Raw genomic sequence first — 60387 nt, 5'->3', positions numbered from 1 at the left:
GCCTTCCAAAATGATCTCATCCGTTTGGAGTGTCTTGAATTGGACTTACGACGGAACAGTGTTTCTGCAGCCTCTGCATCTGAATGAGAATTAATGAAATTGTGCCATAAATTTGTTGCTACACTACTGACGGACTGGACTGGAATGGTTGTATCTATAACTGCCTGGTGTTGCTTTCCTACTGGCTGGCGTCTGGGTTCGCGGATTTTTGGCGAAGCACACTTTGAAGCTGACGAGGCTGTGTGCTCGCCCTGCCGTTTTTTTTCTGACATTTTTCACAAGCTGGTTTGTAAATGTTTGGAATGCCACACCCATAGCAAAAGATCTTGCGTTTGGATTCGCAATCCTGGTACCGATGTCCTTCCTTATGGCAGTTCCAACATACCAAGGCCAACGCTCCTATTTCGCCTTCGCCCTCCCCTTCGGAAAACTCCGTTGCGTCATCAGACATGTGCTCCTCCACCAACTCAGCCACTTGCCTACGGAAAGGGACACTCTTTTGATAACCATAATTCCGTCTCACGTCATCCAGGAAACTCTCGCTTCGTCTGCATATTTCCCTGAGCTCCCCAACCGAAGTTATGTTTATATTAAGCAACTCGTGCCTTACTTCGGGCCTCAAATTCCTTCGCAGTATGTCTACCACAGACTTTTCTGACAAGGGAGACTCTAAACTATCCATTAGCTGAACTATGGCGTCATAAAAAGCATCGAACCCTTCCTTTTCTTTTTGCTTCCGGTCCCTGATCGCTTCTCGAATGTCCACATCCGTGCGAGTGTCTCGGAACTGTTTCCTTAATGCCTGACAAAGCAAGTCCCATCGTACAACTACCACTGACTTATGAAACCTCCAAAAGAATTCACGAGCCTTTCCGTCAAAGAGGATGCTAGCGTTGCTACATAGCACCGCGAAGTTGCTTTCCAGCGTTGAATGGGTAAGAGCTTCTACTCTATAGATAAAATTATCAACGCTAATTCCTTCCGCATTCCCGCTAAATCGTAGCTTCCAACCATTCATAATGTGTACGACCTTGTCCGGCCTTTGGGACAGGTCGGAAGCTAAACTTCTAGGAGTGTCTCTGCCCTCTCTGTAAAATCCTGTCGATTCTCGGCCTCCGCCTGCTTCCTGACCCTGCGAACTATGGTCCTGAGCTAAGTTTCGAGTATGATGATCTCGGCCAGTCAGTTGAAGAGGAGCAGCGACATTGGTTTGTATTATTTGCGCCATCTGCTCCGACAACTGGGATAAAAGGTCGTTTTGCATGGCCCGCACTGCTTGGGTAATCATGATCCCTATATTCCCGCTATCCACTGGAGCCGACCCTGGGTTATTAACGGGTGCTCCCGCCGCTGGGGTGCCTGAAGCTTTTTCTTTGCCTCCTGCCTGCTGTTTGGCGGTTTGCATGCCCGAGCCCGATGCGCCGCCTTGCAAGTCAAAAGTGACTCTTCCACACCTAGGACATTTGGCATTTTCCCTCGAATATGGCACTATGCAAGCTTTATGAAATTCGTGGCCACACCTGGTCTTGTATAACTGCTGAGATCCAAACTCTTCTCTACACAGAATGCAGACTGACCAACGTATATGCTTCTCTTCTCAAGCTTACTACATAGTATCTAGTTTGCCAGAAAAATCGAAAGTGTTTTTGATGTGTGTTCCTGCGATATTGTTGACCACATCGAAATGCGGTTCTACCAATTATTTTGGGTCCCATTGTTGGGCGCCACTAACTTTATAATAATGAAATTAATAATTACTTATAACTGTAACGAACTTGGCAGATGTCGGGGAGTGAGAGAAGGGGGCACGCAGATATTCCCGGCTGGGAGGCTCGTCGGCTAGGTGGGGTGGTGATCTTGCCCTCCTCTCACTTAATGCCTATTCTCATTATTACAAGGTTATAATCTGTGCGTGCTACGACGAGAGTTAATTTTGACCTAAAATTCGACTGAACACATAATTGGCTCTTTCTTCTACCTGTTCCCGAACGCTTTTCCTCGCCTCCGATCTCGTTGAAGCGGATTGACCCTCCCTTCCTTGGCCATCCCTAGGTCGCAATTTTCACGGAATGACCCCTCTGCGTTCTCATGGGGCTCTCAGGGGCATCTGGAAAGCCGAAGGCAAACAAAAACTATATTCTAGAACATTATAAAATTTATTGAACCCTACATAAACAAATTTCTAAACTAAAACTAAACCTAACCCAAAAATAGGTACGCATAAAACAGATAAAATAGATGGAATTTCAAAATGACTTAATAATAGTGATAAACAAAATGAATAATTATTTCACATATAAAAAGATTAACAACGGCCAAACCGAAAGGGGGGAAGAAATAGAAACAGTAAGGGGGGAAGCATATAAAGTATTTGTCCCTCTCCTCTTTACTTTTTCAGTGGGACTCGAGTCAAATCGTTCGAGTTGAGCCTTTTACATTTCTCTTTCACACTCACCCGCAGATCCGCATGTCCACCGACGAAAGCGCTGTCCGGAGGAGAATCGGACCTGGAACGAGAACTCCGATAGGGAGTGGCATAAAGCACAACAAAAACTCACTCACAAATTCCCCACTTTCCTCTCTCCACACTTACTTTGAGCGACTCATTACACTAAAAAAAAACTTTCTCGCCCCTTTTCTTTTTCTCGTTCGCGCCGCCCCTTGCCGACTGCCGATGTCTTTCTCAAAAAAAAACTAACAAAAAAAAATTATTTAAATTAACATAAAACAATCGACAATACACATATTAATTCTTTTCAAATTTCTGCCTTCCCGATCTCTTCCCGACCTTCCGCAATCGGGCTGTTTTCGACGACCACTCGCGCCGCCCCTCGAAATCTCAGACTGTTCTTGATCGCGCTCAGTCTGCGCTATGTAGCCCTTCCTTGGCTCGCTCTCCAACCAGAAAATGGAGTTTTTTTTTCTTCCAAAAACCACTCAACTCCCGCTAGCGTCGTTGGTGCCCGGGTACTTGGGCCTGTAAATTTTCCACCGCAGCTTCGGCTGCTCCTCTGGACCTCTTTTGCGTCCCTCGGTCTCTCGATCTACTCGACGCCTCGGCGTCTTTGGATCCGTGAAGCTGAACCGGGTCGGTATTGTAATGAAAATGCGGCGACACGGCGTTCCTCTTCTGCCGTATAAACTGCGCCAATATCCGGTCCTATGTGGATGAAATCATCTAACTAGTTTGACCAATTACTTTCTCCCCTTCTCCATCTTACCTAGCTTGGAAAAACTAACGCCGGATTAACTCGAGACTTTCTCGTTTCTGAAGCACTTAGATAAAAAATATTTTTTTTTTTTCTGATAAAAGAAAACGAATGCTCGGGTCGAGCGCCAAAACGGGAAGAGACCGAAGCCAAGCCCCTCAACATGCTAGAACCTTCGGGCCCTCTCATAGAACAAGGGAAATGCCAGAGAAAGTTGACAATCTGGGCTGTTAAATCTATCACCCTTTCCTATGCCCCTTTTCGTGACCTCCCAAACCTAGCCCATAGAGGGTGTATGCTCTGCCACGGCCATTACGGTGCCGACCACTAGATGGCGCTGCGAACTAGCTCTCTCGGCTGATCCAAGCGTTACAAATACCCCCCGCCGAAGATCTGACTTAGTGGTATCACACAAGTCGGATCCCAAACTGCGCGGATCAGCTATTGTTTTAAGTCTTTCGCGTGGTATCGACCAATAGACCGTCCTTGCAGATCCTCTAATTCATAGTAAGCATTCCCTATTTTCTTGCGTATTCTGGCCTTCACATATGCTGGGCCCAGTTTGGCACTATAGCCAGCCTGGAAGTTACTCTGCTTGAAGTTCTTTCTGAACACCTCTTGGCCCACTTGATACGAAATCTCCCTTGATCTCAAATTGTAAATCCGTTCGTTTTTCGCCCTTTGCTTCTCCATTATCGTTAAAGCCTTGCTACGTACCAACTCTAACGAATCCTCCTTGGAAAACACTAGGGCTTTATCCTCCAACAATCGAAGAGCTCTCAGAATTTTGTATGTTTCCCCGGAGCTAACGAACTGTTGCCCAAATACCACATAATACGGCGAAGTTCCGAGGCTGGAATGGTCGCAATGCGCAACAGATACTGCTCAGCTCCTCGTCCCAATTTTTCTGATCTGCCCTCACGTATGAGCGAATGGCGGCAATTACCGACCGGTTTACTCGCTCTGACGCATTCGACTGCGGAGAGTATACTGCTGTGGCCGTATGTGATATCTTGTGCGCCTTGAGAAACTTCTGGAAAACTTCCGACTTAAATTGAGAGCCATTGTCCGATACAATGATCTCCGGAAAGCCAAAAGTATGAAACAGATCTTGCTGCAGATACTTGATCACAAGATCAGCCGTTAGTTTTTTAACAGATTTCAGAAAGACGAACTTTGAATAGTGATCTAACACTATAAATATACCAATGTTCCCGCTTTTTGAGCGTGGATACGGGCCTAGAAAGTCGACGTATAGCTTTTGGAAAAACCTCTGCGACTCAGGTGCCACTCCCATCGGGGGTCGATGGACAGAGTTCGGTGCTTTAGTAGATTTGCACGTGTCGCACGCGAGTACATATGCTTTTACATCTTTGACTAAACTTGGCCAATAGAGAAACTGTCGCACTCGCTCTAAAGTCTTATGAACTCCCCCATGCGATGCTAAGGGATGGTCGTGAGCATTGGCTAATACCTCTGGAATAAGACTCTGTGGGATCCATAACTTCCAGATAAAATTATCATGAAGAGTACTCCCTGTGGCGAAATCACACTTCCTGTACACAAGACCTTCGACCACCCTCAGATCCGGCAGGTTAACGTCATTGGCTTTTATTCTGCTTGCCAGTTCTACATACTCGGCGAACTTAAAAGCTGGGGACTCGAGATCAACTGCTTGACCATAACCAACATCCACGGCCGCCAAATCTTCTTCATTGACTCTGGACAAGGCATCGGGTACAACATTTAAACGACCACTCCGGTGTTCAATTTTGAAGTTAAAGCCCTGTAACTTTAATGCCCATCGGGCTAGCCGCGAATGTAGATCCGTCTGAGTCATGAGCCATTTCAGTGATGCATGATCGGTGATAACCGTAAAATCATGCCCTTCAATGTAGGCTCTGAAACGGTTGATGCAAACGATTGCCGCCAGACACTCTTGCTCGGTCACAGAATAATTTCTTTGCGCCTTATTAAGTTTTTTCGACACAAAAGCTATCGGAAATTCGTCTCCCTCTGGAGTCTTTTGAACCAAGACGCCCCCAACTCCTGATTTGCTGGCATCGCAATGCACAAAGAACGGCTGGTTGAAATCCGGACTGCGAAGAACTGGCGCAGAGCACAACCATTTTTTAAGTTCCTCGAACGCTGTACGTCCTTCTGGTGTCATGACAAATCTGCACTTAGGTTTCAGCAAGTCAGTGAGAGGGGAAGCTATCGACGCAAAATTTGCTATAAATTTACGATACCATCCAACCATTCCAAGGAATTTTCGTAAGGCTTTCAGAGAGTTCGGTACTGGAAAGTCCATCATGGCCGAAATTTTCCCGGGATCCGTTCGAATGACACCCTCCCCGACGATATGACCAAGATACTTCACCGAACGCATACAGAATTTGCTCTTTTCCACGTTAAGCGTTAATCCGGCCAATCGAACATGCTGCGCTACAACTCTCAATACCTTTAGATGCGACTCAAAGCTATCGGAAACGATTAACAAGTCATCCAAGTAGACGAAGACTTCATTGTGAAGTTCCGCCGGGATCACCTTGTCCATCAATCTGGTCATGGTTTGCGACGCGTTGGTGAGACCGAACGGCATGACCTTGAACTGATATAGAGGTTTACCCGGAATTGTGAAAGCAGTTTTGTCCCGAGACTCCGGATCCAAGGGTATCTGCCAATAAGCATCCTTGAGATCCAGACTTGAGATGAACATTGCTCTGGGGAGGCGACTTAGTATACCGTCTATTTGCGGCAACGGATAGGCATCCTTTCGTGTAACGGCATTGACCTTCCGGCTGTCTAGGCAAAGTCTAACCTTTCCCGGTTTCTGGACTAGCACAACTGGAGAGGACCAGGCGCTATCAGATTCCTCAATAACTCCTAATTTGAGCATCCTGTCCACTTCAGAATACAGCAATTTCTCCACTGCTGGTGACACGGGAAAATGCCGTTGTTTTACGGGCTTGGCATCTCCTGCATCGATCGAGTGCGACAAAACCGATGTTCTACCCAAACCAGAGACTGCAAAGGATGGAAATCCCGACACAACCTTCTGCAAATCCTCTTTCTGGCTTAGAGTTAGTTCATGCGATTCCTGACAAATTTCTGCTACCTGCATCTCCGGAGGTAATAAATTGAACGTGGACCAAAAATCGATTCCTAGATATAAGTCCTGGCTAAGCGACGGAATGATATGTAGTTCCAAGTCCTTCACAACCTTATCATAGGTGACTGGAGTTCTCAATCGCCCCAGAACCTCCTGCCGCTTGCCATCTGCAGTATGAGCAACTGAGATTCCCCGTTTAAATGGAATCCTACTGGTGATTATTTGTTTAGCCAAATTCCCACCAACTACACTCATCGCTGCCCCCGTATCTAACAACCCAAGCACTGGCCGCTCAAAAATGTTTACCTCTGCGTACGGACGTTTATCTAGCTCTTTGTACCTAATCGCATTTATTGATTTAGCTGCCTTCCAAAATGATCTCATCCGTTTGGAGTGTCTTGAATTGGATTTACGACGGAACAGTGTTTCTGCAGCCTCTGCATCTGAATGAGAATTAATGAAATTGTGCCATAAATTTGTTGCTACACTACTGACGGACTGGACTGGAATGGTTGTATCTATAACTGCCTGGTGTTGCTTTCCTACTGGCTGGCGTCTGGGTTCGCGGATTTTTGGCGAAGCACACTTTGAAGCTGACGAGGCTGTGTGCTCGCCCTGCCGTTTTTTTTCTGACATTTTTCACAAGCTGGTTTGTAAATGTTTGGAATGCCACACCCATAGCAAAAGATCTTGCGTTTGGATTCGCAATCCTGGTACCGATGTCCTTCCTTATGGCAGTTCCAACATACCAAGGCCAACGCTCCTATTTCGCCTTCGCCCTCCCCTTCGGAAAACTCCGTTGCGTCATCAGACATGTGCTCCTCCACCAACTCAGCCACTTGCCTACGGAAAGGGACACTCTTTTGATAACCATAATTCCGTCTCACGTCATCCAGGAAACTCTCTCTTCGTCTGCATATTTCCCTGAGCTCCCCAACCGAAGTTATGTTTATATTAAGCAACTCGTGCCTTACTTCGGGCCTCAAATTCCTTCGCAGTATGTCTACCACAGACTTTTCTGACAAGGGAGACTCTAAACTATCCATTAGCTGAACTATGGCGTCATAAAAAGCATCGAACCCTTCCTTTTCTTTTTGCTTCCGGTCCCTGATCGCTTCTCGAATGTCCACATCCGTGCGAGTGTCTCGGAACTGTTTCCTTAATGCCTGACAAAGCAAGTCCCATCGTACAACTACCACTGACTTATGAAACCTCCAAAAGAATTCACGAGCCTTTCCGTCAAAGAGGATGCTAGCGTTGCTACATAGCACCGCGAAGTTGCTTTCCAGCGTTGAATGGGTAAGAGCTTCTATTCTATAGATAAAATTATCAACGCTAATTCCTTCCGCATTCCCGCTAAATCGTAGCTTCCAACCATTCATAATGTGTACGACCTTGTCCGGCCTTTGGGACAGGTCGGAAGCTAAACTTCTAGGAGTGTCTCTGCCCTCTCTGTAAAATCCTGTCGATTCTCGGCCTCCGCCTGCTTCCTGACCCTGCGAACTATGGTCCTGAGCTAAGTTTCGAGTATGATGATCTCGGCCAGTCAGTTGAAGATGAGCAGCGACATTGGTTTGTATTATTTGCGCCATCTGCTCCGACAACTGGGATAAAAGGTCGTTTTGCATGGCCCGCACTGCTTGGGTAATCATGATCCCTATATTCCCGCTATCCACTGGAGCCGACCCTGGGTTATTAACGGGTGCTCCCGCCGCTGGGGTGCCTGAAGCTTTTTCTTTGCCTCCTGCCTGCTGTTTGGCGGTTTGCATGCCCGAGCCCGATGCGCCGCCTTGCAAGTCAAAAGTGACTCTTCCACACCTAGGACATTTGGCATTTTCCCTCGAATATGGCACTATGCAAGCTTTATGAAATTCGTGGCCACACCTGGTCTTGTATAACTGCTGAGATCCAAACTCTTCTCTACACAGAATGCAGACTGACCAACGTATATGCTTCTCTTCTCAAGCTTACTACATAGTATCTAGTTTGCCAGAAAAATCGAAAGTGTTTTTGATGTGTGTTCCTGCGATATTGTTGACCACATCGAGATGCGGTTCTACCAATTATTTTGGGTCCCATTGTTGGGCGCCACTAACTTTATAATAATGAAATTAATAATTACTTATAACTGTAACGAACTTGGCAGGTGTCGGGGAGTGAGAGAAGGGGGCACGCAGATATTCCCGGCTGGGAGGCTCGTCGGCTAGGTGGGGTGGTGATCTTGCCCTCCTCTCACTTAATGCCTATTCTCATTATTACAAGGTTATAATCTGTGCGTGCTACGACGAGAGTTAATTTGGACCTAAAATTCGACTGAACACATAATTGGCTCTTTCTTCTACCTGTTCCCGAACGCTTTTCCTCGCCTCCGATCTCGTTGAAGCGGATTGACCCTCCCTTCCTTGGCCATCCCTAGGTCGCAATTTTCACGGAATGACCCCTCTGCGTTCTCATGGGGCTCTCAGGGGCATCTGGCTAGCCGAAGGCAAACAAAAACTATATTCTAGAACATTATAAAATTTATTGAACCCTACATAAACAAATTTCTAAACTAAAACTAAACCTAACCCAAAAATAGGTACGCATAAAACAGATAAAATAGATGGAATTTCAAAATGACTTAATAATAGTGATAAACAAAATGAATAATTATTTCACATATAAAAAGATTAACAACGGCCAAACCGAAAGGGGGGAAGAAATAGAAACAGTAAGGGGGGAAGCATATAAAGTATTTGTCCCTCTCCTCTTTACTTTTTCAGTGGGACTCGAGTCAAATCGTTCGAGTTGAGCCTTTTACATTTCTCTTTCACACTCACCCGCAGATCCGCATGTCCACCGACGAAAGCGCTTTCCGGAGGAGAATCGGACCTGGAACGAGAACTCCGATAGGGAGTGGCATAAAGCACAACAAAAACTCACTCACAAATTCCCCACTTTCCTCTCTCCACACTTACTTTGAGCGACTCATTACACTAAAAAAAAACTTTCTCGCCCCTTTTCTTTTTCTCTTTCGCGCCGCCCCTTGCCGACTGCCGATGTCTTTCTCAAAAAAAAACTAACAAAAAAAAATTATTTAAATTAACATAAAACACTCGACAATACACATATTAATTCTTTTCAAATTTCTGCCTTCCCGATCTCTTCCCGACCTTCCGCAATCGGGCTGTTTTCGACGACCACTCGCGCCGCCCCTCGAAATCTCAGACTGTTCTTGATCGCGCTCAGTCTGCGCTATGTAGCCCTTCCTTGGCTCGCTCTCCAACCAGAAAATGGAGTTTTTTTTTCTTCCAAAAACCACTCAACTCCCGCTAGCGTCGTTGGTGCCCGGGTACTTGGGCCTGTAAATTTTCCACCGCAGCTTCGGCTGCTCCTCTGGACCTCTTTTGCGTCCCTCGGTCTCTCGATCTACTCGACGCCTCGGCGTCTTTGGATCCGTGAAGCTGAACCGGGTCGGTATTGTAATGAAAATGCGGCGACACGGCGTTCCTCTTCTGCCGTATAAACTGCGCCAATATCCGGTCCTATGTGGATGAAATCATCTAACTAGTTTGACCAATTACTTTCTCCCCTTCTCCATCTTACCTAGCTTGGAAAAACTAACGCCGGATTAACTCGAGACTTTCTCGTTTCTGAAGCACTTAGATAAAAAATATATTTTTTTTTTCTGATAAAAGAAAACGAATGCTCGGGTCGAGCGCCAAAATGGGAAGAGACCGAAGCCAAGCCCCTCAACATGCTAGAACCTTCGGGCCCTCTCATAGAACAAGGGAAATGCCAGAGAAAGTTGACAATCTGGGCTGTTAAATCTATCACCCTTTCCTATGCCCCTTTTCGTGACCTCCCAAACCTAGCCCATAGAGGGGGTATGCTCTGCCACGGCCATTACGGTGCCGACCACTAGATGGCGCTGCGAACTAGCTCTCTCGGCTGATCCAAGCGTTACACCCCACAGGTCGAATTGAAGTCCTTGCAGTATTCTTCTTTTAAATACAAGTTATTTGGATTTATAAAGAGGTAATCATACAATGTTCTTATGTATTTATACGAAGGAGACTGGTTGTTAGCAGCGCGACGTTTCACTGCTTCCGAAAACTCTTTTGTAATCCTGTTTTTAGACAAGCATAAGCTAACGGCATGGAAGGTATTTATCCAACTAAGATACGACGTGGTTACCCCAATGCTTGTCGAATCTGTATCAGATCTGTTCTTCATAAGAAGAACGAGGGGGAACGTTGTGAGTTGCTGCGGACACCGCAACTCTACGGTTATACCCGATACTAAGTCAGTATGGCTCCCCTCCGGCAGACGCCGCTAATATTAAACGACACGACAAAGAGTGCGTGCGAGAGAGACAGAAAATCAGTCTGAGCGTGACGTCGGGCGCTGCGTAGCCACTGCAAATTGATTTGTTCCTATTGGCTATAAAAATGATCTGATCTGATCCAGATTCAGCAATCTGATAGATATGGTCATTATCTATGATTCTGCGTTTTTAGTTTTTTCGAATGTGCAATATTGTGGATGCAACAGATTTTCGTACTTTGTGTGGGCGGAAGGGGGTGGGGCGAAATTTCGAGATACACGTTTTATAGTAAGATCTAACAGAAGTGCGGATACCAAATTTGGTTACTCTAGCCTTAATAGTCTCTGAGATTTTTGAATATCCCCAGATTTTCGTCCTTTGCGGGGGCGGAAGGGGGTGTGGCGAAATTTTGAAACAAATTCGTCTCGGTCCGATATATTAGGAGTGTGGATACCAAATTTGGTTGCTCTAGCTTTTGTAGTCTCTGAGATCTAGGCGCTAATGTTTTACTCTAAGCAAAGCCGCCTATGCTACGTGTGTGTTAGAGAGACACAGGGCGAGAAAAAATGAAATTGTTTTCTTGATGCTGGCTATAATAATAATAGGATCCAATTCAAATTCTGCAGTCTAAAAGATATGGTCATTCTCTACGATTCTGCGTTTTTGGTTTTCTCATATCTTTAAAATTGTGGATGCCACAGATTTTCGTCCTTTGTGGGGGCGGAAGTGGGCGGGGCAAAGGTTTGAAATATTCTTGTAGCAGTGACATATCACAGAAGTCTGGGTCCAAAACATCGTTGCTCTAGCTCTTATAGTCTTTGAGCACTAGGCGCTGAAGGGGACGGACAGACGGACGGACTGACAGACGGACAAACGGACAGACAGACATGGCTCAATCGACTCGGCTATTGATGCTGATCAAGAATATATATACTTTATGGGGTCGGAAACGATTCCTTCTGAACGTTACACACATCCACTTTTACCACAAATCTAATATACCCCAATACTCATTTTGAGTATCGGGTATAAAAATTGTAGTCATATTCCAAGCGGAAAGAAGGATCACACATATCCAAAAAAACCTGAAATTAAATGACAGTAATCGATTCGTTGTAGCCAAAAGATTGTTTAATTTATTAATATTATTGTAAAACTTTGTAAGTATATTTGTGAAATTAAAACATACCTTCTGTTGGAAAAGCTGTTTAGTAAAAATCCTATAGCAGCTTTGCAATATTTTCCTGCCATTTTTCCCATACGTTTTTACCGTTTGCTTAAATCAATATCAAAAGGCAATGAAATGATATAATTACCCCCTACATTCCGTGCTTAGTGCAATTAGTTCTTCTACATGTATTTTGCGTGGTTCCCGAGGACGCCCATACTTCTGTTAAACGTGGTGAATAATCATACGAACTTCAGGCAAGGGTATAAGGATGATGCAGAGATGCAACAATTACCAAAGAGAAGATGAGCTTGCCCAAGCGTGTATTTTCATGCTTCATAGCCCACACGCCGAGAAATAAGAGATTGCAAACAGCATCTGCAAACTCCTAAAACAAGATCACTTACACTTAATCAAATGTATGTGGAAAGGTCATTCATAAAATATCAACACTTACCTAGTCATAATTATTTAAACACATCTATCAGCTGCTGGTTAAACTTGATGTATCAAGTGCTTTAGAAATTTAATAATGAAGATGAATGGATAGATTGAAAATAATGATATTATACCTTTTCAGAGTGAATGATTACCAGGTTAACAATACTTTAGTCATCTGCATTAGCGTTGTTGCCTACATAGACACATCGATATATATTACAACAAGATAGAAAAATGGGAGTACTTCAGATACAGAGCTTACTTAAAAATAATTTTGGTTTATTGAAAAGTTTTCGTACTCTTCTTGGATAAATGTTTAATTATACCCGATACTCAAAATGAGTATTGGAGTATATTAGATTTGTGGTAAAAGTGGATGTGTGTAGCGTCCAAAAGGAATCGTTTCCGACCCCATAAAGTATATATATTCTTGATCAGCATCAATAGCCGAGTCGATTGAGCCATGTCTGTCTGTCCGTCTGTCCGTCCGTCCGTCTGTCCGTCCCCTTCAGCGCCTAGTGCTCAAAGACTATAAGAGCGAGAGCAACGATGTTTTGGATCCAGACTTCTGTGATATGTCACTGCTACAAGAATATTTCAAAACTTTGCCCCGCCCACTTCCGCCCCCACAAAGGGCGAAAATCTGTGGCATCCACAATTTCGACGATACGAGAAAACTAAAAACGCAGAATCGTAGAATATGACTATATCTTCTAGAGTGCAAAATCTGAACTAGATCGTATAATTATTAAAGCCAGAATCAAGAAAACAATTTCATTTTTTCTCGCCCTGTCTCTCTCTAACACACACGTAGCATAGCCGGCTTTGCTTAGAGTAAAACAGAGATCTCAGAGACTATAAAAGCTAGAGCAACCAAATTTGGTATCCACACTCCTAATATATCGGACCGAGACGAGTTTGTTTCAAAATTTCGCCACACCCCCTTCCGCCCCCGCTAAGGATGAAAATCTGGGGATATTCACAAATCTCAGAGACTATTAAGGCTAGAGTAACCAAATTTGGTATCCGCACTCCTGTTAGATCTCACTATAAAACGTATATCTCAAAGTTTCGCCCCGCCCCCTTCCGCCCCCACAAAGTACGAAAATCTGTTGCATCCACAATATTGAGGATACGAGAAAACTAAAAACGCAGAATCTTAGATAATGATCATATATATCAGATTGCTGAATCTGGATCAGATCAGATCATTTTTATAGCCAAAAGGAACAAATCAATTTGCACTGGCTACGCAGCACCCGACGTCACGCTCAGATTGATTTTCTGTCTCTCTCGCACGCACTCCTTGTCGTGTCGTTTAATATTAGCGGCGTCTGCCGCAGGAGAGCCATACTGACTTAGTATCGGGTATAACTGTAGAGTTGCGGTCTCCGCAGCAACTCACAACGTTCCCCCTCGTTTTCAAATCATACCTGTCTACTCGGTCCAATGTAGGTAGAAGATGCAGTTATATTAACTAGTACAAAAGTGATGCCTAATGTAATATAATCCAATTGAAGTAAAAATATCCGTACATGTTAGGTTCTTAGCATCTCTTACCTATTGTCATGTAAATGACAACAATATTAACTTTCACTTTCCCCAACATATTGGTCAATACCTTTTTGCTGCAGACTACAAAAGTCTACTTGCACTAACTAGTAAGCTCTGTATCTGAAGTACTCCCATTTTTCTATCTTGTTGTAATATATATCGATGTGTCTATGTAGGCAACAACGCTAATGCAGATGACTAAAGTATTGTTAACCTGGTAATCATTCACTCTGAAAAGGTATAATATCATTATTTTCAATCTATCCATTCATCTTCATTATTAAATTTCTAAAGCACTTGATACATCAAGTTTAACCAGCAGCTGATAGATGTGTTTAAATAATTATGACTAGGTAAGTGTTGATATTTTATGAATGACCTTTCCACATACATTTGATTAAGTGTAAGTGATCTTGTTTTAGGAGTTTGCAGATGCTGTTTGCAATCTCTTATTTCTCGGCGTGTGGGCTATGAAGCATGAAAATACACGCTTGGGCAAGCTCATCTTCTCTTTGGTAATTGTTGCATCTCTGCATCATCCTTATACCCTTGCCTGAAGTTCGTATGATTATTCACCACGTTTAACAGAAGTATGGGCGTCCTCGGGAACCACGCAAAATACATGTAGAAGAACTAATTGCAGTAAGCACGGAATGTAGGGGGTAATTATATCATTTCATTGTCTTTTGATATTGATTTAAGCAAACGGTAAAAACGTATGGGAAAAATGGCAGGAAAATATTGCAAAGCTGCTATAGGATTTTTACTAAACAGCTTTTCCAACAGAAGGTATGTTTTAATTTCACAAATATACTTACAAAGTTTTACAATAATAATAATAAATTAAACAATACAGATACTTCTTTTGGCTACAACGAATCGATTACTCTCATTTAATTTCAGGTTTTTTTGGATATGTGTGATCCTTCTTTCCGCTTGGAATATGACTACAATTTTTATACCCGATATTCGAAATGAGTATTGGGGTATATTAGATTTGTGGTAAAAGTGGATGTGTGTAACGTTCAGAAGAAATCGTTTCCGACCCCATAAAGTATATATATTCATGATCAGCATCAATAGGCGAGTCGATTGAGCCATGTCTGTCTGTCCGTTTGTCCGTCTGTCAGTCCGTCCGTCTGTCCGTCCCCTTCAGCGCCTAGTGCTCAAAGACTATAAGAGCTAGAGCAACGATGTTTTGGACCCAGACTTCTGTGATATGTCACTGCTACAAAAATATTTCAAAACTTCGCCCAGCCCACTTCCGCCCCCACAAAGGACGAAAATCTGTGGCATCCACAATTTTAAAGATATGAGAAAACCAAAAACGCAGAATCGTAGAGAATGACCATATCTTTTAGACTGCAGAATTTGAATTGGATCCTATTATTATTATAGCCAGCATCAAGAAAACAATTTCATTTTTTCTCGCCCTGTCTCTCTCTAACACACACGTAGCATAGGCGGCTTTGCTTAGAGTAAAACATTAGCGTCTAGATCTCAGAGACTACAAAAGCTAGAGCAACCAAATTTGGTATCCACACTCCTAATATATCGGACCGAGACGAATTTGTTTCAAAATTTCGCCACACCCCCTTCCGCCCCGCAAAGGACGAAAATCTGGGGATATTCAAAAATCTCAGAGACTATTAAGGCTAGAGTAACCAAATTTGGTATCCGCACTTCTGTTAGATCTTACTATAAAACGTGTATCTCGAAATTTCGCCCCACCCCCTTCCGCCCACACAAAGTACGAAAATCTGTTGCATCCACAATATTGCACATTCGAAAAAACTAAAAACGCAGAATCATAGATAATGACCATATCTATCAGATTGCTGAATCTGGATCAGATCAGATCATTTTTATAGCCAATAGGAACAAATCAATTTGCAGTGGCTACGCAGCGCCCGACGTCACGCTCAGACTGATTTTCTGTCTCTCTCGCACGCACTCTTTGTCGTGTCGTTTAATATTAGCGGCGTCTGCCGGAGGAGAGCCATACTGACTTAGTATCGGGTATAACCGTAGAGTTGCGGTGTCCGCAGCAACTCACAACGTTCCCCCTCGTTTTAGATGTGGCCTGTAGATCCTCCACATTACATGTTCTACAGACAACAACCAAATGCTTTGAGAAAATTCTATTGGTACAATGCCAGGACTCCAATTTTAGTTGGAAAAATGAGATTAAAAAACTTTATGCGTAATATCCACTTGCTACCCAGATATGTACATTCTCCTACACCATACCATGATATATATGGATCTTCCAAAAGGTATCTATTAAAATGTATAATAGCATTTTAATCATTGACGTCTATATGATTTTCCAGCAGCGTCTTCAGAAATGTTAACACTGTTCCAACTACGCCAACAACTACAACCCAGGACTACAGGCTGGGCCCCATCAACCCCTTTGTACCTCTGACAGCAGGAACGATTCCCAATTCTGAATTTTCAAAAGGCGTCGAGAATAAGAGGAATTACTCGAGCTTTTCAAATAATGGCTGGTCCTTATGCCAAGAAAGTATAACAAATACAAGAACATCAGATGACTGTTTCAAGAATACTTTAAATCGTTTTCCAAGAGAGGAATATGCTCGCAGCTTAAATAGCGTGGCCAGCGATTTAGCACTGACAACAACTAGCCTTCCATACTTAAATTATATTACTCACACCTACTTTACTCTTGATGATGTGATTCTACCTCGTTCAGGGAATAGGTTTGCAGACAATTCAGCAAAAGAAACCAATGATTATCGTCTGAAACCAATTATTATAACAACTGAAATGCCCCCTTCCATTACTACTGAGGTTCTTCAGACTACAACTAAAGCGATACCAACGAAAGAAGCGACGATCCCGATCCCGATACAGACAACAATGACCGTTTTTGATGTCGAGTACAGCAGCAGCGCGAATCCCGTTATCTCTACAGAAACAACTGAATTCCCACTTATATTAGAAAATTACAAAAATTGGACAACAGTGCAAACAATCAAAGAAAATCCATCTTACTTACCAATTGTAACAACAGAATCCTTTAAACCCATCCTAAAACCTGAAAAAGTTAGAAAAAATATGACATCAATAATGCGGAGAAAATTAAAATCACTAAAACTACATACATTTCAAAAATATTGTAACCACAAAAGAAACCCCGAAATACCGACAAAATAAGACCGAAATAGCTAGTAGTGACAATTATAATAAATTAAACGAAACGTCAACGTCCACGATTCCAGCGACGATGAGGACTAAGCTAAAGCGGACATTTAGAAAAGACCGCATTATAACATCAACAAAAAAAACTCCCGTTGAAATTACACGCAACATTACTGAAAGAAGTAATTTTAAACTGAAGCAAAAAAAAACAAGCAGTATCTTTCAGAGACGGAAACAATAAAATACTACAATTTTGACCGAACCGTTAAAGAATATTACAAGTGAAAATGACTTTAGCAGCAAATTTAAACGTCGTTCAACAGCTACAACTCGCAAGTCCAAGACAATTGAAGATACCGAACACGCACACGTACGCAACTCAACGAAATCTAGCAACAGTAATGGTCTTCGATCACGGGCAGACGGAATAATAGAAGACAAAGCAACGTTGGTCACAGAATCGGCCATTATGACTATATCTAGCGGCAACATTAAGCTGAAACAACCAATATTGAAACTAAAGTCACACCCGCACAGCGGAAAAAAGATAAATTACATAGAAAATGGTACCGTAATTCCGTCCCTTCCAATTGAAGTTTATTTTAAAAAAGTTAACCAACAATAAGAAAACAGTTACAATTATACATGTCAATATTTAAAATAACAGAGATATTATTTCGCACCTTTCAAACGTTAGTTTGTATTCATGTTGTTGCTGAATTAAATAATTTAGGAAACTATCGTCAATTCGAATTAGTTTAGTTTCATCGTTCCAAAAAATGATAATCTATCGGATGAGCACATTGAGAAAAATTCAGAGTGGCATTGGGCATTCCTGTTTTGTTGATTATCGACCGGAAACAAAACGTGAGTCTCATTCGATAGCAGGGTTCTTTCGTTTTACATCTTCGGTTGGAACAGTCGCTTGATTCACAAGTAGGTGTGCTATTTTTATAAATTTGCGGCTTAAAAATTTGCAAATTCATTCGGCATACTTGATAAAAGTTTTAACCCCCTCGTTGTGCGCTTGAAATGTTAAAATGCAGTCGGCAATAAAATTAACCTATGACTGCATTCATGTGCAATCTAGGTGGAAGAAAGTGTGTACACACAGACATACACACATATGTACATATCTTGAGTACACAAAATGATCAGGTCTTGGCATTGTCCTATGTCTCAACAATTTTAGCAAAATAAATAATGGAACATTGCAGTGTAACTTGCCAATTTTAAACTAAGTGTGTGGGTGTGTGTACATATGTATTTCGGAATATACATATGCAGACATGTATTTACATACATACATACATATGCCAATGAACTTGCAAATTTATGAATGGATATACATACATATGTAGCATGTGAATGTACTTCAGTGCTCTTGTGCGAGGCTGGTAACAAATAAATTAACTAATCAATACATTCTTGTGTCGTGGCAGATATGGCAGACCTAGACGATCATTTTGACACGGCCGATTCCGGAGCATCGACCACTTATCCGATGCAATGCTCGGCCCTACGCAAAAACGGATTTGTTATGTTGAAGTCGAGGCCATGCAAAATCGTCGAGATGTCTACGTCCAAGACCGGAAAGCATGGACATGCTAAAGTTCATATGGTTGGAATTGATATTTTTTCCAACAAGAAGTAAGTATGTTTTATGTGAACCAATGCTTTATTTAACGCGAAATCGACGTTTTCCTAACATTTGTATTCGGACGTTCGTACTTGTGTATGTATATGTAAGTTCTATATGGCGTGATAATCTTATCTCAAAATTATCACGAAGCGCCTTAAGAAAGAAACCAAATTAAAAGCGACGTACGAACCAGTTTCTGACCAATACATACAAATATGTCCAAAACATATTCCAATTATAATAAAAATTTTGATTGCAGGCAAAGCATCTTGACATTTCTTAACACACGTGTATTTTGTTGCTTTTTATTACAGATATGAGGATATTTGCCCATCTACTCATAACATGGATGTTCCCCATGTTAAACGTGAAGACTTCCAGTTGATTGCCGTCAGTGACGACAACTTACTCACCCTAATGTCGGACGGCGGAGACTTGCGTGAAGACTTGAAGGTACCAGATGGTGAGATTGGCGAATCATTACGTGCTGATTTTGATAATGGCAAGGAGTTACTGGTAAGATACTTTAAATATTTCACCTACTGGCATTTGTTCATATTTATTAATTTCTCCTTTTTGCAGTGCACTGTGCTTAAAGCATGTGGAGAGGAGTGCGTTATTGCAACTAAGAACAATACGGCTCTGGACAAATAAACAAAACGTGTTGCCGTTAATTTCTGTTGCATTTACATCTGAAGCAAATTTATTCAAAGATGCTGTTATAGTCTAGTTGGCTCTACATCTTAAATCTGGTTCTGAAGATCGTAATAAATAAAACAGAAACTCGAAGCATCCATGTTTGAATAACTAAGTAACAAAATAAACGTTTGCCAATAAAATTTTTTACCTAAACGTCAACATCAATTGCTACAGTTTTAATATTAATGAGGAGTGAACTGAACTTGCTTTGCCTCTTGAACTTTCCATACACTAGTGTTGGGTAAACATTGCTCATTTTGGTGAACATGTTCACTTGTTCTTTTTTAGTAAGTGAGTCAACTCACTCATATTGCTCACTTGCTCTCTTAGATTGCTCACTTGCTCACTCAGTTGTTCACTATTCATGCACAGATGGTTCCAAATTTCAATATAATTTCGAATTAGCGACATACTGAATTTTTGAAAGAGTAAACAGCTTTGCCGGTAATACAAAAAAGTGTGAAGTAAACGCAATATGCCCTTTGAGGAGCAAAATTGCGCAAAAAGTGAGTAGAGAACAAGTGAACAACAAAGAACAAGTGAGCAAAAAAGAACAAGTGAACAACAAAGAACAGCTTGGAAGGAACATGTTCAGTTGCTCACTTAAGTGAACAACTCTTTTTTGTTCACTCTCTCATGAGCAACACAACACTACCATACACATACATATAGACAAAACGATATTAAAGCCTTGCACCCGGCTGCCGGCCGGTAATACATACATATGTATGTATCTGATTTGCTCTTGAATTTCTTGGTGAAGGTAGGTCGTGACGGATACACGAACGGAAATCGTGGAGTAGTGGACGCTGAATATTTTGATCAATACAAATATTTCCGCCCAAACGTAGCTTGAGCCGAAATCAACGCTACGTATGTGCGTACATACATAGGCCAATCGAATGGTCAAATTACAGAAAAATAATATAAGCTAAAATAATCAAGTATATATACAAGTACATACATACTCTTACGTTATTCAATGGCTGAAAAATGGTTAAATTAGCAAATAAAACATGGTCGGTATGTATGTATGTAAACAATAAACAAAGAATAGAGTGACCATCACTGAGCAGCCACGCTAATTTTTTAAGTGACCTTACCATCGCATTCCAGTTCATTTCACAACAAAATATTCATATGGTTAAAATCATAGCTTATTATTACCCGAATAAATCTGATATTATATAAATAAATACCAAACTAAAATCATTGAGTAAAAACAACTATTATTGCGCTTATATTATTATTAATATTAGTTTCACTTCCACGTTCCATTCGATAGTAGTAATAACGATTTGTATTATTTTTATTTTCGATAAGTGTCGACGATAGGTGGTAATAGCACACACTAACCGGAAATCGATAAGCTTCTTCTTTCTTTTCTTCTGTGTGTCTTTTTGCGGTACAGTACAGAGCTAAATATGTCTATAAAGAAATCGGTTAATATTAATGTAATCTCAACATTACAGCAGCCTTTTGAGCCACGATACAACAATGCCTCCCAAATTTGATCCTACGGAAGTAAAATTGGGTACGTTTAAGTATTTCGTTGTACATATATTTACAAAATTACTCATCAATAAATGTGTAAATTTTTGCATGCCAATTCATTCTAAAAATGTCTATTAAAAATGCTGTGTTACTTTCAAATTTCAGTGTACATGCGATGTGTGGGTGGCGAAGTAGGAGCAACATCTTCCCTTGCCCCTAAAATCGGTCCACTTGGTCTGGTGAGTACATATGTATGTGATTTGTTTACCTGCCGGAACGGTCTCAACAAAATGACTTCAGTCCCCTAAAAAAGTAGGTGATGACATTGCCAAGGCTACTTCCGACTGGAAAGGTCTGAAAATCACCGTGTGTCTGACAATTCAAAACAGACAGGCAACCATCTCCGTGGTTCCATCGGCTGCGTCTCTGATCATCAAGGCCCTGAAGGAACCTCCACGTGATCGCAAGAAGCAAAAGAATAGTAAGTTTATAGCTCTGGGTATTTCTGGATATAAAATTCGTGTCTTATTCCAGTTAAGCACAGTGGCAACATCGCCTTTGAAGATATCTTGGCCATTGCACGTACAATGAGGCCCAGGTCGATGGCCCGTGAACTGAAAGGAACCTGCAAAGAAGTCCTGGGCACCGCCCAGAGCGTTGGATGCACTGTCGATGGCAAACATCCCCATGATGTTATTGACGAGCTCAATGACGGCTCGCTCGAGGTCCCCGCAGAATAAACGATTTCTTTTTGACAAAGGCTAAATAAATCGTTAGTGTTACACTGAATTACTCGGGAATGCATTTTACTTCGGCTATACATAGTGCAAAAAGTGAAAAAAAAATTTAAGGAATGAAATAATAGAAAAGCTATCATCGAGGCTCACTAAGGCAAGAGTCTTGTTAACATGAGGATTAGTTGCGGAATTAGTCTTTAGTAATATCAATTAGTGAATTCAGCCGAGACTATGGGAACTATGTTGGCCCAACTAATAGCAGGTGGTTAAAGTCGACTGGCAGGCGGATAACTACAGCAACGTCGACCCAACGAAACGTTCCAGTTGGTATTTATGTAGATAAATAGATTGATTTCAGACATGGTCAGATAGTGTCTTATTGAAGAAAGTTCGTTGACAATGTGCATTCTAATCAAAGTCAAGCGGTGCCCAATGCAAGAAAGTTTGAATGAGCCCGAGAGATCGATAGAGTGCGAAATGAAGAGACGAAAGAGGGCTGTTGCCGTGCGTAAGCATATATATGTAGATGAACAGTGGGCAGTGCAAATATCGAAGAGTATTATATATTTACTTTAAGCTGCACCATTGGCTATCATATATAGATTTCACTGCTATCGGGGTGGTTGACCAACACATACACTTGCTCGCATATCTCTGCGTACACTTAGAAAACGAACTACATTTTCATGTTTAGTTGCGGATAACTTCTAACATAAGGCACTTTGGGCAACGATTTTTTTTTATAATATTCTTTGCTTATTTCTAAACCTATCTACATTTGTTTTTTATTCAATAAAACAAACTTAATAGGAAAAAAAAATCATTAAAAAAAACAGACAAATTTGACACCTCAAAAGTCTGCGTACACTCTAACAATTCTGCGTACACGACTAAAATTCTAAGTTGTTAATATTTTGTGGGATATTAATATCGTTTTAAGACATCTGCCAGACGTCTAGGCATTGAGTCAACCAGATTCCTGGTGTCCTCGGCAGTTATTTTGCGCCATTCCTCCAGGATAACTTCCTTCAACATGTTTTTAGAGCTTATGGTGTGCTTACGAATCCTGCGATCGAGTAAATCCCATAGATGTTCTATGGGATTCAGGTCTGGGGACTAAGGAGGCGATCGAAGCTCATTTTGTACATTGTAAAGCAAACAGAGCTTAACATTGTGGGCAGTATGCGTCGGATCATTGTCCTGTTGGCAGCAAAAGTCGTCTTCAAGCTGTAATTTTTGGGCACTCTGCTGAAGGATTTATTTCAGTATTTGAATATATGGTTTGTGGTCCATTGTGGATTCTATAAAAACGAGATTTCCAACACCATTGGCCGCCATACAACCCCACACCATTACACCACCACTTCCATGTTTTACAGTCGGAAGTAAATGTTCTTTGTCCATGGCTGTTCCGCTTTTCCTCCAAAAAATTGTCTTGTCTTTTATGCCCTTGCTCTCATCTGACAAATGACCCTTTTCCAGAAGCTGGGAACCTTGGAAATGTGCTCATTGGCGAAATCCATACGCTTTTTCCTATTGACCCCAGATACATATGGCTTCCTGCGAGCATCTCGGCCATGATACCCCGCCTTTTTCCAAGTGTGTCGGACAGTTTCTTCAGATATAACTTTGGAGAAGCCTATATTCAAATTCTGAAATAAATCCTTCAGCAGAGTGCCCAAAAATTACAGCTTGAAGACGACTTTTGCTGCCAACAGGACAATGATCCGACGCATACTGCCCACAATGTTAAGCTCTGTTTGCTTTACAATGTACAAATTGAGCTTCGATCGCCTCCTTAGTCCCCAGACCTGAATCCCATAGAACATCTATGGGATTTACTCGATCGCAGGATTCGTAAGCACACCATAAGCTCTAAAAACATGTTGAAGGAAATTATCCTGGAGGAATGGGGCAAAATAACTGCCGAGGACACCAGGAATCTGGTTGACTCAATGCCTAGACGTCTGGCAGATGTTTTAAAACGATATTAAGATCCCACAAAGTATTAACAACTTCGAATTTTAGTCGTATACGCAGAATTGTTAGAGTGTACGCAGACTTTTGAGGTGTCAAATTTGTCTTATGTTTTTTTTAATGATTTTTTTTTCCTATTAAGTTTGTTTTATTGAATAAAAAACAAATGTAGATAGGTTTAGAAATAAGCAAAGAATATTATAAAAAAAAAATCTTTGCCCAAAGTGCCTTATATAAGAAGTTATCCGCAACTAAACATGAAAATGTAGTTCGTTTTCTAAGTGTACGCAGAGATATGCGAGCAAGTGTACGTTTGCGCCACCCTCCACTAGGACAAATAAGTTTTAGAATGCCTTAACTTTGGTCGAATTTTATAATTTAATGGGATATAGAGCAGTACTCGTAGCAAGGCAACTTCTGGCTAGCAAGAATGCCGTCTAATTTACTGTGGCCGGTAATCTTTTTTGTAATGCTTGATTTGCGCATATCCCAGATCCATGTGCATCATAAATTAAACCATTTATTTAATCCGAACTTCGGTAACGAATCTTTATTTTATATTCTTGAAAATATATTTAGCATTTCCACAGGATTAAATGTGTCTACATCAGCTGCTTACAGCTTCAACTTGGTGCGCCTCCAGTGACGACGCTTAGCGTTGTACCTAGAAATAAAAGTTAAACGAATATTAATAATCATGAAATTGTCTATTTGTGTCTTTGGTAAGAGTTACATAATATTCTGCGCCTACTATCAAATGTCTAAAAATTCAAGCTATTTATTACAACTAACCCCAAATAGACGTTTTGTTTTTGTTTTATCCGTGGCGGCAAACTTTGTTATCAGTATTGATTTACACAAAACCCACGTGACAGCGCGTTAAAATTTGTATTTTTTAGATCAATAAAAAAGATCAACATCAAAACATAAAAACATACTTTCCACACAAGAAACACATTACATGAATACAATCGATTTAGAATATATGTAATTACGTTACTGGTGCACAAATAATATAACTGGTAAAATTGAAGTGCTTTAATAACAAAGGGAAACCAAAGAAAATGAACAAGGCCCACAAAACATGATACCACAACTTCAGTACAAGATTTTCAGCTAATTGAGATATTAGCATTACTTACCGGATTGTGTTTCCAGTACGTAGGCGAACCCATTGCGGAACCGATCTGTTCTGCTTCAGCTTTTTAGCCAATTTCTGCTTTATTCTGAACGATTTATGTGCAGCCTACTGGAGAAAGACAGTATATTTGTTTTAGTAATTGAAATTTGACATACAGTATTATGATTTCAAAGAATTTCATCGATTACGCACCATTTTGTCTGACCGATTCAACGAGCCACACCGGAAAGAAGGAAAGGACAGTGATGCGCAACGATCGATATTTGCATGTATACATCGAAGAACACTATTAGGGTTTACCGATACTAACATTTCGGAACGGTGGTAGAAGAATATGTTCAATTAAACATGGAGACGGGTAGCAAACAGAAGACAATTTTTATCTTCCTATATAACATTTTATATGCGTAAAACTTTTTGAACAGCGCATAAAATAAATATTAGTTATCAATTTCTTCACAGTTCCCATAATATCTCCACAGATATAATTATCTCCACAATGCAATCAGTTGAATTGTGGTACTCTATTTGTTGCAAAACGACGTTTTGCAAAACACGCACAGCTAATTAAGTCCAGCCAAATTTTATTTCATAGTCTGAATTGAATCAATATATTGTATGCTCACTAAAATTCAAAACAAAAGCATTTACATCTCTCGCTACATCTAGTCTCATTGCGTTGCGTATATAGGGTAAAGCGAAAAGAAGAAGATAAAAAACAAAACATATATATGCACAACGTAAATATGACAGAAATATTCCTTTACTTCCATGCTCCTATGTTTTATGTAATGCTTCCTACCAACATATATCAAATACCATTTTTTCGCGCCTATCTGTATCGTAAAACGACACACGGATGATGTGTCGTTAACTCGAACGAAGTCTCACTTGGATATATCCAGGCAGTAAAAACCAAAAAAAAGAGAGAGAGAGAGAAGAGGAGCTGGTATGCTATATTTAAGAGAAAACGCAGAATTGGTAAACGAGAGATGAGCAAAAAAAACTGATCTGTGTTGTAATGACGACATTTTGAAACCTAGTTTTTGCAGAACGGCACCACTTGATGATTTATTTACTTTTATAATTTTATCCCTTTCTCTATAGATGTTCTTCTTTGTTTTGGTCACTTTTTTGTTTAGTTTCGCTGATAGGTAGATAGGGGCAAAAAAGCGCAAATATAATCGATTATACCGAATAAACGCACCAGCACTAGTTAAATAACGAAACTTTCTGCCACCACTTATTATGGCTATAATCACGAAATCTCGTGCCCTGGTACTCAGACTTGAGAAATAATATACCGACTATCATCAGAAAAACAGCAGATGGTAAAGTAAAGTTTAATCTAACTAAAGCAGTCGAATAAAGCCCGATTATATGGGCAAATTATAGGGAGATCAAAAACACGCTAATTTCATTTCATTCCAGCAAGACTTCTTCCTTCTTCTCGTCTTCTACCAAATAAAAGCTTAGGGCCTCTAATCTCGAAAACATTCATTAGCGAAAACTGTATCTCATGTAATTACATCTGTAATTACTGATATATTTTGTATGTAATTTTCCAAGCGCCATAGTGTGACCATAGGCTTCGCTGCTCAGTCAGCCGCTTATCTTCGTTCCGAAAATCTTGCAACTATTTTTTTTGCTTTCTCTTATCTGCTGTCTCCAGCGGTTGTTGTTTTCAGTTTCAGCTGAACATGTTTTTAGCACAGCTAATTCCAAATTAAATATAGAAATACACCACTAAACATAATCATTTTCTATATTTCTGCCTTTTTGATTTTCTCGAATATTGAAAATACATATTTAATGGAGTGTTACACACTGTCACCTATTAACCCCTATACTCCTTTTGTGTATCGGGCATAATTACTTTGTTGTTGTATTTAAGCACACAAACATTAAATCAACTAGGTAATATGTTCAGTATTATCTCTCTATTACATAAAATAGTTTTGGGTCGTCGTCGTTTTATTTCGGGGGATTTTTTGTTGTTTCTTTTAAAACTGACATCCGTTTAATTTTCAAATAATTTTCCTAAATATTATGTCTCAAAAGTCTAACTACCAACTACTTCTAATAATGACACACAAAAATCTCTTTAAGCCCATTTTGATTTAAGTTTAAGCAAATACTACCAGTTAAGACTATTGGGGGGAACTCGGAAATCTGGGCACACCATCTTGTGCAACTGCCTTAAGATTTTTTCGTTCTAAAACCATTATTTCATTTCCTCCATACATATGCTCCGTTCCATTTTTAATAAGTGTCAGTGTCATCATTTATCAATTATCATTTCATTATATTTTATAATATAATATGTGTTTGATAAGTATAAAATACAATCCATTGTAAGGATTATGGAATAGTGAACGACAATTTGTCAACGTATACATGCATTTCATGCACTAACACGCAATGCCAATCCATCAAAAATATCTTTCTCTGTAAACTGTTTTTTATTTAAATAACAAATACATAAATAGTGTGCAGTATAAACACGTACAGTAGATACATTTGCATCTACATTATTCGCATCTAATACAAAAACTCGATTTAATATGCGCGAATTTAAAGTTGTTGTGCTCGGATCTGGCGGAGTGGGTAAATCGGCCCTTACCGTTCAATTTGTTTCGGGATGCTTCATTGAAAAGTATGATCCTACAATTGAGGACTTCTATCGCAAGGAAATAGAGGTAAGTAAATGTTCATATGGATATAAAACATAGCAGACATAATTAATTTCTACATGAAACACACACACACACGAACGCACATGATATGTACATACATATGCGTAATCACAAAAGGCATGCATATACATATGTACGTCTGCTCAAATATATGTATGCATACATATGTTTGTGTGTATTAATGCGAGAACAAATGTACATATTGTTGTTATATATACGTTTATATGCTCATTCAAATGTAAAAATATAGGTATACTTATATACACACATATGTATGTATGTAAACAGCGTACATTAGTCTACTTTGTAATTCATGTATATCCGTGCCCACGGGTGTGTATGGTATGTACATATTTACATGCATATGATATGTGCACATTTATGCATACTCGTAGGCGTGGGTGTTGAATCGAGAGGACAGGGTTTTAAAGTCAATTTCAACATCAATTTATGCCGCCGATTCACAATATATTATCCATGTGACATTTATATTTATTTATTTATGGGGCAAATATACAAATTATGCGCCTAAGATTTCGCTAGCATTGCATTCCCCTATAAAATATTGTCCGGATGTTAGGAAAATAGTAAACGCAGGAACATAGTACACACAAAGTACATATTTCATACATATTGTCTTAAGTTTTCGTCTGGCGGGAGAGAGGAGACATTTTCCACAGACATCACATACCCAGCGATGGGTGGGCGTAAAAATAACCCTTAATAAGGGGGAGTTGAACATTTTCAATAAAATCGAAAGACAGAACTCGTACTATTAAATCAGCACGTACTATTCCCACCCAAACGCCGCTTAAAGGCGTTTTAAGCATTTTTGTGTGTACTGTGCCATTGCATCTGCGCAATTTTAATTTATTTACATTTAGATTGACTACGACGAGTCCGGTCCGCTAGAAAAAATGTACTATAATAGTAATCCATAAATAAAGTGGAATCAGTTTGTTAATATGCATATATTGTTCATACGATTTACAGGTAGACAGCTCGCCTTGTGTTTTGGAAATATTGGACACAGCAGGAACAGAGCAATTTGCCTCCATGAGAGATCTATATATCAAGAATGGACATGGCTTTATTGTAATGTATTCACTTACGAACCATCAAACATTTCAGGTATTTATAGTTTTACAACATTAAAGAGAGTTTCTCTAACACTAATATTTTCTCTCTTCTCTTGGCCAACAGGATATTTCTAGTATGAAAAATGTCATCACTCGTGTGAAAGGAAGTCAGCCAGCACCCATCCTACTAGTCGCGAATAAATTTGATTTAGATTGCCAAAGAGAGGTATCCACCGCTGAAGGTAAGCGTACACATTGAAATAAATCATTAAGAGCTCCTATTTATATCGCAGTCCTGTGCATTTAACTTGATATACCTTTGAACGTCAAACAATGGCTATTAAAAATAGACGTACATCATAATAGCAGCTTGCATAAACGATTTAAAAGTTGAGACAGAATAAAGAGATGTGTCTATTAAAGAGACTCCTGGCACATCCTGAAATTATACCACTCAATATTTGATTATCCCAGAAATGTATTGCTAGTCGAATTGCTTACTTAATTAACCATTATTTCTCTCATCCGTTGGCTATTAAATTTTCTTTGCGAGACTCCCTTTAATTGATTTGAATTTATTTTTTAGGTAATGCCTTGGCACAGCTTTGGGACTGTCCATTTATCGAAGCATCAGCAAAGGATCGGATAAACGTTAATGAAGTATTCGCAACCATTGTTCGCGAGATGAATTTGACGCAGGAGAATCGGCAAAAAAAGAATTACTGTTGTACGCTTTTATAGAAATTTTGTAAGATTGTAAGATTATTATAGTTAAAAATAAAAATACTAATATTTAATAGATAACGAACATGCCAAGAGTGTTGACCATTATTGAAGAAATTCTGAGGATAAAATTTAAGTTGAATGAATGGTATCTAGCTCAAGACGCCTGCAACTGTGACTGTGTTAAAGGCGGAGTAGTTTCGCAGGCTGCTTCGACAGCCCCCTGTCTTCTATACTCATCAGGGTGCCAGATCCTGCAGATTTGATTTCATTACGGATCGATTACATATTTCTTGGGGCTATGCGGACACCCTCACCCCAGTCTTCACTGCGATACAAGTTCTGCCTCAGAAGAGAGGGGGCTGATCAGTGCAATCGACAAACCAACGAAGAGCCATCGGTAGTAATGCTTGCTGCCAGAATTATCTGGTGCAGTTTTCTGCAATCATAGGGCATGTGGGGGAGCATAGCAGAGCGCACAGTTTTATGACAATCATGACTCATATTCGTACGTTTTTAATGAATTCACAACACACACCAGACAAGCTTCAATAATGTGTATAGAAAAAAATACTATAAAATTTGAAAAATATTTAATTTAGAATAATACAAAATATAAAACTTTTAGGTCTAATACAGTTTGTATACATGTGAATTAGTTTATTTTATACCATTCCAAATCGTCTGGTTTGTGGGAAGACGGCGGATTCACAATGGTCTGTGCGTCGTTGAACAAATGAGTGCATATATTATCTTCAATCTGAAAACACACACCGAACATATAGTTCCAGTACTATCTGATAGATCAGTTACATACCTGTAGGGATGACACTAAGTTATCTGGGCACTCAAGCACAGTAAGTCCGGATTCTGGAAAAAAAAAGAAAAACAGATGGGGAAACAGGTAAGAAATATACGTTTGTACGAGTACATATGTATTTGATTTTTATTCAACCTAATCAGCTTTTTACTTCACTTCCAAACTGTCTCAAAAATCCGCACAAAAGAGCCTTGGGAATGACGCGAATTTACCCCAACCCCCACAGAAGATCCACGATATCATTTGTTATCTTGAGATAGATAACTGATAGCGAAACAGATCCCATGGACTTGGACGAGGAATATTATATTCCCTATGGTATACGCTAATGTGTTATGGTGGAACAAGACTTACGCATTCTGGGATCAATCCATGAAGTCGTTCGATCAATGTGATTTATAAAATATATATCTCCGGACTCAGTAACTGCCTGTTCCCAACCATCCGGCAGTGGACCCAAGCTGTTAGCAATAGTCGATGTGGTAGTTTGTTTTGTAGTTTGCAAAACATCTATTAAACAAAAACAATGTATTACAAACCAAAATAAATTAAGAGCAAAACAAAAGCGGAATTCTATCTGGAATTGGAATTGGCCTGGCGCCTTTGTAATTTACAAGTACGCGTGTTAATTGGGGGAAAACATAATTCGGAAAATGTAATAATAGGACGAATACACGGATTCGCTAAACCAAAGAACACCCGTTCTAAGGCCCATCTGCTGGACCATCTATCATTGCACATTATTGGGGGTTCTCGTGCGGGAACTGCATCGCATCGCGGTTCTCTTTTATGTGGCTCTACCATATCTCTCCTAACTCTCTTAGAGTCCACTGCAGAAGAATGTTTTCTGGGGTTCAGAGGATAGTGTAGATAATGTTTTCTAACGGAAACCTTTCATTAAAAATGGCATACATGAATGATCAGGGTTTATTAACAGACAGTTGCCACAGTCGAAGCTTGATTCATTTTCGGTTCTGTACTGAGCTGCCCCTGCCCTTTCCTTTCTTTTCCTTTCCTTACTGGGGTTAGTGAGATCGAACGTTTCGAAATTAAACGGAAGCATCAGTACATTTCTAGCCCCGATTGAAATACGGATTTAAGACCTACCGCTTTGCTTGATTCGTTCGGTCATTAGGCGCTGCTGCTGTTGGCGATATTGAATTCTTGGATCTTCCCATTGCGTAGATTTTGTTGTATGACTGAAAGTAAATGCAAATTAATCAGATTTCTATAATGTATATGTTAATGATCTAAAAGCGTTTACAATTAAATTCAAGGATGGGCCATTGTAATTATACAACGGATATAATTGTATACATATATCTCGTAGATCCATAGTGTCATAGATACATAAGTTCCTTCAATACATATGTACATATGTATTTGTATTTGTGATAACTTACTTCAAGTAATAAATCTGGCCATCATTAGTTTTTGCCTGCTCCCAACCTGGTGGCAATGCTCCCAGTTGGCTTTGCAACTGAATGGGGCTTACCACATCGTACGATCGCTGCTTTTTATGCACTGTTTGCGTGGACATGGGCATGTCCTGGCCCCCCATGGAGGTATTCATGCCATCTAGCTCAATATTGTTGGCAGCACTGTTGGGGAACTCGGCACTGTTCTCGGGATACGTCGGTCCTTGGCCGCTGGGCCCCGGATTGGCGTCGCTCCTGGAGCGCACGTTGTAGTTCTGCTGCAATGAGGCTGGGCTGCTGCGAGCGCGAAAGTGATGTATCGCCAGGCGGCTTTGTTGTGATGGCTGGATCTGTGAGATGGCTGGCTGCTGCACGTCCACGGGCTGCGCAGTTTTGTTAATATTGGATTGGGAGCCTGCGTCGTATGTGGAGTCCGCACTGTTTGCTCGCGAGTGCGAGGGGGCTGGTGGCGTGAAAAAGGAATTTGGAAGCTTCCGCATGCGAAAGGGGAGCTGTAAAGGGCGTTTTGCATCTCCGGGATTCAACACGCTATCGAATAGGGCCTGCAAATTATCATCTGTATCTTGATTCACGCGAACAACCAAGTTGTTGGACGACTTAATGGGCGAGAGCATATCCTCATCGTCAATTTCTTTCTCGATTATGTTGTTTGTATTGCTTGTAGACATCGTCGTTAACATAAAAAGAACACTTATTGTAGAAATGTAACTAATTAAAATTATTTTCAATCATGTATGCGCATATATATATGTTCATCCATATATGTATCACTCCGTCATTATAGTCAAATGTTTAACATTAAATTGTTAAATTAAAATTAAACTTCGTTGCAATAAATAATAGTAATAATAATAGTTCAATGGAACTGCCAACATAAAACAAACACACTTCGGGAACACCATCCAGCACGCTTTGTCAACATTTTAGTATTCGATTACCTTATATCGATGTAATACACTGAAATAAATGTGACCGAATATCTGAAAATAAAAATTATATTAAATTTATATTCAAATATTTATGTAAAATGTGAGTTCCCGGCTCGTATATAATGATTAATAATTGTAGCGGGCCTGAAGCGACGTAGAAGAAGTCGATAGGTTTGGCGGGAAGGATTAATCGGTTGAGATTTGAAAGAGAAATGGAAAGTCAAGACCATGATATCGATCTCGGGGCCAGGGATACATGCTGCCACCCTTTGACAGGCACAGGGTTACTTTGACCTGTTAACAGGCGCAGGGTTACTTTGACCTGTTAACGCGCAGAGATGCTTTGGACATCTGACAGGCCATGTCAAATTCCTTTTCCGGTTAAAGATCTCGTCGAGAACGGTTGTGCGCGCAAATGAATCTTTTGTAAGAAGTGCCATCATAGGAAAATTTCCTTGTGAAACAACTCGACACGGTACGGAAAAGACATACCTTTCGGTTGATCGCGATATTTTGGGTGAGTGCGATTGGAAAAATCCACAGAACAGGTTTTCATCTGATTTTCTGCAGCTCACGCACCCGCTGATTCCCTTGCTCATACAAGTGGAGTGGCGGGGCACGGGAGTCTCGCGACAGATCCCGCTCGGAAGAAAGACGCCACCGCTCCAAAGACCGGACGGTCTTTCGCTTATTGCGTGGGGGAGCGACCCACGCTATTTAAACGCACCCCATCGGCCAGTCGCCGGCCAAGTAAGCCGCAGAGCGCAGTCAGCCGGGGGCTGGAATAAGCAAACGCCTTCCCGCTTGGGACCCTTCGCCTGCGAGGAGCACCCTAGACAGGGTTAAACAGCAGCGCGCGCCAAGGCGTGTGAAGAAGAAGCAGGAGCAAATCAGGGATGCTGCAGTGCTAAAACCACCTGCGGCCTTCGTTTCCTTGGTTGCCGAACGCAGACCATGCTACAGTGATAAAGCCACCTGCGGCCTTCGTTTCCTTGGTTGCCGAACGCAGACCATGCTACAGTGATAAAGCCACCTGCGGCCTTCGTTTTCTTGGTTGCCAAACGCAGACCATGCTACAGTGACAAAGCCACCTGCGGCCTTCGTTTCCTTGGTTGCCGAACGCAGACCATGCTACAGTGATAAAGCCACCTGCGGCCATCGTCTTCCTGGTTGCCCAATCGTCGGCCAAACAGAGGCAGAATTCTCCGCCTTCGGCTGTCCTCTTCGCCCCGACTCTGTCCAGGATTCCTCTTCCAGCAGCTTCAGGGAGCACAGTTCTCCAAATCATAGGGTTCAGCGGATGCTAGCCTCGTCTATTACCATCCTAATGTTTAAAGTATAAAAATCTCACAAAATTTGTATATTCATGAAGAATAATTATCAGCCAACCTCATTAACGTTCAAGTTCCCACTGGGAGTTCGGGAAATGTGTTCAGAATTTGCAGTTATAAGTATTGTTAAGACATCGCTAGTTTAATTCCTTTTCGTTACACATTCGTTAAACTCATATCATGCTTAAGTTCGGATTGAATTGTCAGGGAGAAAATTCCCCCAAAAGTTCTGTGGCTCCACATACAAGGAGTAGGTCGAAGTTAGGAATTCTGAGTTGTAGCAAGAGATAGAGTCTCCGTACTGTAAACCACCTCTCCGAATTAACGCTTGTTTTCAGCCACGCCGGAAGATCGATCTTTCGTCGTTGGAAAATGAACAGTGAGTGGGTAAGCATACCTTCCAAAAGTTGAAATGTACGTAGTTTTGAAAACCAACTGATCCTTGCCCAACCTCGCGAATTAGAAACCTCTGACCCCTGCCTATTGAGGCTGTGCCTTGAGTGATCTGATCGTTGGCTAATTAGAGATGCCATCTGCATCCGGTCATCGACTGAACTCCGCATAGGAGATCACGTTGTGTCAGCCAGACCGCCTCTTTGATTTTCGACTTACTCAGAAGTTAAAAGATTTAATGATTTTTCCACATTTGTGCGAAAAGCGAAAGTAACGAACTTAAAGTTTTCAATGATTTTCCCATGTTATGCGAAAAGCGAAATTTATGAATTTAATTAGAAATTAACTCGAATTACAGTCTTATTATATATATACTCATTACATTATCAAATATCCTCATATACCCAACCATTACGAATCACCTAATTTTAGTAGTTATTAAGATCATTTACTATGTTGCCAAATCGGATTTAATTTTTGTTTTAAGGAAATAATGTTGAAGTTTAGATAAAAGAACAAAATGGACTCAATGCTAGCTCGCGCGTTTTCGTAAAAGGGTCAAAAAGGGGTCATCGAAGAACTGCTATTCCGTGAGGATGACCAAAGGCAGGGTGGGTCCAGACTCCGCATAACATCTGCGGGCATATACACCGATGTCTCTCCGTTTTCCTTGGTTCTCACTTCCCATTCCTCTTTATCCTTCTTTCCTTTCGCTTCCCTCTCTCTTCCTGTTCTCTATCCTCTTTAGCTTCGTATCTTCTTCTCGTCAAATCTACCGTTCTAGCACAAGTCGCAGCACGCTAAATTCTGGCAATATTATTAGTAATTGAAGCCTCGAGTCTGGGTTGATTTGAGGGAGCAACAACTCCACCCCCAAAGTCGACGAGCTAGAGCCGGATAATTATTAGCGTGCCCGGCTAGCTCAGTCGGTAGAGCATGAGACTCTTAATCGCAGGGTCGTGGGGCCCCAGTGGGTAGTTCGAAATATTCCACGGGGACTCCTGGATGATTAGATAGATTCTTTAATTTATTCTCTTTTCTAAATTTTCCGCTTTTATTTTCCGGAGGAGTTATTGCCGTGTTAGAGTCCGCTTGGAAGACAGATAGAGAGAATACCCGTATTCCCTTCTGACCGCGGATTACTGGTTCGGTAACGATTTTTCCAAATAGGCAAGCGACGTTAGGCCACTTTAAGCAGAGGAATTGCAGGACGAGATCTACTCCGGTTGACCACCTGACCCTGTAGAGAGTGCCGCGTCATTGGCTTATTGGTGTTCAATGTTAGATTGGTTCTTTTACGCTGCCGCGTCGGAAAATAAATAGACAGCTTTCGAGAGTCTCTTTATCCACGGTCGCTGGAGAAAATCTTCGGTTGATTTTTCTGAAGAAGCATTAGAGGTAGCCATCGAAAGCTGGAAAACCGACAAACCGTTGTTGAACAGTTGTCTGTCCGCTTCGGTGTGAGCTGCTGACGGGTACATCGTACATCGGGAGATTCCTGACTGCCCACGACGAAGCGATTTACTTGAGAGTAGTAACTCTAATCCTTTTCCTTGGTGAGGGAGATATCGGTTGTATGATTAGGACCTTACGATTCGCTGCGTAGCTGCATTGAGTTCAAGCTAGTCCAAGTTAGTTAAAGTTAGTTCAAGTGAGTTCAAGTTAGTCAATTGAGTTCATCACTGGTATTAAAGTTATTATCGGAATTGTTGGTGAATAAAACAAAGTTAGGAAGAATTATAGGCACGACTTTGAGTATTGTATTTCTGGACATGGGCTTGGACAGATCTCACGGAAAGGAAGCCCAAGGGGCAGGTGAAGGCGTCAGCCCGCTGTGCGCGCTGTGCCAGAAAGCCATACTGACCACGGATGAGGTATTCCGATCGGTTTGCGAGCACGTGTTCCATCTTCCCTGTATGACCACCCATTTAAAGACTAGCAATGTTTGCCCGGTATGTAAAGGCAGGTGTAGAACTGTAAGCGAGGCGGTGGCGAAGGTAGTAGCGCAAAATACTCGCGCTCAGTCTAAGGAACGTGCAAAAGGGGGAGAAGAAGCGAGTTCTTCTAAAAATATAGATCTGGTGGCAATGGAACAGAGATTGCTCACTTCACTAAGCAAACGAATGGCAGAACTGATTCAAAGCTCGGTAGTTGATTCAATGCAAACAGTTAACCCGAACCTCAAGTCAGTCCACGGTCACCGCAGCTTTAGACCGTTCTTCAACGCCGTTGTCCGAGCAGTTGCAAGCAACCAACTATGGTGAGGGAACTAGTCCTGGCCATAGACTAGAACTTCAAAGCATAGCTCATCCGTCACCATTGAGAAGCGGTTTTTCTGATTTATCCCAGAGACCGGACAAAGTAGTCCATATACTTAATGGCTGGAAAACTAAGTTCTCGGGAGTCGGAGTATCGATAGATAACTTCATATATAGAGTAGAGGCATTGACCCATCAAACTTTGGAAGGAAATTTTTCCGTGCTTTCCCGGAATGTGAGTGTTTTGTTTGAAGGCAAAGCTAACGATTTCTACTGGCGACATCACAAGGCCTAGTTGAAGTTCAATGGAATACTTTATGTGCTGCCTTACGACTTCAGTTTCGCCAAGAAAAAGATGACGTCGACATCGAAGAGCTGATCTGAAACCGAAAGCAGAGGGCAAGCGAGACTTTCGATAATTTTTACGATAGCATCTCCCTCCAACTTGACCGATCAGTTGGAAGTACCCTGGACCATTCGGAAGTTGGTTCGTGTATTAAAGAACAACCTGCGTCCGGAAATTCGCCATGAGCTGTTGAATATCGATTTAAAAAGTGTACAGGAGCTCAGGGAAGTGTGACGCAGGCGCGAGATGTTTTTAAAAGACGTTAAAAGTACGCATGGGTATACCAAAGCTGTTCCATTTCGACGTGAAGTATCAGAACTACTGCTAGATCGGGAGCTACGAGAAGACTCAGACACCGAGAGGGAGTTGGCGGTAGAAGCCATCTCGCTAATCTGCTGGAACTGTCATCAGACCGGTCACAGATATCAAGATTGCCTTTCAGAACGAAAAGTTCTTTTAAACTTATAAACCAAGTTGCGAAAAGTGTACAAAAAACTCCAAGTCCAGCACGCCGAAGTCGCAGTACAAACTGAAGACTTCGAGTGTGCTTCGCCATCAAGGCACAAACACCGATTAACTTCGGAGCCAACAACAGTGACATCACTGATTACACCGGACTTTCAAAAAAGCAACAATGATTTAGCGTTGGATTGCACACTCGGATCAAAAAAATTGTAACTGGCTGTGAATTACTAGAGACCGTAGGGAAGAATAAATCTCGGGGAAAGAAGCGCATGATTCGATTCTGGCAAGAAGTAAAGAAGAGTAAATCAGGTGTGACGTATCTAAGCGCTATCTCTGAAATGGCTAGAGATCCTCGTCCGTTTTTACCGATTCAACTGTTAGACCGCACAGTATACGGTTTGCTGGATTCAGGAGCGTCCATCAGCTGTATAGGAGGTAACTTAGCGAGCGAAGTGATGTGCGGAAACGTACCTTACAAGAGAATCACGGAAAATGCTAAAACCGCTGATGGAAGAGCACAACGGATAGCAGGGAAAATGAGGATAGACATCGAATACGGAGGTGATAAAAAGTCACTAGAGATTTATTTGATTCCTTCATTGAAACATGACCTATATCTCGGAATCGATTTCTGGAATTTACACGATTTACTGCCTAGTAGGTTGCGAGTATCAGAAATAGAGGCTCCGCGAACGAAGGATAGTGAGGAACAACATTCGTTAACCAGAACCCAAAAGGACCAACTGTCCAAGGTCATAGACGCTTATCCCTCGTTCGCTGTAAATGGCTTAGGTAAAACGAACTTAATCACACACGTGGTCGACGTAGGAAATGCCAAGCCAGTAAAACAAAGGCATTTTCCTGTTTCGCCAGCCGTTGAAAAGGCCATGTATACCGAAATAGACCGGATGTTACAGTTAGGTGTTGTAGGCCGTCTAACCCGGGAATTGTAGTGACCAATATCGGTGCGTGAGTGAACTGTATAGGTATAAAAACACAAACCCGGTGATTTAATGTAACTCTTTTTTATTAGCTGCGCGTCCGTCTCTCACAATCGCCATTTACAAAGTGCCCTCACTCTCTTCTCGATGTTTCTTATCCGATATCTCACTATTGGTATTTCCCACCGAGTGTATCGATGGTGCGGTGAATACCAATGCGCGCTGTATGCTATTTTAAATACTAGTTGAATGCCTCACTAATTATTACCTTGCTACAATTCGGCCATCCTGACCGGAGTGCTCCTGAACTCCTTACATTTAATTTAGTTTCTAGATAGGTTGATTTATTACAGTTGGGTGTGGTTTACTCTTAATATTCTAAGTTTACGTGTTACAATCATTTTCTTCATTTTGATTCCCTGTGACATTTGCATTATTACCATTTTCAATCCACGGCTTCATATTTGCCACCGCCCAAACTCCTTTATACGGGATCCTTGATTGTTGAAACCCCTCTACATCTTCTAGCAAATACCTATCATTTTTTAACACCTTTGATATCTTATAAGGTCCTTTGAACTTCGGGATAAGCTTTTTAGACACCCCTGTATGAGTGTCGAAATTTCTCACCATAACTAGATCATTATCTACGTACACGTGTGGCTCCCTTCGCTTTGAATTCGTTGCTTGTTTGTTATAAGACTGTATTTTTTCCTGATGAGTGCCTGCTACTGCTCTAATCTTTTCTATATCCCTTGTTGCCCGCTGTTCGGTTAGTTCGTCTAGATGATCTTTTAGTAAATCTGAAACCTTTCCTTTTTGTACGACCCCAAACAACATTCTGCTCGGGTGTTCATTAATTGTTCTTTGAATTGTGTTGTTCATCGCGTGTTCTACTGTTTCCACTACCATATCCCAATGTAATCCTTTTTCCGGGTCAACAAGCTTTGCAATCATGGGTCCCAAACTTCTGTTCACCCTTTCTACCTGCCCGTTGGCCTGTGGCGACCCTGTTGCTATCTTTACGTGTTTAACATTGCTCTGTTCTAAGAATTCTTCAAACTCTTTTGACGTGAAACAGCTTCCTCTGTCTGACACAATGCATCTGGGTCTACTGTAAGCTCGGAAATAATCTTTCATTGCAATTACTGCTTCCTTTGTGCTAGTGGTTTTGGTCGTATAAAGTCTTACGAATTTGGTGAACGCGTCTATTACTACTAAAACATGTTTGTTGGCCCTGCCTTTGTCGACTGGCCCGAAATGGTCGATATGTACTACCTCGAATGGTCCTGACCCTTTTGGTATGTTGTGTAAAAACCCTTCCTCTTTTCCGTGTTTTGCTGAGTACGCTATGCATTTTAGACAGTTTTCAATGTGTCGCTTGGCTTTATACCTTACGTTTGAGATCCAGTAGCTTTTCGATATAGCGTCGGTCATCTTGTCTATACCGACGTGCCCTAGTTCATCGTGGTACTTATAGAGTACGTGGCCTTCCATTTCCTCGGGTACGCAGAATAGGATAGTATTGTTATCTTTTTTCCTGTATATTATTCCGTTTCTCATCTCATAATGTTTGTGTTCTGATTTCTGTAACGTTTCTCTCAGCTCCATCAGTTTGTTATCTCTGTTTTGGCATATAATTAAATTTTCTTCAAAGGTGTTTGTGTCTACCGTGAGTATCTGAACGGCTCTGCTTAGCGCATCTACGTGTTGCATTCTACTTCCTGACCTGTGTTCTAACTTGTAGTCATAATTTTGTAACTCTAACGCCCAGCGGGCAATGCGTGGATTGAGTTCTTTTTTGTTTAGAGTCATAGTTAGCGCGTTGCAGTCTGTCACTATTTTGAAGGGTATGCCTTGCACGTATACTCTAAACCGTTGTAGTGCATAAATTATCGCTAGTGTCTCCAGTTCAAAGCTGTGGTATTTTGCTTCGGTAATTGTTGTCCGCTTGGAGAAATAAAACACCGGGTGCATTCTGCCATCACCCTTCTTCTGCATTAGAATTGACCCGAAACCTAACGAACTTGCATCGCAATGTAATTCTGTCGGATCTCTGGGATTGTAAAGTGCCAAGATCGGTGCTTCCAACAAATTACTTTTGAGTTGTTCGAAACATTCTAGTTCTACGATACCGAATTCAAACTTCCTGTCTTTTTTGACCAAATCATAAAGGGGCTTAGCTTTCGTAGAAAAATCTTTTACGAACCGTCTAAAGTAAGAACATAACCCTAAGAAACTCTGCACTTCGTTCGTTTTCGTGGGGACTGGGAACCCTTTTACTGCCTGTAATCCCTTCGTATCTGGTTTAATTCCGTTACCCGATATGGAATAGCCCAGGTACTTAACTTCTGACTGTAAGAATTCGCATTTATCAATCCTTAATTCAAGTTTATTCTCTACCAATCGTCTCATCACTTCTTGTAAAATTTCCATGTGACTATCACTATCTTTTGTTGCTACCATAATATCGTCCATGTATATTATAACTTTGTCTTCCTTTACCATATCTGCAAAAATGTTGTTTGTGAATCTTTGAAAAACCGCCGATGCATTTCGTAACCCGAACGGCATCCTCAACCATTCGTATTGTCCCATGGGGGTCGTGAACGATGTGTATTTAACTGAATCTTTATGCATAAATACGTGGAAGTATCCATTCTTCAGGTCTAACTTGGTGAAAAGTCTTTTCCCTGACAGTTTATCTAGTAGGTCGTCTATCAGAGGTGTTGGGTAATTGTCCTTTATCATACCTTTATTAAGTGTGCGATAATCGACGCACAGTCTCAACTCTCCCGAATTCTTTTTTACCAATACTATAGGCGAAACGTATTCTGACTCACTGGTTCTGATGTAACCTTTTTCTGTGTATTCGTCTATCATTTTCTGTACTTGGGCTTTTTCGCTATACGACAGTCTTCTAGGTGGGCAATGAAACGGTTTTTCGTGTTCGAAATTCAACTTCATTTCCCACTTGGTTTGTGGTAAGTTTGGTCTTTCTGCGTTTACATACGCTGTCCTAAACATGTATTTAAGTCGTCCTGCGAGTTCTTGGCTACAATCTGTCCCTACTTTCAACTCCCAGTCGTTTTCTTTGTCTGGATACTGGCTTGGTAGTTCGTTGAAATTGGTTTTTACGCTCTCGCAGGTATCGCTGTCTTCCAGACACTCAACCATTGCAGAACACTCATTTTCTACCTTGCCTCCACTTTCTACTTCATGCTTATTCTATTTATCACCCTCATCTTTAACTTCACATTCATATTCTCCTAAACACTCATTCTCTATTTTCCACTCATTTTTTTCTAAACACTCATTTTCTCCTAAACACTCATTTTCTTCTAAACACTCATTTTCTCCTAAACACTCATTTTCTTCTAAACACTCATTTTCTCCTAAACACTCATTTTCTTCTAAACACTCATTTTTTTCTAAACACTCATTTTTTATTTCACACTCGTTTTTTGTCTCACTCTCCTTCTCCTTGCAAATGTCACTTACAATTTTAAATTTGCATAAATTCATAAAATCCCTACCTAACACAGCCTCATAGCCCATCGACTCGTCTGCCACTACTAGTAATTCAAAGTTGATTCGATTTTTGTTAATAATTACAAAACTGGGTATTTTACCAAAGATGTTAAGTTTGCTATTATTTAGTCCAACATAAGCGTAATCCGCATTTTTATTCAAAATAAATTCAATTTCTCTGTTTTTCTTGTCTTTGTTAAACTTATATAAACTTAAATCATCTTCTTTGATTTCGTTCGAACTTAATCGTGAGCGCTCTTCCACTTTATTTAGGTTATTTTCCGACTGGTGCTCTAGACACGATAACTTCATAAAACTTATTGGGCTCCCTGAGTCGATGAGGCAATCTAAGGACAAGCATTTGTTATTGTAATTGCTAATGTATATATTAAATTTGTATATATAATCGTTATGTACCTTGTACTTCTTTTCGTCACAGTGTGACACCTGGTGACTCATGCTGCCGCATCCGTAGCACGCTCCTCTTTCGCGCTTGGGCTTGCGGCACTCCCCTGCCACGTGGCCCAAAGAGTTGCAGTTGTAGCAGCGAATGGGTGTTGGCGAGGCTCCAGTGTTTGCCCCTTCAGTTGAACCGTACTTCTTTGGCAGCATGATCTTCTCGAACGCCTTGAGTAGTTGATATGGAGCGCCAAAGCACTGCATGTGGGCTTGCCTACGCAGGCCTACATCTGGGATACCTTCGATGACTCCGTCAATAAACTCCTCGTCGTCAATGACTATGCGGGATGCCAGCGACACTTTGGCGTTGAAGTACATCGAGAACTCCTCGCCACGTGCCCATGAACGGGACTCGAACTTGCGACGGAGCAACAGTTTGCTTTCCTTGGGATGGAAAGTGTCTTCCATGACGTTCAACAATTGATCGATTGGCAGCGACATGTGCTCCGGACTCGAATGCAGCCACACCAATGCTTTGTCCTTAAGCTTCGACATTAGCAGCATTAGTAGCTTCTCATCCTTCATTTTGTTCACTTTTGTGACGGCCTTAAACTGCGCGATCCAAGTTGTGACGTCATCGTTGTTTCCAGAAATGTTGCCATGATATGTTGTCAACATGTCTTTGGCGGCATTTAGCAACATGACGCCAGCGTCATTGCTGGCGGCTGGTGTTGTGTTCTCTCCTCTCCCTTCCTTCTCCCTCTCGCTCTGCAGCTTCAGCAGCTCGATTTGCAGTTTTAACATTTCAACCTCTGCTCGATATTCGCCATGGTTGTTGTTGTGCCCAGGCGCTTGCGGTGCTTTTTCGTTCTTCTCTTTGCGTTCGCTCTTCGTCGAGTCTTGATCTGCGGCCGCCTCATCTTCCCTCTCGTTCTCGCATGTTTCGGCTGCCGGTGGTCCCTGTCCCCGCAGCTCTACTGGTATTTCGTTAAGTCTCGCTGCCATGGCAGCTTTGCTTCCACCTTTTGGTAGATTGAGGGACTCCAGCCATTCGCGTAGCTGGGCGGCCGAGAACTCCTCCGTGCCGACCAAGTCCGACATGTTTTTTTTTCAGCGATGGCGTCTTCGACGGACGAGATAATAAAAATTTTCGCTATTTTTCACTGGCGGCGATTGATCGTATCCCACTTCTGAAATTGTAGGCCGTCTAACCCGGGAATTGTAGTGACCAATATCGGTGCGTGAGTGAACTGTATAGGTATAAAAACACAAACCCGGTGATTTAATGTAACTCTTTTTTATTAGCTGCGCGTCCGTCTCTCACAATCGCCATTTACAAAGTGCCCTCACTCTCTTCTCGATGTTTCTTATCCGATATCTCACTATTGGTATTTCCCACCGAGTGTATCGATGGTGCGGTGAATACCAATGCGCGCTGTATGCTATTTTAAATACTAGTTGAATGCCTCACTAATTATTACCTTGCTACAGTGTGATTGAGGAATCGGACAGGCCGTGGTCCTCACCGATAGTAATGGTTACTAAGCCCGGAAAGGTTCGGGTCTGCTTAGATTGTCGAAAGGTAAACGGTTTCACAGAAAAGGACGCTTATCCTTTGCCTCAGATTAGTGGCATTCTTAGCCGACTGCCGAAACCAGAATACATCACGAGTCTCGATTTGAAGGACGCCTACTGGCAAGTACCGTTACAGCTCAAGTCTCGTGATAAGACCGCGTTTACGGTTCCGGGTAGGCCTCTGTACCAATTCAAGGTAATGCCGTTTGGATTGTGTAATGCCACCAGCACCATGTCTCGCTTAATGGATAAAGTAGTTCCAGCGCGGGTGCGGAACGAAGTATTCGTTTATTTAGACGATTTATTAGTTGTTTCCTCGAATTTTGAAAATGAATGAGTTCACGATCATAACCCATCACGCCTCGTTAAAATGGCTTATGTCCAACACAGATCTAAGTTCCCGGTTTGCTCGTTGGGCCATTGCTCTACAGAGGTATCGATTCAAGATCGAACATCGTAAAGGTGCGCAGAACGTAGTACCCGATTTTTTGTCCCGGGTCAACGAAGCTGAAGTAGCAGCTTTGGATTCAACTGATGGGTCGTTGGTCGATTTATCTTCTGAACACTTCTTATCGTCCGAATATACGGATTTAGTACAGAAGGTCCAGGCTAACCAAGACCAGCTGCCTGACTTAAAAACGGATAAGGGATTTGTGTACCGTCGCGCTGAACATCTGACCGGAGAACAAGTTCACGACGAGTACGCTTGGAAGCTGTGGATACCAAAGATAATGGTTCCCGACGTGCTTGCGCGCGCTCACGACAATTCGTTAGCGTCCCACGGAGGATCCCACAAGACTATTGAACGCATAAGGCGACATTATTTCTGGCCTGGTCTAGTATCCGACGTAAAAGCACACATCAATGCTTGTCTCGTGTGTAAGACGACCAAAGCCCCGAATTATGTTCTTCGACCTCCGTTAGGGAAAGCGCCGGAGAGTCAGCGGTTCTTTCAAAGACTGTTCGTGGATTTCCTGGGACCTTATCCCAGGTCGAGAGGCGGAAACATAGGCATTTTTATCGTACTGGACCACTTCTCGAAATACGTCTTCCTGAAGCCCGTCAAGAAAATAAGCGCTGACGTGGTGGTTAAGTATCTAGAAACTGAATTATTCATGACGTTTGGTGTTCCCGAAACAATCGTATCTGATAATGGATCCCAGTTCCGATCCGAATCGTTTCGAAAGCTTTTAAGGCGGTTTGAAATAACACACACTTTAACGGCCGTGCATTCACCGCAAGCGAACGCCTCTGAGCGTGTGAACCGGTCAGTGATTAGCGGGATCAGGGCGTACCTACGAACCGATCAAAAGGATTGGGACGAGCACCCAAGTCGCATTTCATGTGCGCTAAGATCCGAGTCTCATGCTAGTATAGATAGGGACTACCCCGTACTACATGGTGTTTGGCCAGCATATGGTCACGGCCGAGTCGACATATTCGCTACTCAGGAAATTAAAGTTACTAGACGATCGATCCTTGGTATTCAACAGACCCGACTCGCTCGAAATCATATGCAAGGGCGCCTGTGAACAAATGCAGAAGATGCACGATCAAAACGAGAAGCGATACAACCTGCGCTCAAGACAAGTAGATTTCGCCGTAGGTCAGGAAGTGTTCCGGAGGAACTTCAAGCAAAGCTGCTTCCAAACATTGTACAGTGCCAAATTCGGACAAGCGTTTGTGAAGGCTCGAGTTCGAAGAAAGCTTGGCGGTGCGTATTATGAATTGGAAGACTTGCAAGGACGATCTTTGGGTAACTACCACGCAAAGGACGTACGACAATGATAAGTCGCTTCATGCGGTATCAGCCTAGGAGATGTAACCACCCCTAGTCTGATCTGGTGGGGGGGCTTTGTAGCGGGCCTGAAGCGACGTAGAAGAAGTCGATAGGTTTGGCGGGAAGGATTAATCGGTTGAGATTTGAAAGAGAAATGGAAAGTCAAGACCATGATATCGATCTCGAGGCCAGGGATACATGCTGCCACCCTTTGACAGGCACAGGGTTACTTTGACCTGTTAACAGGCGCAGGGTTACTTTGACCTGTTAACGCGCAGAGATGCTTTGGACATCTGACAGGCCATGTCAAATTCCTTTTCCGGTTAAAGATCTCGTCGAGAACGGCTGTGCGCGCAAACGAATCTTTTGTAAGAAGTGCCATCATAGGAAAATTTCCTTGTGAAACAACTCGACACGGTACAAAAAGACATACCTTTCGGTTGATCGCGATATTTTGGGTGAGTGCGATTGGAAAAATCCACAGAACAGGTTTTCATCTGATTTTCTGCAGCTCACGCACCCGCTGATTCCCTTGCTCGTACAAGTGGAGTGGCGGGGCACCGGAGTCTCGCGACAGATCCCGCTCGGAAGAAAGACGCCACAGCTCCAAAGACCGGACGGTCTTTCGCTTATTGCGTGGGGCAGCGACCCACGCTATTTAAACGCACCCCATCGGCCAGTCGCCGGCTAAGTAAGCCGCAGAGCGCAGTCAGCCGGGGGCTGGAATAAGCAAACGCCTTCCCGCTTGGGACCCTTCGCCTGCGAGGAGCACCCTAGACAGGGTTAAACAGCAGCGCGCGCCAAGCCGTGTGAAGAAGAAGCAGGAGCAAATCAGGGATGCTGCAGTGCTAAAACCACCTGCGGCCTTCGTTTCCTTGGTTGCCGAACGCAGACCATGCTACAGTGATAAAGCCACCTGCGGCCTTCGTTTTCTTGGTTGCCGAACGCAGACCATGCTACAGTGATAAAGCCACCTGCGGCCATCGGCTTCCTGGTTACCCAATCGTCGGCCAAACAGAGGCAGAATTCTCCGCCTTCGGCTGTCCTCTTCGCCCCGACTCTGTCCAGGATTCCTCTTCCAGCAGCTTCAGGGAGCACAGTTCACCAAATCATAGGGTTCAGCGGATGCTAGCCTCGTCTATCATATCATGCTTAAGCTATCTTTATAAATATTCACAAGCTATTGTTGTCAGTAAGTTCGGATTGAATTGTCAGGGAGAAAATTCCCCCAAAAGTTCTGTGGCTCCACATACAAGGAGTAGGTCGAAGTTAGGAATTCTGAGTTGTAGCAAGAGATATAGTCTCCGTACTGTAAACCACCTCTCCGAATTAACGCTTGTTTTCAGCCACGCCGGAAGATCGATCTTTCGTCGTTGGAAAATGAAGTTTTGAAAACCAACTGATCCTTGCCCAACCTCGCGAATTAGAAACCTCTGACCCCTGCCTATTGAGGCTGTGCCTTGAGTGATCTGATCGTTGGCTAATTAGAGATGCCATCTGCATCCGGTCATCGACTGAACTCCGCATAGGAGATCACGTTGTGTCAGCCAGACCGCCTCTTTGATTTTCGACTCACTCAGAAGTTAAAAGATTTAATGATTTTTCCACATTAGTGCGAAAAGCGAAAGTAACGAACTTAAAGTTTTCAATGATTTTCCCATGTTATGCGAAAAGCGAAATTTATGAATTTAATTAAAACTTAACTCTAATTACAGTCTTATTATATATATACTCATTACATTATCAAATATCCTCATATACCCAACCATTACGAATCACCTAATTTTAGTAGTTGTTAAGATCATTTACTATGTTGCCAAATCGGATTTAATTTTTGTTTTAAGGAAATAATGTTGAAGTTTAGATAAAAGAACAAAATGGACTCAATGCTAGCTCGGGCGTTTTCGTAAAAGGGTCAAAAAGGGGTCATCGAAGAACTGCTATTCCGTGAGGATGACCAAAGGCAGGGTGGGTCCAGACTCCGCATAACATCTGCGGGCATATACACCGATGTCTCTCCGTTTTCCTTGGTTCTCACTTCCCATTCCTCTTTATCCTTTTTTCCTTTCGCTTCCCTCTCTCTTCCTGTTCTCTATCCTCTTTAGCTTTGTATCTTCTTCTCGTCAAATCTACCGTTCTAGCACAAGTCGCAGCACGCTAAATTCTGGCAATATTATTAGTAATTGAAGCCTCGAGTCTGCGTTGATCTGAGGGAGCAACAACTCCACCCCCAAAGCCCACGAGATAGAGCCGGATAATTATTAGCGTGCCCGGCTAGCTCAGTCGGTAGAGCATGAGACTCTTAATCTCAGGGTCGTGGGGCCCCAGTGGGTAGTTCGAAATATTCCACGGGGACTCCTGGATGATTAGATAGATTCTTTAATTTTTTCCCTTTTCTAAATTTTCCGCTTTTATTTTCCGGAGGAGTTATTGCCGTGTTAGAGTCCGCTTGGAAGACAGATAGAGAGAATACCCGTATTCCCTTCTGACCGCGGATTACTGGTTCGGTGACGATTTTTCCAAATAGGCAAGCGACGTTAGGCCACTTTAAGCAGAGGAATTGCAGGACGAGATCGACTCCGGTTGACCACCTGACCCTGTAGAGAGTGCCGCGTCATTGGCTTATTGGTGTTCAATGTTAGATTGGTTCTTTTACGCTGCCGCGTCGGAAAATAAATAGACAGCTTTCGAGAGTCTCTTTATCCACGGTCGCTGGAGAAAATCTTCGGTTGATTTTTCTGAAGAAGGAAGCTACCATTAGAGGTAGCCATCGAAAGCTGGAAAACCGACAAACCGTTGTTGAACAGTTGTCTGTCCGCTTCGGTGTGAGCTGCTGACGGGTACATCGTTCGTTTTGAGGAATAAGTCTGGAGATTCCTGACTGCCCACGACCAAGCGATTTACTTGAGAGTAGTAACTCTAATCCTTTTCCTTGGTGAGGGAGATATCGGTTGTATGATTAGGACCTTACGATTCGCTGCGTAGCTGCATTGAGTTCAAGCTAGTCCAAGTTAGTTAAAGTTAGTTCAAGTGAGTTCAAGTTAGTCAATTGAGTTCATCACTGGTATTAAAGTTATTATCGGAATTGTAGGTGAATAAAACAAAGTTAGGAAGAATTATAGGCACGACTTTGAGTACAGTATTTCTGGACATGGGCTTGGACAGATCACCCGGAAAGGAAGCCCAAGGGGCAGGTGAAGGCGTCAGCCCGCTGTGCGCGCTGTGCCAGAAAGCCATAATGACCACGGATGAGGTATTCCGATCGGCTTGCGAGCACGTGTTCCATCTTCCCTGTATGACCACCCATTTAAAGACTAGCAATGTTTGCCCGGTATGTAAAGGCAGGTGTAGAACTGTAGGCGAGGCGGTGCCGAAGGTAGTAGCGCAAAATACTCGCGCTCAGTCTAAGGAACGTGCAAGAGGGGGAGAAGAAGCGAGTTCTTCTAAAAATATAGATCTGGTGGCAATGGAACAGAGATTGCTCACTTCACTAAGCAAACGAATGGCAGAACTGATTCAAAGCTCGGTAGTTGATTCAATGCAAACAGTTAACCCGAACCTCAAGTCAGTCCACGGTCACCGCAGCTTTAGACCGTTCTTCAACGCCGTTGTCCGAGCAGTTGCAAGCAACCAACTATGGTGAGGGAACTAGTCCTGGCCATAGACTAGAACTTCAAAGCATAGCTCATCCGTCACCATTGAGAAGCGGTTTTTCTGATTTATCCCAGAGACCGGACAAAGTAGTCCATATACTTAATGGCTGGAAAACTAAGTTCTCGGGAGTCGGAGTATCGATAGATAACTTCATATATAGAGTAGAGGCATTGACCCATCAAACTTTGGAAGGAAATTTTTCCGTGCTTTCCCGGAATGTGAGTGTTTTGTTTGAAGGCAAAGCTAACGATTTCTACTGGCGACATCACAAGGCCTAGTTGAAGTTCAATGGAATACTTTATGTGCTGCCTTACGACTTCAGTTTCGCCAAGAAAAAGATGATGTCGACATCGAAGAGCTGATCTGAAACCGAAAGCAGAGGGCAAGCGAGACTTTCGATAATTTTTACGATAGCATCTCCCTCCAACTTGACCGATCAGTTGGAAGTACCCTGGACCATTCGGAAGTTGGTTCGTGTATTAAAGAACAACCTGCGTCCGGAAATTCGCCATGAGCTGTTGAATATCGATTTAAAAAGTGTACAGGAGCTCAGGGAAGTGTGCCGCAGGCGGGAGATGTTTTTAGAAGACGTTAAAAGTACGCATGGGTATACCAAAGCTGTTCCATTTCGACGTGAAGTATCAGAACTACTGCTAGATCGGGAGCTACGAGAAGACTCAGACACCGAGAGGGAGTTGGCGGTAGAAGCCATCTCGTTAATCTGCTGGAACTGTCATCAGACCGGTCACAGATATCAAGATTGCGTTTCAGAACGAAAAGTTTTTTGTTACGGCTGTGGAGCCGCGAACACTTATAAACCAAGTTGCGAAAAGTGTACAAAAAACTCCAAGTCCAGCACGCCGAAGTCGCAGTACAAACTGAAGACTTCGAGTGTGCTTCGCCATCAAGGCACAAACACCGATTAACTTCGGAGCCAACAACAGTGACATCACTGATTACACCGGACTTTCAAAAAAGCAACAATGATTTAGCGTTGGATTGCACACTCGGATCAAAAAAATTGTAACTGGCTGTGAATTACTAGAGACCGTAGGGAAGAATTAATCTCGGGGAAAGAAGCGCATGATTCGATTCTGGCAAGAAGTAAAGAAGAGTAAATCAGGTGTGGCGTATCTAAGCGCTCTCTCTGAAATGGCTAGAGATCCTCGTCCGTTTTTACCGATTCAACTGTTAGACCGCACAGTTATACGGTTTGCTGGATTCAGGAGCGTCCATCAGCTGTATAGGAGGTAACTTAGCGAGCGAAGAGATGTGCGGAAACGTACCTTACAAGAGAATCACGGAAAATGCTAAACCCGCTGATGGAAGAGCACAACGGATAGCAGGGAAAATGAGGATAGACATCGAATACGGAGGTGATAAAAAGTCACTAGAGATTTATTTGATTCCTTCATTGAAACATGACCTATATCTCGGAATCGATTTCTGGAATTTACACGATTTACTACCTAGAAGGTTGCGAGTATCAGAAATAGAGGCTCCGCGAACGAAGGATAGTGAGGAACAACATTCGTTAACCAGAACCCAAAAGGACCAACTGTCCAAGGTCATAGACGCTTATCCCTCGTTCGCTGTAAATGGCTTAGGTAAAACGAACTTAATCACACACGTGGTCGACGTAGGAAATGCCAAGCCAGTAAAACAAAGGCATTTTCCTGTTTCGCCAGCCGTTGAAAAGGCCATGTATACCGAAATAGACCGGATGTTACAGTTAGGTGTGATTGAGGAATCGGACAGTCCGTGGTCCTCACCGATAGTAATGGTTACTAAGCCCGGAAAGGTTCGGATCTGCTTAGATTGTCGAAAGGTAAACGGTTTCACAGAAAAGGACGCTTATCCTTTGCCTCAGATTAGTGGCATTCTTAGCCGACTGCCGAAACCAGAATACATCACGAGTCTCGATTTGAAGGACGCCTACTGGCAAGTACCGTTACAGCTCAAGTCTCGTGATAAGACCGCGTTTACGGTTCCGGGTAGGCCTCTGTACCAATTCAAGGTAATGCCGTTTGGATTGTGTAATGCCACCAGCACCATGTCTCGCTTAATGGATAAAGTAGTTGCGGTTGCGGAACGAAGTATTCGTTTATTCAGACGATTTATTAGTTGTTTCCTCGAATTTTGAAAAGCACCTAGAGGTTTTGTCAGAGATATCTAGGCATCTGAAACAAGCAGGATTGACGATCAATATTTCTAAAAGTCATTTCTGCATGCGACGAGTGCGTTACCTAGGTCATGTCATAGGAGATGGGGGTATCCGGACAGATCCCGAGAAGATCAAGGCGATCACCAGTTATCCCTTACCCAAAACTCTAAAGGGACTGAGAAGTTTTATGAAGCAATGTCTCTGTGAAGCCCCGGTACTGAGAAGTCCAGATTTTACAAAACCTTTCTACATTCATTGCGACGCCAGCAAATCGGGAGTGGGAGGAGTATTAGTACAGTTGTCCAAAGAGGGAGACGAATGCCCTATTGCCTTCGTTTCAAAGAAGTTGAACAGAGCGCAACGTAATTACACTGTGACGGAGCAGGAATGCTTGTCGGCAATAGTATCTTTGAAGAACTTCAGAGCATACGTAGAAGGTCATGAGTTCACGATCATAACCCATCACGCCTCGTTAAAATGGCTTATGTCCAACACAGATCTAAGTTCCCGGTTTGCTCGTTGGGCCATTGCTCTGCAGAGGTATCGATTCAAGATCGAACATCGTAAAGGTGCGCAGAACGTAGTACCCGATTTTTTGTCCCGGGTCAACGAAGCTGAAGTAGCAGCTTTGGATTCACCTGATGGGTCGTTGGTCGATTTATCTTCTGAACACTTCTTATCGTCCGAATATACGGATTTAGTACAGAAGGTCCAGGCTAACCAAGACCAGCTGCCTGACTTAAAAACGGATAAGGGATTTGTGTACCGTCGCGCTGAACATCTGACCGGAGAACAAGTTCACGACGAGTACGCTTGGAAGCTGTGGATACCAAAGATAATGGTTCCCGACGTGCTTGCGCGCGCTCACGACAATTCGTTAGCGTCCCACGGAGGAATCCACAAGACTATTGAACGCATAAGGCGACATTATTTCTGGCCTGGTCTAGTATCCGGCGTAAAAGCACACATCAATGCTTGTCTCGTGTGTAAGACGACCAAAGCCCCGAATTATGTTCTTCGACCTCCGTTAGGGAAAGCGCCGGAGAGTCAGCGGTTCTTTCAAAACCTGTTCTGTGGATTTTTCCAATCGCACTCACCCAAAATATCGCGATCAATCGAAAGGTATGTCTTTTCCGTACCGTGTCGAGTTGTTTCCAAACGCACCCCATCGGCCAGTCGCCGGCTAAGTAAGCCGCAGAGCGCAGTCAGCCGGGGGCTGGAATAAGCAAACGCCTTCCCGCTTGGGACCCTTCGCCTGCGAGGAGCACCCTAGACAGGGTTAAACAGCAGCGCGCGCCAAGGCGTGTGAAGAAGAAGCAGGAGCAAATCAGGGATGCTGCAGTGCTAAAACCACCTGCGGCCTTCGTTTCCTTGGTTGCCGAACGCAGACCATGCTACAGTGATAAAGCCACCTGCGGCCTTCGTTTCCTTGGTTGCCGAACGCAGACCATGGTACAGTGATAAAGCCACCTGCGGCCTTCGTTTTCTTGGTTGCCGAACGCAGACCATGCTACAGTGATAAAGCCACCTGCGGCCATCGTCTTCCTGGTTACCCAATCGTCGGCCAAACAGAGGCAGAATTTTCCGCCTTCGGCTGTCCTCTTCGCCCCGACTCTGTCCAGGATTCCTCTTCCAGCAGCTTCAGGGAGCACAGTTCACCAAATCATAGGGTTCAGCGGATGCTAGCCTCGTCTATTACCATCCTAATGTTTAAAGTATAAAAATCTCACAAAATTTGTATATTCATTAAGAATAATTATCAGCCAACCTCAATAACGTTCAAGTTCCCACTGGGAGTGCGGGAAATGTGTTCAGAATTTGCAGTTATAAGTATTGTTAAGACATCGCTAGTTTAATTCCTTTTCGTTACACATTCGTTAAACTCATATCATGCTTAAGTTCGGATTGAATTGTCAGGGAGAAAATTCCCCCAAAAGTTCTGTGGCTCCACATACAAGGAGTAGGTCGAAGTTAGGAATTCTGAGTTGTAGCAAGAGATAGAGTCTCCGTACTGTAAACCACCTCTCCGAATTAACGCTTGTTTTCAGCCACGCCGGAAGATCGATCTGTCGTCGTAGGAAAATTAAAAGTGAGTGGGTCAGCATACCTTCCAAAAGTTGAAATGTACGTAGTTTTGAAAACCAACTGATCCTTGCCCAACCTCGCGAATTAGAAACCTCTGACCCCTGCCTATTGAGGCTGTGCCTTGAGTGATCTGATCGTTGGCTAATTAGAGATGCCATCTGCATCCGGTCATCGACTGAACTCCGCATAGGAGATCACGTTGTGTCAGCCAGACCGCCTCTTTGATTTTCGACTCACTCAGAAGTTAAAAGATTTAATGATTTTTCCACATTAGTGCGAAAAGCGAAAGTAACGAACTTAAAGTTTTCAATGATTTTCCCATGTTATGCGAAAAGCGAAATTTATGAATTTAATTAGAACTTAACTCGAATTACAGTCTTATTATATATATACTCATTACATTATCAAATATCCTCATATACCCAACCATTACGAATCACCTAATTTTAGTAGTTATTAAGATCATTTACTATGTTGCCAAATCGGATTTAATTTTTGTTTTAAGGAAATAATGTTGAAGTTTAGATAAAAGAACAAAATGGACTCAATGCTAGCTCGCGCGTTTTCGTAAAAGGGTCAAAAAGGGGTCATCGAAGAACGGCTATTCCGTGAGGATGACCAAAGGCAGGGTGGGTCCAGACTCCGCATAACATCTGCGGGCATATACACCGATGTCTCTCCGTTTTCCTTGGTTCTCACTTCCCATTCCTCTTTATCCTTCTTTCCTTTCGCTTCCCTCTCTCTTCCTGTTCTCTATCCTCTTTAGCTTCGTATCTTCTTCTCGTCAAATCTACCGTTCTAGCACAAGTCGCAGCACGCTAAATTCTGGCAATATTATTAGTAATTGAAGCCTCGAGTCTGGGTTGATTTGAGGGAGCAACAACTCCACCCCCAAAGTCGACGAGCTAGAGCCGGATAATTATTAGCGTGCCCGGCTAGCTCAGTCGGTAGAGCATGAGACTCTTAATCTCAGGGTCGTGGGGCCCCAGTGGGTAGTTCGAAATATTCCACGGGGACTCCTGGATGATTAGATAGATTCTTTAATTTTTTCCCTTTTCTAAATTTTCCGCTTTTATTTTCCGGAGGAGTTATTGCCGTGTTAGAGTCCGCTTGGAAGACAGATAGAGATAATACCCGTATTCCCTTCTGACCGCGGATTACTGGTTCGGTGACGATTTTTCCAAATAGGCAAGCGACGTTAGGCCACTTTAAGCAGAGGAATTGCAGGACGAGATCGACTCCGGTTGACCACCTGACCCTGTAGAGAGTGCCGCGTCATTGGCTTATTGGTGTTCAATGTTAGATTGGTTCTTTTACGCTGCCGCGTCGGAAAATAAATAGACAGCTTTCGAGAGTCTCTTTATCCACGGTCGCTGGAGAAATCTTCGGTTGATTTTTCTGAAGAAGCATTAGAGGTAGCCATCGAAAGCTGGAAAACCGACAAACCGTTGTTGAACAGTTGTCTGTCCGCTTCGGTGTGAGCTGCTGACGGGTACATCGTACATCGGGAGATTCCTGACTGCCCACGACGAAGCGATTTACTTGAGAGTAGTAACTCTAATCCTTTTCCTTGGTGAGGGAGATATCGGTTGTATGATTAGGACCTTACGATTCGCTGCGTAGCTGCATTGAGTTCAAGCTAGTCCAAGTTAGTTAAAGTTAGTTCAAGTGAGTTCAAGTTAGTCAATTGAGTTCATCACTGGTATTAAAGTTATTATCGGAATTGTAGGTGAATAAAACAAAGTTAGGAAGAATTATAGGCACGACTTTGAGTACAGTATTTCTGGCCATGGGTTTGGACAGATCACCCGGAAAGGAAGCCCAAGGGGCAGGTGAAGGCGTCAGCCCGCTGTGCGCGCTGTGCCAGAAAGCCATAATGACCACGGATGAGGTATTCCGATCGGCTTGCGAGCACGTGTTCCATCTTCCCTGTATGACCACCCATTTAAAGACTAGCAATGTTTGCCCGGTATGTAAAGGCAGGTGTAGAACTGTAGGCGAGGCGGTGCCGAAGGTAGTAGCGCAAAATACTCGCGCTCAGTCTAAGGAACGTGCAAAAGGGGGAGAAGAAGCGAGTTCTTCTAAAAATATAGATCTGGTGGCAATGGAACAGAGATTGCTCACTTCACTAAGCAAACTAATGGCAGAACTGATTCAAAGCTCGGTAGTTTATTCAATGCAACAGTTAACCCGAACCTCAAGTCAGTCCACGGTCACCGCAGCTTTAGACCGTTCTTCAACGCCGTTGTCCGAGCAGTTGCAAGCAACCAACTATAGTGAGGGAACTAGTCCTGGCCATAGACTAGAACTTCAAAGCATAGCTCATCCGTCACCATTGAGAAGCGGTTTTTCTGATTTATCCCAGAGACCGGACAAAGTAGTCCATATACTTAATGGCTGGAAAATTAAGTTCTCGGGAGTCGGAGTATCGATAGATAACTTCATATATAGAGTAGAGGCATTGACCCATCAAACTTTGGAAGGAAATTTTTCCGTGCTTTGCAGGAATGTGAGTGTTTTGTTTGAAGGCAAAGCTAACGAGTTCTACTGGCGACATCACAAGGCCTAGTTGAAGTTCAATGGAATACTTTATGTGCTGCCTTACGACTTCAGTTTCGCCAAGAAAAAGATGACGTCGACATCGAAGAGCTGATCTGAAACCGAAAGCAGAGGGCAAGCGAGACTTTCGATAGTTTTTACGATAGCATCTCCAACCTGGACCATTCGGAAGTTGGTTCGTGTATTAAAGAACAACCTGCGTCCGGAAATTCGCCATGAGCTGTTGAATATCGATTTAAAAAGTGTACAGGAGCTCAGGGAAGTGTGCCGCAGGCGGGAGATGTTTTTAGAAGACGTTAAAAGTACGCATGGGTATACCAAAGCTGTTCCATTTCGACGTGAAGTATCAGAACTACTGCTAGATCGGGAGCTACGAGAAGACTCAGACACCGAGAGGGAGTTGGCGGTAGAAGCCATCTCGTTAATCTGCTGGAACTGTCATCAGACCGGTCACAGATATCAAGATTGCGTTTCAGAACGAAAAGTTTTTTGTTACGGCTGTGGAGCCGCGAACACTTATAAACCAAGTTGCGAAAAGTGTACAAAAAACTCCAAGTCCAGCACGCCGAAGTCGCAGTACAAACTGAAGACTTCGAGTGTGCTTCGCCATCAAGGCACAAACACCGATTAACTTCGGAGCCAACAACAGTGACATCACTGATTACACCGGACTTTCAAAAAAGCAACAATGATTTAGCGTTGGATTGCACACTCGGATCAAAAAAATTTTAACTGGCTGTGAATTACTAGAGACCGTAGGGAAGAATAAATCTCGGGGAAAGAAGCGCATGATTCGATTCTGGCAAGAAGTAAAGAAGAGTAAATCAGGTGTGGCGTATCTAAGCGCTCTCTCTGAAATGGCTAGAGATCCTCGTCCGTTTTTACCGATTCAACTGTTAGACCGCACAGTTATACGGTTTGCTGGATTCAGGAGCGTCCATCAGCTGTATAGGAGGTAACTTAGCGAGCGAAGAGATGTGCGGAAACGTACCTTACTGAGAATCACGGAAAATGCTAAAACCGCTGATGGAAGAGCACAACGGATAGCAGGGAAAATGAGGATAGACATCGAATACGGAGGTGATAAAAAGTCACTAGAGATTTATTTGATTCCTTCATTGAAACATGACCTATATCTCGGAATCGATTTCTGGAATTTATACGATTTACTGCCTAGTAGGTTGCGGGTATCAGAAATAGAGGCTCCGCGAACGAAGGATAGTGAGGAACAACATTCGTTAACCAGAACCCAAAAGGACCAACTGTCCAAGGTCATAGACGCTTATCCCTCGTTCGCTGTAAATGGCTTAGGTAAAACGAACTTAATCACACACGTGGTCGACGTAGGAAATGCCAAGCCAGTAAAACAAAGGCATTTTCCTGTTTCGCCAGCCGTTGAAAAGGCCATGTATACCGAAATAGACCGGATGTTACAGTTAGGTGTGATTGAGGAATCGGACAGTCCTCACCGATAGTAATGGTTACTAAGCCCGGAAAGGTTCGGATCTGCTTAGATTGTCGAAAGGTAAACGGTTTCACAGAAAAGGACGCTTATCCTTTGCCTCAGATTAGTGGCATTCTTAGCCGACTGCCGAAACCAGAATACATCACGAGTCTCGATTTGAAGGACGCCTACTGGCAAGTACCGTTACAGCTCAAGTCTCGTGATAAGACCGCGTTTACGGTTCCGGGTAGGCCTCTGTACCAATTTAAGGTAATGCCGTTTGGATTGTGTAATGCCACCAGAACCATGTCTCGCTTAATGGATAAAGTAGTTCCAGCGCGGGTGCGGAACGAAGTATTCGTTTATTTAGACGATTTATTAGTTGTTTCCTCGAATTTTGAAAACCACCTAGAGGTTTTGTCAGAGATATCTAGGCATCTGAAACAAGCAGGATTGACGATCAATATTGATAAAAGTCATTTCTGCATGCGACGAGTGCGTTACCTAGGTCATGTCATAGGAGATGGGGGTATCCGGACAGATCCCGAGAAGATCGAGGCGATCACCAGTTATCCCTTACCCAAAACTGTAAAGGGACTGAGAAGTTTTATGGGTTTATGCGGATGGTATCGTAAATTCGTACCAAATTTCGCTTCGCTCTCTGCTCCATTAACGGACGTCATGACCACCAAACGGAAATTCGCTTTGACGGATGAAGCGGTAAAAGCTTTTGACGCCTTGAAGCAATGTCTCTGTGAAGCCCCGGTACTGAGAAGTCCAGATTTTACAAAACCTTTCTACATTCATTGCGACGCCAGCAAAACGGGAGTGGGAGGAGTATTAGTACAGTTGTCCAAAGAGGGAGACGAATGCCCTATGGCCTTCGTTTCAAAGAAGTTGAACAGAGCGCAACGTAATTACACTGTGACGGAGCAGGAATGCTTGGCGGCAATAGTATCTTTGAAGAACTTCAGAGCATACGTGGAAGGTCATGAGTTCACGATCATAACCCAGATCTAACACAGATCTAAGTTCCCGGTTAGCTCGTTGGGCCATTGCTCTGCAGAGGTATCGATTCAAGATCGAACATCGTAAAGGTGCGCAGAACGTAGTACCCGATTTTTTGTCCCGGGTCAACGAAGCTGAAGTAGCAGCTTTGGATTCACCTGATGGGTCGTTGGTCGATTTATCTTCTGAACACTTCTTATCGTCCGAATATACGGATTTAGTACAGAAGGTCCAGGCTAACCAAGACCAGCTGCCTGACTTAAAAACGGATAAGGGATTTGTGTACCGTCGCGCTGAACATCTGACCGGAGAACAAGTTCACGACGAGTACGCTTGGAAGCTGTGGATACCAAAGATAATGGTTCCCGACGTGCTTGCGCGCGCTCACGACAATTCGTTAGCGTCCCACGGAGGAATCCACAAGACTATTGAACGCATAAGGCGACATTATTTCTGGCCTGGTCTAGTATCCGACGTAAAAGCACACATCAATGCTTGTCTCGTGTGTAAGACGACCAAAGCCCCGAATTATGTTCTTCGACCTCCGTTAGGGAAAGCGCCGGAGAGTCAGCGGTTCTTTCAAAGACTGTTCGTGGATTTCCTGGGACCTTATCCCAGGTCGAGAGGCGGAAACATAGGCATTTTTATCGTACTGGACCACTTCTCGAAATACGTCTTCCTGAAGCCCGTCAAGAAAATAAGCGCTGACGTGGTGGTTAAGTATCTAGAAACTGAATTATTCATGACGTTTGGTGTTCCCGAAACAATCGTATCTGATAATGGATCCCAGTTCCGATCCGAATCGTTTCGAAAGCTTTTAAGGCGGTTTGAAATAACACACACTTTAACGGCCGTGCATTCACCGCAAGCGAACGCCTCTGAGCGTGTGAACCGGTCAGTGATTAGCGGGATCAGGGCGTACCTACGAACCGATCAAAAGGATTGGGACGAGCACCTAAGTCGCATTTCATGGGCGCTAAGATCCGAGTCTCATGCTAGTATAGGGACTACCCCGTACTACATGGTGTTTGGCCAGCATATGGTCACGGCCGGGTCGACATATTCGCTACTCAGGAAATTAAAGTTACTAGACGATCGATCCTTGGTATTCAACAGACCCGACTCGCTCGAAATCATACGCAAGGGCGCCTGTGAACAAATGCAGAAGATGCACGATCAAAACGAGAAGCGATACAACCTGCGCTCAAGACAAGTAGATTTCGCCGTAGGTCAGGAAGTGTTCCGGAGGAACTTCAAGCAAAGCTGCTTCCAAACAGGGTACAGTGCCAAATTCGGACAAGCGTTTGTGAAGGCTCGAGTTCGAAGAAAGCTTGGCGGTGCGTATTATGAATTGGAAGACTTGCAAGGACGATCTTTGGGTAACTACCACGCAAAGGACGTACGACAATGATAAGTCGCTTCATGCGGTATCAGCCTAGGAGATGTAACCACCCCTAGTCTGATCTGGTGGGGGGGCTTTGTAGCGGGCCTGAAGCGACGTAGAAGAAGTCGATAGGTTTGGCGGGAAGGATTAATCGGTTGAGATTTGAAAGAGAAATGGAAAGTCAAGACCATGATATCGATCTCGGGGCCAGGGATACATGCTGCCACCCTTTGACAGGCACAGGGTTACTTTGACCTGTTAACAGGCGCAGGGTTACTTTGACCTGTTAACGCGCAGAGATGCTTTGGACATCTGACAGGCCATGTCAAATTCCTTTTCCGGTTAAAGATCTCGTCGAGAACGGTTGTGCGCGCAAACGAATCTTTTGTAAGAAGTGCCATCATAGGAAAATTTCCTTGTGAAACAACTCGACACGGTACGGAAAAGACATACCTTTCGGTTGATCGCGATATTTTGGGTGAGTGCGATTGGAAAAATCCACAGAACAGGTTTTCATCTGATTTTACGTAGCTCACGCACCCGCTGATTCCCTTGCTCGTACAAGTGGAGTGGCGGGGCACGGGAGTCTCGCGACAGATCCCGCTCGGAAGAAAGACGCCACAGCTCCAAAGACCGGACGGTCTTTTGCTTATTGCGTGGGGCAGCGACCCACGCTATTTAAACGAACCCCATCGGCCAGTCGCCGGCTTAGTAAGCCGCAGAGCGCAGTCAGCCGGGG

At 42.7% G+C, this 60387-nt stretch overlaps 6 protein-coding genes across 7 annotated transcripts; 3 read left to right on the top strand and 3 right to left on the bottom strand.

Moving 5' to 3' along the window:
• Positions 1–17788: 17788 nt before the first annotated feature.
• On the top strand, positions 17789–19461 carry LOC108159506 (eukaryotic translation initiation factor 5A). Its single transcript, XM_017292863.2, has 4 exons — positions 17789–17891; positions 18398–18605; positions 18912–19113; positions 19180–19461. Exons 2-4 carry the CDS (start codon positions 18400–18402, stop codon positions 19249–19251), a joined length of 480 nt encoding a protein of 159 aa, XP_017148352.2. The 5' UTR covers positions 17789–17891; positions 18398–18399; the 3' UTR covers positions 19252–19461.
• Positions 19462–20620: 1159 nt separating this feature from the next.
• LOC108159505 (60S ribosomal protein L12) lies at positions 20621–21575 on the top strand. The gene is made up of 5 exons (XM_017292862.2): positions 20621–20701; positions 20769–20830; positions 20956–21029; positions 21091–21271; positions 21325–21575. Exons 2-5 carry the CDS (start codon positions 20794–20796, stop codon positions 21528–21530), a joined length of 498 nt encoding a protein of 165 aa, XP_017148351.1. The 5' UTR covers positions 20621–20701; positions 20769–20793; the 3' UTR covers positions 21531–21575.
• Positions 21576–24088: 2513 nt separating this feature from the next.
• Positions 24089–24944, bottom strand: LOC117190762 (60S ribosomal protein L39). Its single transcript, XM_033395824.1, has 3 exons — positions 24838–24944; positions 24647–24750; positions 24089–24168 (listed from the first exon to the last, which is right to left on the bottom strand). Exons 1-3 carry the CDS (start codon positions 24838–24840, stop codon positions 24120–24122), a joined length of 156 nt encoding a protein of 51 aa, XP_033251715.1. The 5' UTR covers positions 24841–24944; the 3' UTR covers positions 24089–24119.
• A 1960-nt stretch (positions 24945–26904) lies between these two features.
• On the top strand, positions 26905–29238 carry LOC117191097 (ras-related protein Rap-2c-like). The gene is made up of 4 exons (XM_033396060.1): positions 26905–27344; positions 28335–28472; positions 28545–28662; positions 29007–29238. Exons 1-4 carry the CDS (start codon positions 27210–27212, stop codon positions 29159–29161), a joined length of 546 nt encoding a protein of 181 aa, XP_033251951.1. The 5' UTR covers positions 26905–27209; the 3' UTR covers positions 29162–29238.
• A 554-nt stretch (positions 29239–29792) lies between these two features.
• LOC108160392 (transcriptional coactivator yorkie) lies at positions 29793–32292 on the bottom strand. Of its 2 annotated transcripts, XM_017294379.2 has the most exons (5): positions 31367–32292; positions 31071–31162; positions 30318–30473; positions 29961–30013; positions 29793–29903 (listed from the first exon to the last, which is right to left on the bottom strand). In XM_017294379.2, exons 1-5 carry the CDS (start codon positions 32080–32082, stop codon positions 29799–29801), a joined length of 1122 nt encoding a protein of 373 aa, XP_017149868.2. In that variant the 5' UTR covers positions 32083–32292; the 3' UTR covers positions 29793–29798. The 2 variants fall into 2 exon arrangements, with proteins under 2 accessions (XP_017149868.2, XP_017149869.2); XM_017294380.2 differs by lacking the exon at positions 30318–30473 and having other exon boundaries at positions 31367–32290.
• A 9418-nt stretch (positions 32293–41710) lies between these two features.
• Positions 41711–43329, bottom strand: LOC117190857. The gene is made up of 2 exons (XM_033395885.1): positions 42014–43329; positions 41711–41943 (listed from the first exon to the last, which is right to left on the bottom strand). The coding sequence occupies exons 1-2, from the start codon at positions 43094–43096 to the stop codon at positions 41914–41916; spliced, it is 1113 nt and encodes a 370-aa protein (XP_033251776.1). The 5' UTR covers positions 43097–43329; the 3' UTR covers positions 41711–41913.
• Between the last annotated feature and the right edge of the window lie 17058 nt (positions 43330–60387).

Source organism: Drosophila miranda (assembly GCF_003369915.1).
Source record: "Drosophila miranda strain MSH22 chromosome Y unlocalized genomic scaffold, D.miranda_PacBio2.1 Contig_Y1_pilon, whole genome shotgun sequence".
In the NCBI taxonomy this organism is placed as follows: Eukaryota; Metazoa; Arthropoda; class Insecta; order Diptera; family Drosophilidae; genus Drosophila; species Drosophila miranda.
The sequence above is the reverse complement of the archived record's forward strand: the minus strand, read 5'-3'. Positions and strand labels throughout refer to the sequence as shown.

Excerpts from the sequence above, each read along its gene's own strand:
- LOC108159505 (XM_017292862.2), top strand. The coding sequence starts at position 20,794 with ATGCCTCCCAAATTTGATCCTACGGAAGTAAAATTGG. Across the intron at positions 21,030-21,090 it reads AAATCGGTCCACTTGGTCTG|TCCCCTAAAAAAGTAGGTGA; the intron begins GTGAGTACATAT and ends AAATGACTTCAG. Across the intron at positions 21,272-21,324 it reads TCGCAAGAAGCAAAAGAATA|TTAAGCACAGTGGCAACATC; the intron begins GTAAGTTTATAG and ends GTCTTATTCCAG.
- LOC108160392 (XM_017294379.2), bottom strand. The coding sequence starts at position 32,082 with ATGTTAACGACGATGTCTACAAGCAATACAAACAACATAATCGAGAAA. Across the intron at positions 30,014-30,317 it reads ATGGATTGATCCCAGAATGC|AATCCGGACTTACTGTGCTT; the intron begins GTAAGTCTTGTT and ends TTTTTTTTCCAG. Across the intron at positions 29,904-29,960 it reads ACTTAGTGTCATCCCTACAG|ATTGAAGATAATATATGCAC; the intron begins GTATGTAACTGA and ends GTGTGTTTTCAG.
- LOC117190762 (XM_033395824.1), bottom strand. Across the intron at positions 24,169-24,646 it reads CGTACTGGAAACACAATCCG|GTACAACGCTAAGCGTCGTC; the intron begins GTAAGTAATGCT and ends TTTTATTTCTAG.
- LOC117190857 (XM_033395885.1), bottom strand. The coding sequence starts at position 43,096 with ATGTCGGACTTGGTCGGCACGGAGGAGTTCTCGGCCGCCCAGCTACGC. Across the intron at positions 41,944-42,013 it reads GTGACGAAAAGAAGTACAAG|ATTGCCTCATCGACTCAGGG; the intron begins GTACATAACGAT and ends GCTTGTCCTTAG.
- LOC108159506 (XM_017292863.2), top strand. The coding sequence starts at position 18,400 with ATGGCAGACCTAGACGATCATTTTGACACGGCCGATTCCGGAGCATCG. Across the intron at positions 18,606-18,911 it reads GATATTTTTTCCAACAAGAA|ATATGAGGATATTTGCCCAT; the intron begins GTAAGTATGTTT and ends TTTTTATTACAG. Across the intron at positions 19,114-19,179 it reads ATAATGGCAAGGAGTTACTG|TGCACTGTGCTTAAAGCATG; the intron begins GTAAGATACTTT and ends TCCTTTTTGCAG.
- LOC117191097 (XM_033396060.1), top strand. The coding sequence starts at position 27,210 with ATGCGCGAATTTAAAGTTGTTGTGCTCGGATCTGGCGGAGTGGGTAAA. Across the intron at positions 27,345-28,334 it reads TCTATCGCAAGGAAATAGAG|GTAGACAGCTCGCCTTGTGT; the intron begins GTAAGTAAATGT and ends TACGATTTACAG. Across the intron at positions 28,473-28,544 it reads CGAACCATCAAACATTTCAG|GATATTTCTAGTATGAAAAA; the intron begins GTATTTATAGTT and ends CTTGGCCAACAG.